This window comes from Heptranchias perlo, unplaced genomic scaffold (genome assembly GCF_035084215.1).
Source record: "Heptranchias perlo isolate sHepPer1 unplaced genomic scaffold, sHepPer1.hap1 HAP1_SCAFFOLD_50, whole genome shotgun sequence".
Taxonomy (NCBI): domain Eukaryota; kingdom Metazoa; phylum Chordata; class Chondrichthyes; order Hexanchiformes; family Hexanchidae; genus Heptranchias; species Heptranchias perlo.
This window is the reverse complement of record NW_027139516.1, coordinates 8,565,377-8,632,500: the sequence shown is the minus strand read 5'-3', so window position 1 is coordinate 8,632,500 and position 67,124 is coordinate 8,565,377. Positions and strand designations below refer to the sequence as shown.

The window sequence follows — 67,124 nt, the reverse complement described above, 5'->3', positions numbered from 1 at the left end:
CAGCTCGGTTTTACACGGGACCAATTTTACTGGAGCCGTTAACCAATGTAGAATAAACGGGTAAACATCTGCAGTAAAATAGCGGAGAGAGGAATGTCAATGGGGCACGTTCAGTGTCCGTCCCCTAATATCACCCACAGTCATTTCTCGGCTGCAATCCTCAACCTGCCCTTTAACTGTCCTCGTGTCAGAGACTCACAATTCATATTTTAACTGGGAAACTGCAGGAACAGAGTGAAACGGGTCTGCTCGTGTCCCTGGGTTCAGTGCACACTGCGGAGACATCTGTCTAAATTATAAATGAAACACCAGGAGTGAACATGGTCAATATAATTATATAAAAGCTGTAAATGAAGCCGTTTATTATTATTGGATCAGTCCTGTATGAGAACAGATTTAAACTTTATTCCTGAGAGAGGTCTGATTGAGATAATCACCTGGACTTTGAGATGTTTGTGTTTTATTCACCACATTATTTACAGCGGAGTCAAAGCTGCTGATGTAATGTGTTTGTTAAACTGACTGTTACTAACAGCAATGATCAGGAGTATAACCGTGTCAGTGGAGACTTATCCCCTGTATAAATCAGGGCTTGATGGAATGGATCAGCTCAGAGTGCCTGCCTGAACTGTGGTTTCCAGCGTAACAGAAGTCAGTGCTTCTCACAGAAATGGGATATTCAGTAATCCATCAGATGGAACGAATTTATTATCCTGTTCTTGCAGCCATTGGAGTTCCAGGTAATCTGTTATCTCAGCTGTTAAAGGTGTAAATCGGTGTTAACTCTGCTGCTGTACTTGGCAAATTGTTTTTTGTCCCTAAATACAGTCACTTGTTCTGTTGTATTGGTTGAATGATGGAATGTGTTAAGCCTCTGCTCTTTCGGTAGTGAGGTGCTGCATTATATCTGTCATGAATTTGTCTATCCAACCCTGGCATTGTTACTGCATTATTCTCTGTACTGAATGTATTGGGCTAAGAGTTGGTGTCAGACCATCAGGAGATGATAACAGTTTCTTGTTGTGGAACTAAGCTGTCCTGGAATATGTTTCCATCAATGTGTTTTCAATGATTGATAATGAGACAGCTCACGGTCTCAGTGTTGCAAGGAGGCAGTGCAGTGTCCTCCCTCCCCAATAACATGCTTCAGTTTAACTGGGATTTCAATGTATTTATTGGTGATCACTGTTATGAAATATTATTTCATTATGTGTGTATCTGACGCCGCTTCAGATGTCTGGTTACTGAACTGAGTTTTCTGCTGAATCTTTCACATCTTCTTCTCTGCTTCACAGTGGATGAATTCACTGACTGTCACTGGGCTTCACTGTGAAATGAAATGTTTTGATGTTTTGTGGTCTCAATTTGCACTGTCCCTGTTGGAATCAGCAGCCCTTCTATGTACCTGTATGTTATAAGTGTGATGTTCGCGTTTTGTAAATTGAACAATCCCGCCATCTATCCCCATACCCTATAATTACTGGAGAAGGAATCTCAATTATTGTGAGATCTGCCTGGGAGAGGGATTCGATTCTGTTTGTTCCATGATTTGTAGATGAAGTGAACAGTGCAGGTGAACAGGTGGAGAATTGGATGATCTGTAGAAATATTAAACTATTCCACAGAGGCTTCACTATTTAACAAACTAACACTGAGAATAGGATCGGTGGAACACGGGGCTGGTGAACAGAATGCAGGCACAGGATGATAGGATTTAATTGGATATGAAAATGGACTTGAGAAAGAGAGTAGAGTGAGTGAGAGAGAGGGCGACTGAGAGGGAAAGCGAGAGGCTGTGGTGTGAATAATTCATCAGAATGAGCTGCTGAAACTCCCAGTACAATTAAATATAGAAAATGTGATTTGAAGGTGTTATTATGATGTGGTCAGATTGGGTGAGTTTTTATTGTGTGACTCGCTCCTCATGTTTATATCCCTGTCAGGTCCTCAGTCTGTTTTTGTGAATGTTCCTTGTTTTCCAACTTAACACGAAACATAATGAAAATTTACTTCAAGAACAGAATCAGTAATTTCTTGATCGTAATGAATTATTCGGATACTTTGTTTTTAAAGCTGGGCTGAATTCAATAAACAACTCGGTTGATTTAATTAATACAGATCAATTTAATTTTAATTGAACGTAGAAAGTATTGAACATATTTTACACCCAACACAGGTTCCCTGACATCAATAACCACAGAAATGAACTATTGAATGTATTCGTTGGATTGTGTTAGTGGGACCTATAGATTAGATTTCCTCTCACACTCTGCTGCAGTCTCTCCCTGTGAATCCCAGACTCTCCTCTCACTGCATTGAATCCTCTGTCTCCTGATCTGTTGCTTCAGTTTGTCCACTTTCCCAAACCATCTGTTCCTGACTCCCCTCCAACTCCTACATGTCCTTTTCCTTGTCTCCCTCCCAATCTCACTCACTGGCTCGGTCTCCAGCTGACTTTCCCATTTAGTGCCAGCCCCTGTCGGTTCACTTAACCCAGAGCAACAAACCAGCTCCACCTCCCCCCATCCCCTCACCTTCCCTCTCTTTCCCGTCAGTCTGGAGCCCAAATCCGGCTTTAATCCGCTGGATTCCCGGTGTGTAAAACCCCTTCTCCCTTCCCCACCGGCACTGCGCCTTCACTCAGCCCTTCCAGTGGATCCGGTGCTCACTTTATTCACTTTCTGTATCCATCTCCCAATTCATTATTGATCATTGTGTTTAAAAACATCTCTCTGCCCGAAAGCGCTGCCCAGGTCAATCAATCACTTTCCACCCTTCGATGCAGCAACAAAGCTGGAAATTTAACACCAGATCCTCTCAAACGGCTGCTTTGGCTCCAGGTCTGATCAGTAATTTCTCTGCTTCCTTTTCTCTCTCTTACAGTTAACTTGGTGGCGATTGTGATCCTGTCCCGAGGAAAGTGCGGTCTCTCCAAATGTATCAGTGTCTACCTGGTGGGAATGGCAATGGCCGATCTCATGGTCGTTATCATTGAGGTGATATTGAAACAGATTGATGCGCTGTATCTCCCATGGTCATTCCTGAACATTACTCCCGTGTGTAGTTTTATTTGCTCCTTGGGTGGTGCAGCCATCGTGGTTTCTGTCTGGTTCACGGTCGCTTTCACCTTTGATCGATTTGTGGCCATTTGTTGTGAGAAGCTGAAAACTATATATTGCACCGAGAGAACGGCGGCTGTGGTTCTGGGAACAGTGAGTGTGCTGGGCTGTTTGGAGAATGTCCCCTGGTACTTTGCATTTGAACCTGTATATATAATAGATAATGTTCCCTGGTTTTGTTTGGGTAACCCGAGCTTCCGTACTTCCCCCGCATGGGCCGCATTTGACATGTTTGACCTCATTTTAACCCCTTGTGTCCCGCTCTTTCTGATTTTGATGCTCAATGTTCTGACGGTCAGGCGTATTTTAGTGTCCAGTCGAGTCCGCAGGGAACTCCGGGGCCGCAGTAATGGAGAGAATCAGAGTGATCCAGAGATGGAGAACCGAAAGAAATCCATCATTTTACTCTTCAGTATATCGAGCAGTTTTATACTGTTGTGGATGACACAGGTTGTCTTTTCCATTCATGTGCGAATTGCAGACATTCGGTTTTATTACTCCTACACTGACCCTGTGTATATCACACAACAGACAGCATTAATGCTGCAGCTTCTCAGTTCCTGCACAAACACGTGTATTTATGTCCTGACCCAGACTAAATTCAGAGAGGAGCTGAAGAACGCGGTGAAATATCCACTCAATCTAATTGTTAAATTAGTGAAATCATAGAAAGAGCTGAAGGGTTTCAAGCACTAGAACTAAATCCCATTTCATACTCCATCCCCAACACTTCCCGGGGAATGGAAAGTACATTTTATATTAGCAGCACAGAATCACGAAATGATCTTAAATCTGATTCTGATATATTTTATTGACAATCTTTCATATTGAGGCAGGATTTACTCTGCAGACGACACAGGAATTGTTGCTCGAAATGGCGCCTCTAAAGAGCTCAGCTGGACTTCAACTAATTGGCCACCGGGCAAATTTGGAAAAGCTGGTAATAAAAGTAGCGGCTGTGGGCCTGATCAGAATGGATGCAGTCCTCAAAAATGGAAAAGGAGAGAGCGAGGGAGGGAGAGGGAGAGAGAGAGAGAGACAGAATGACAGAGAGTTGGAGAAAGAGGGAGAAAGAGACAGAGGTGGGGGAGAGAAATAGAGTGAGAGGGAGAGCGAGACAGGGGAGGGAGAGAGACACACACAAACAGCGGGAGAGAGAAACAGAGAGCAGGGGAAAAAGGAGAGAGATTTAGACAGATGGGTAAAGAATACAGGGACAAAAGAAATATAATGATTAAAAAAGCGGAGAAAAATTTCAGATAGTTTCACATAAAAGCGAGGTGGTGTGTGTGTGTGTGAGAGAGTGAGACACAGAGAGAGAGAGAAACAAAGAGGCAGAAAGACAGAGCTACTCGGAAAAGGAGAGATATAAAGACAGTTTGTAAGAAAGGAGAGAAAAAAAAGAGAGAAAGAAAGAGCGAAAGAAATCATCTATATAATGAGAGAGAGCAAGCTGACATGGATGGAACGAGAGAGAGAGAGAGACTGACAAAAAGTTACAAAGTGATGGAAGTAGAAGTGGAAATAATAAGATAGAAAAACAGGCAGAAAATAAACAGAGACAAACGATATAAACAGAGAACAGACACAATGAAAGACGGACAAACATATATAGTGACAGGAGGGTGGAGACAGGAGTGAGAATAGAACACAGAACGCATTAAATAACCAAACAAACTGTGTAATCAGCCTGGAGTGTGTGAGAGTGGTGCCCAGCAGAACAGCAGCAGATGAAGCAGGACAGACACTTCATGTTTGTTCTGGGGTAACATTCTTGTGGATTTAATTTTGACATTTCTAAAGGTGATGCCTGGAGGCTGAACAATAAAGTGACTCAGTCTTGTGTACCTGACCCTGACCATTACTTACTGCAGGAGTTTCCCAGCTGCTATGTGTAGTAAAAAATCATCTGATAAACGAAAGCCTGAGACTAAATCGGCTTCAGTGTGTCTGAAGAAAAAGGACCCTTAAAAAGTGGAAGAGCTGTTAAAATGATTGTTAATGACGTATTTTAAAAGATCACGCACTAGAGGATAGATCACCATAGCAATAAGAACGATTCCAGGAGGGCTAGAGATGGTTTGAACTCCTGCCGACTTAACTTGGTTACGTTGTGGACACTGAGAGAAAACAAGTGAAGTGTCAATCAATCGTGAGTTGTATTCGTGGGAACCGATTGTTGAGAAGCCACCGTCCCAGAGGTGTGATTCTGTGTTAAAAATCTCTTTAAAAGCTGGGCAGAAGTTGAGTGGAGAGTGTAGACCAGAAATTAGTACGAAGAGGAGAAGAGTCAATTCACTCTTAATTCTCAATTCGCTTTATTAACGTTGTTAGATCATGTGCATATAGCTTATATGTCTGGTTAGATATAGGCATGCAGTTTACAGCAGGTTATACAGTTCCATACCCAAACTACGATTTAAATGCAGATCCATTAGGTTTCTCTGACACTCCCTTAGTGGTCACAGAATAGAAAGGATATTATATTACCCGGAAAGGAGAGCTGACGCTGGCCAGGCGTTCCGTTCTCTCTCTCTTGACGTCGTATCTACGTCCCTGACGTAGTCTCTACGTCCCTTACGTTGGGTCTTCCACTTCCGTGATGGTTCGTCTCCGGAGCTTCGCACACACTGGCACCAAGCCTGCAATTCTACAGTCTTATTTCCAAGTCTGTATTTCTCCTGTTGGCTTAAATTTGCTCGAGTGGTCGGTGTCATCCCCTGATTGGCTCTGTTCCAAGGGGTTAGGTAGCATCACCTCATTACTCCTTTTCTAAATAAGGACTGCTGTCTCATCACAGCCCCTTTGTCTCTTAGAAGCGTAACTAATTCAAACCGGTTCCGGCCAGTTCAGACCAGTGACTGAACTCGAGGTCACTTCAGTTCAAACGTTACTTTTGTCTGAGTGTTAGCAATTCGGAATAACTCAGTAGGTTTTTGCAGCCCCTGGCCAACAAGAGAGACACAGATCCACCATTACTGTTCCAACCTCACCTTTCGCTTCCTGGCAGCACCACCTCACCTGGAATTTTCCTGACAGCTCGCTACCTCCAAGCTTGATGCCATGATGCAGGTTTACAGATTGCCTGTGAAGCAGATGACCCGGATACAAGAGAAAGCCTCGCGACATTACACCTGTATCCATCAAAATACCTGGAATCTTCCCGGCAGGCTTGAGCCAACCAAAAGGATATAACTTTCATTATGGGCTTAGTCTAAAATAGATATTTGATTTCCAAATGGTTACGCCTTTTAGGAATTCAGAATGTGTTGTTTTATTTGTGTTAAAGCAATTCTAAATCAGGCATAAACCCAAGGTTTTGTTCAAATTGTAGTCTCAATTTTTTCCAGTGTATTAACAATAATAAATGATTGTTTTCTTTATGAAGCCATGGTTTGTGCCTAAAGTTTCTTTAGGAAAAAAAGCTCATCAAGTTAAATGTAAAATTAAATCTCGTGGAGATAAAAAGTCATTGCCCCAAATTAAAGTGTAAAATCACTTTGCACCTTTTTGCTCCTCCATCTGTACCATGGTGAGCTGCTGGATTCTGTAATAAATCACAATGTGCTCTTACCCCTTTTGCTGTGTCACTAAACTGGACAGGGTTCTGCAGCACTCTCCTGATCTGTTACTGTTACAAATACTGTTATTGTTTCGGATTAAAGAAAAATATGAATTATGGAGAAATTAACCAAATCCCAGATCAGAACTTCATTCAGATTGAATCCAATTTTGCTCTGATTTATTTAATAGAAGCTAGAATTACATTCTCTACACAAAATGGCTCATTGGACCTTTCCTCCAAATGTCTGGTCTCTCCTTCTCCTTAAACATTACATCCAAATAAACAAATGTTAATCCATTTTTGTTGCAGAAATCCACATTTCGATCTTTGATTCTCTCACTGCACCGCTGTCTTTGTGTTAAACACCAACTAGTGCCAGTCTCACTCAGTTTGTATCTTTAACTATTGTGAAACAGTGATTTAACAGGAACAGCAAATGAACCCCCTCCGTCTCTCTCTCACCATAACAAGCTCCACCTTGGCCCTCACCCTGACTGGTTGCCCATTTTGCTTCAGGTTCAATGCGGCTATATTGATTAAACGTCATGGCCGCTATTTTGTTTAAGATGCCCACCTTGCCCCTCAGTCGAATGGCCGCCCTACCCGTCATCAAGATGGCTGCCTTACTGGTGGCCATTTTGTTTAACATGGTCACCTTCACCCCAATAAGATTGCCACCTTTCCCCCAAGTATGATATCCAGCTTGCCCCTCAGTAAGATGGTTGCTGTCGAGGCAGCTATTTTGTTTCCTGTCACAAACTTTGAAGTTGTTGTTCATAATATCATAGTGGGCGCAACACAGGAGGAGGCCATTCGGCCCACCGTGCCTGCGCTGGCTCTTTGAAAGGGCGATCCCATTTCCCTCTCAGCTCTTTCCCCACAACCCTTATCTGGGCCTTGTAGTAATGGTAATGTGTAAATATATAAACATAGATGTACAAGTTGTTGCAGTAGTAGTTGCTGTAATATATACATACAAGTTGTTATCTCTATAAAAATTACCTCTCAATCTTTACATTTATCTCCTTTATAAACTGGGCTTTGTTTCTGTGCAAATGAATGTTGCTGAGAGATTGTCCCTGTAACTGAGTGAGGGATCTTGCTGTGTATTGGTTTTTCTTTTAAGTTCTTTGCTTTACCTCTTTCAAATGACATGAATTTATTTGAACTCTTTGGCTAATTGGAAAAGCCACAAACTGTAAGTTGACCACAAACTACAGGATTTTTATCCACTGCTAATTAAAACAAGAGAAAAGAGCAAACGGAAAGTTCGTTCACCTTTTTGTCCCCTGTTCCAGGAACAGAAGAGAAAACGAACTCGGGGCAGTTTGGACCCTGCAGCAAATATTGACCAGGACAGAGAGTCAGACCGGCACACTTTCGGGGGAATGAGTGAGTGGGAAAGCAGGAGAGAAAACCCTGAAAACTTGTATTGGAGAAAGAGTGAAACAACATGCGCTCTTCAGTCTGTCCCGAGTCTCTCTCTCTCTCTCCCAAATTTCCTCTCTTCTCTTTAGAATCTCAGGTTTGCAACTGGGGATTTTATCAATGGTGTTTTCTGAGAGATTGCCTGTGTAATGGAATGAATGTGAGTGAGTGTGAGTGTGAGGGAGCTCTGGGCTCTTGCTGTGCTTTTTTCATCTCTTGCTTTGTTTTTAATCAATTCCTTATTTCTCTCTCTCTAGTGGATTATTTTTGTGGAAATGCCGTAACATGAAGATGTGGAAAGAGAAATTTTGGGAGGAAGAGGAATCCTTGGAGAAGAAGCTTTCTCTCCAGAGGGCTTCACCACAGGCTGTACCCAATGGGGCTCACGTGAGTTGTGTCTGGGTTACTGTGGGATCACTGGGAGCACAATGTGGTCACTGTGCGATCTCTGTGGGCCATTGAGGGATCACTTGGTCACTGTGATCACTGGGTCACTGTGGGATCATTGGGTCACTGTGGTGTCACTGGGTCATTGTAGGATCATTGGGTCACTGTGGTGTCACTGGGTCATTGTGGGATCACTGTGGGACACTGTGGGATCACTGGGATCACTGTAGGTTCACAGTGAGATCATTGGGTCACCGTGGGATGACTGTGTTTTTGAGGAATCACTGTGGGACACAGCGGGATCACTGGGACACCATGGGATCACTGGGGCACAATGGTATCACTGGGTCACTGTGGGATACTGTGGGATCACTGAGAAACTGTACGATCACTGGGAAACTGTGCGATCACTGGGACATTGTGGGATCAGTGGGTCGCTGTGAGATCTCTGTGGAGCATTGAGGGGTCACTGGCCTCACTGAGCCACTGTGGCCTCCTCCTGTTCCCGTGTAAAAGTGTTGCGGTGCTGAAAGGCCTTCTCCTGTTCCTGTATAACAGGCTTGAGGGGCTGAATGGCCTCCTCCTGTTCCGACTTAACCGGCTCAAGGGGCTGAATGGACTCGACTTTCCAGTGCATTTGGCTCGAGGGGCTGAATGGCCTTCGGTTCCGGTATAACAAACTCGAGGGGCTGAATGGCCTCCTGTTGCGAGCGAACACGCTGAGTGGCTGACTGGGCTCATTCTGCTCCAGTGTAACAGGCCCAAGGTGCTGAATGGCCTCCCCCTTTTCTTATGCGACAGGCTGGAGGGGCTAAATGGACTCCTCCAGATCCTACATAACAGGCTCGAGAGGTTGAATGGGCCTCGCAGTTCTCCAGTGTAATAGGCTCGAGGGGCTGAATGGCCTCCTCCTATTCCGATCTAACAGGCTTGAGGGGCTAAATGGCCTCCTCCTGTTCCTACGTGACAGGTTCGAGGGGCTGAATGGCCTCCTCCAGTTCCTGTGTAACAGGCTCGACTGGCTGAATGGTCTCCCGCTTCTCCTATGAAAAAGCCTTGATGGGCTGAATGGCCTCCTCCAGTTCCTGTTTAACAGCCTGAAGGGGATGAATGGCCTCCTCCTGTTCCTGTGAAACAGCCTTGAGGGGATGAATGGCCTCCTCCTGTTCATTTGTAACAGCCTTAAGGGGCCGATAGGCCTCCCCCTTTTCCTATGTAGCAGGCTTGAGGGACTGATTGGCCTCCTGTTCCTGTGTAACAGCCTTGAGAGGGAGAATGGCCTCCTCCAGTACCTGTGTTAAAGCCTTGAGGGGCTCAATGTCCTCCTCCTGATCCTACGTGATGGGCTCGTGCGGCTGAATGGCCTCCTCCTGTTCATGTGTAACAGACCCTATGGGCTGAATGCTCTTCACCTGTTCCTGTGTAACAGCCTTGAGGGGTTGAATGGCCTCCTCCTATTCCAATGTAACAGTTTTGTGGGGTTGGGTGGCCTCCTCCTCTTCCAGTGTAACAGGCTCGAGGGGCTGAATGGCCTCCTCCTGTTCCTGTGTAAAAGCTTTGACGGGCTCAATGACCTCCTCCTGATCCTACATAACAGACCCCAGGGGCTGAATGGCCTCCACCTCTTCCTATGTAACAGGCTTAAGGGGCTGAATTGTCTCTTCCTATTCCCATGCAACAGTTTTGAGAGGTTGAATGGCCCCTCCTCCTCCTGTGTAACAGCCTTGAGGGGTTGAATGGCCTCCTCCTGTTCCTATGTAATAGGCTTGAGGGACTGATTGGCCTCATGTTCCTGTGTAACAGCCTGGAGAGGCAGAATGGTCTCCTCCAGTACCTGTGATAAAGCCTTGAGGGGCTCAACGGCCGCCTCCTGATCCTACATGATAGGCTCGAGGGGCTGAATGGCCTTCATTTCCTGTATAACAGGCTCGAGGGGCTGAATGGCCTCTCCCTGTTCCGATCTAACAGGCTTAAGGGGCTGATTGGCCTCATCCTGCTTCTGTGTAACAGGCCCTAGGGGCTGAAAGGCCTCCTCAAGTTCCTATGTGACTGGCTCGAGGGACTGAATGACCTCCTCCTGTTCCTGTGTAACAGGCTCGAGGGGCTGAAAGCCCTCCTCCTAATCCTACACAGCAGGATTAAGGGTCTGAATGGCCTCATTCTTTGCCAGTGTAATAGGGTCCGAATGGCCGTAAGTTCCCGTATAACAGACGCGAGGGGCTGAATGGCCGCCTCCTGTTCCTATCTAACAGGTTTGAGGGGCTGATTGCCCTCATCCTGCTCGTGTGTTACAGGCTCCAGGGGCTGAATGGCCTCGTCCTGCTCCTGTGTAACTGCCTTGAGGGATTGAGTGGCCTCCTCTTGTTGCAGTGTAACACGCACTAGGGGCTGAATGGTCTCCAACTGTTCCTAAGTATTAGCGTTGAGGGGCTGAATGGCCTCCTCCAGTTCCTGTGTAACAGCCTTGAGGGGCTCAGTGGCCTCCTCCTGATCCTACATAACAGGCTCAAGGGGCTGAATGGCCTCGTCCTTTTCCAGTGTAATATGCTTGAGGGGCTGAATGGCCTTCAGTTCCTGTATAACGGACTCGAGGGGCTGAATGGCCTCCTCCTGTTCCTGTGTAACAGGTTTGAGGGGCTGATTGCCCTCATCCTGCTCCTGTGTTACATGCTCCACCGGCTGAATGGCCTCCTCCTGTTTATGTGCAACAGGCCCTGGGGGCTGAATAGACTCCACCTGTTCCTATGTGACAGGCATATGCGGCTGAATGGCCTCCTCCAGGTCCTGTGTAACAAGCTCGAGGGGCTGAATGGCCTCCTCCTGTTCCTGTGTAACAGGCTCGAGGGGCTGAATGGCCTCCTCCTGTTCTTATGTAACAGGCTTGAGGTGCTGAATGGCCTCCTCCTGTTCCAATGTAAAAGGTTTCATGGGCTGATTGGCCGACTCTTCCTGCGTAACCGCCTTGAGGGGCTGAATGGCCTCCTCCTGTTTCTACTTAACAGCCTCGAGAGGCTGAATGGGCCTCGTCCGTTTCCAGTGTAATAGGCTCGACGGGCTGAATGGCCTTCAGTTCCTGTATAACAGGCTTGACGGGCTGTATGGCCTCCTCCTGTTCCGATCTTTCAGGCTTGAAGGGCTAATTGGCCTCATCCTGTTCCTGTGAAACAGCCTTGAGGGGCTGAATGGCCTCCTCCTGTTGCAGTGTAACAGACCCTAGGGGCTGAACGGCCTCCTCCTGTTCCTTTGTAACAAGCTGGAGGGGCTGAATGGCCTCCTCCTGTTCCTGTGTAACAGTCTTGAGGGGCTGATCGGCCTCCTCCTCTTCCTGTGTAACAGGCCTTCTGGGCTGAATAGCCTCCTCCTGTACCTACGTGACAGACTCGAGGGCTGAATGGCCCCCTCCTGTTCCTATGTAACAGGTCCTAAGATCTGAATGACCTCCACCAATTCCTGTGTAACAGGCTCGTGGGGCTGAACGGCCTCCTCTTGTTCCTATGTACCAGCCGAGAGGGGTTGAATGGCCTCCTCCTGTTCCTACAAAACAGGCACGAGGGGCTGAATGGCCTCCTCCTGAGGCTACATAACAGGTTCGAGGCGCTGAATGGCCTCGTCCTGCTCCTGTGTAACATGCCCTAGGGGCTGAATGGACTCCTCCTGTTCCTGTATAACTGCCTTGAGGGGTTGAATGGCCTCCTCTTGTTGCAGTGTAACACGCACTAGGGGCTAAATGGTCTCCAACTGTCCCTAAGTATTAGCGTTGAGGGTCTAAATGGCCTCCTCCAGTTCCTGTGTAACAGCCTTGAGGGGCTCAATGGCCTCCTCCTGATCCTACATAACAGGCTCAAGGGGCTGAATGGCCTCGTCCTTTTCCAGTGTAATAAGCTTGAGGGGCTGAATGGCATTCAGTTCCTGTATAACGGACTCAAGGGGCTGAATGGCCTCCTCCTGTTCCTTTGTAACAGCCTTGAGGGGCTCAATGGCCTCCTCCTTTTCCTGTGTAACAGCCACGAGGGGCTGAATGGCGCCTGTTAAATTATAACAGGCTTGAGTGGCTTATTGGCTTTCTGTTCCTGCGTAACAGCTTCGATGGGCTAATGGCATCCTCCTGTACCTGTGTAATAGGCTCCAAGGGCTGAATGGCCTTCTTTTCCTGTGTAACAAGTTCGAGAGTTGAATGACCTCCTCCTGTTCCGATGTCAAAGGCTCGAGGGGATTAATGGCCGGCTTCTGCTCATAAGTACATAAGAAATTGCAGCAGCAGTAGGCCCTCAAGCCTGCTCCGCCATTCAATATGATCATGGATGATCTTCAATCTCAACTCCACTTACCCGCCCAATCCCCATTTCCCTTGATTCCCCTCGAGTGCAAAAATCTATCGAACTCAGCCTTGAATATAGTCAATGAATCAGCATCCACAGCCCAATGGGGTAGAGAATTCCAAATATTCTCGACCCTCTGAGTGAAGAAATTCCTCCTCATCTCAGCCCTAAATTGCCGACCCCGTATCCTGAGACTATGCCCCCTTGTTCTAGACTATCCAGCCAGGGGGAAACAGCCTCTCAACATTTACCCTGTCAAGCCCCCTCAGAATCTTGTATGTTTCAATGAGATCACCTCTCATTCTTCTAAACTCCAGAGAGTATAGGCCCATTCTACTCAATCACTCCTCATAGGACATGAGAACATAAGACATAGGAGCAGGAGTAGGCCATCCGGCACCCCGAGCCTGCTCCACCATTCAACTGAATTCCACTGATCTTCCACCTCAATGCCATTTTCCTGCATTATCTCCAAATCCGTTGTTGCCTTTAATATCTAGAAATCTATCGATCTCTGTTTTGAATGGACAACCCTCTCATCCCAGGAACTGATTTATTAACCTTCGTTGCACTGCCTCCAAGGCAAGTACACCCTCCCTTAGATAAGGGGACCAAAACTGTGCACAGTACTCCAAGTGAGTTCTCACCAAAGCCCTGGACAACTGCAGAAATACTTCTTTAGTTTTGTATTCCAACCGTCTTGCAATAAAGGCCAACATTGCATTTGCCTTCCTAATTGCTTGCTTTGCTTGCATGCCAACTTTCTGTATTTCATATACGAGCTTCAGTCTGTATCGAACCCGTGCTGTAACTGCCCTAGGTGTGTTTGACAGGACAGTGTAGAGGGAGCTTTACTCTGTATCTAACCCGTGCTGTAACTGCCCTGGGAGTGTTTGACAGGACAGTGTCGAGGGAGCTTTACTCTGCATCTAACCCATGTTGTGGGAACAGTTTATCGTGCCCTTAACAGTTGTTATAGTGTTGTGATGTGGAGATGCCGGTGATGGACTGGGGTTGACAATTGTAAACAATTTTACAACACCAAGTTATAGTCCAGCAATTTTATTTTAAATTCACAAGCTTTCGGAGATTTTCTCCTTCCTCATTTGCCTGAGGAAGGAGAAAATCTCCGAAAGCTTGTGAATTTAAAATAAAATTGCTGGACTATAACTTGGTGTTGTAAAATTGTTTACAGTTATAGTGTTGGATAGAGTATAAATCAGGAAATTAGAGGAGCATGCAATAAGGGTAATGCAATAATCGTGGGGGGGCTTTAATCTTCATATATACTGGGCAAACCAAATTGGCAAAAGTAGTTTGGAGGACGAGTTCATGGAATGCATTCGAGACAGTTTTCTCGAACAATTTGTCGAGGAACCGACAAGGGAACTGGTTATTTTAGATCTAATATCGTGTAATAATAGTGTTTACTGGTTAATTGAAATGATCAGTCATCGAACATATTCAAGGCTGAGATAGATAGATTTTTGGCCACTGAGGGAATCAAGGGATATGGGGATCGGGCGGGAAAGTGGAGCGGAGGTAGAAGTTCAGCCCTGATCTTATTGAATGGGGAACAGGCTCGAGGGACCGCATGACCTACTCCTGCCCCTATTACTTATGTTCTTATGCACCTGCCCAGGAAGTGTTTGATGGGACAATGTAGAGGGAGCATTACTCTGTATCTAACCCATGCTGTATCTGCCCTGGGTGTGTTTGATGGGAAAATGTAGAGGGAGCTTTGGTCTGTATCTAACCCGTGTTGTATCTGCCCTTGGAGTGTTTGATGGGACAGTTGTATTGGGAGCTTTTCGCTGTATCTAACCCACGTTGCTCCTGCGCTGGAAGTATTTGATGGGACAGTACAGAGGAAACTTTATTCTGTATCTCTCACGCACTGTACCTGCCCTGGGAGTGTTTGATGGGACAGTGCAGAGGGAGCTTTATTCTGTATCTCACACGTACTGTACCTGCCTTGATGGGATGGTGTAGAGAGAGATTTACTCTGCATCATACCCGTGCTGTGGGATTAGTTTATAGTGCTCCTAACAGTAGTTGTAGGATTTGACAGAGTTTAAATCAGGAAATTCGAGGGGAATGTAACAAAGGCAATGCAGTAATCGTGAGGCAATTTAATCTTCATATAGAATGGGCAAACCAAATTGTCAAAAGTAGTTTGGAGGACGATTTCATGGAATACATTCGAGATAGTTCTTTAGAACAATATGTCGAGGAACCGACTAGGGAATAGGTTATTTTAGATCTAATATTGTGTAATGTCAGGGTTAATTAGTAATCTCAGAGTTAAGGATCCTCTGGGACACAGTGATCATAACATGATAGGATTTCATATTGAGTTTGACAGTGATGTAGTTCAATCCGAAACCAGGGTCTCAAATTTAAACAAAGCCAATTACTTTGTTACGAGGGGCGAGTTGGCTAAGGTAGATTGGGAAATTAGATTAAAAGATATGACAGTAGATAATCAATGGCCAGCATTTCAAGAAATAATTCATAATTGCCAATGAATATACATTCCCTTGAGGAATAACAACTAGATGGGAAAAATATTCAACCTTGGCTAACTAGAGAAGTTCAGTTTAAAGAAGAGACATATAATGTTGCCAAAAAGAGTAGTTAGCCTGAGGATTGGGAGAGTTTTAGAAATCAGCAAAGGATGACGAAGAAATTGATAAAGAGGGAGAAAATTGAATAGATTCATAGAGTCATAGAGTTATACAGCACGGATAGAGGCCCTTCGGCCCATCGTGTCCGCGCCGGCCATCAGCCCTGTCTACTCTCATCCCATATTCCAGCATTTGGTCCGTCGCCTTGTGTGCGATGGCATTTCAAGTGCTCATCCAAATGCTTCTTGAATGTTGTGAGGGTTCCTGCCTCCACAACCCTTTCAGACAGTGAGTTCCAGACTCCAACCACCCTCTGGGTGAAAAAGTTCTTTCTCAAATCCCCTCTAAACCTCCCGCCTTTTACCTTGAATCCATGTCCCCTTGTTATCGAACCCTCAACGAAGGGAAAAAGCTCCTTAGTATCCATCCTATCTGTGCCCCTCATAATTTTGTACACCTCAATCATGTCCCCCCTCAGCCTCCTCTGCTCCAAGGAAAACAAACCCAATCTTCCCAGTCTCTCTTCATAGCTGAAGCGCTCCAGCCCTGGTGACATCCTGGTGAATCTCCTCTGCACCCTCTCCAAAGCGATCACATCCTTCCTGTAGTGTGGCGACCAGAACTGCACACAGTACTCCAGCTGTGGCCTAACCAGTGTTTTATACAGCTCCATCATAACCTCCCTGCTCATATATTCTATGCCCTTGCTCTTATATACGATGCGGGAGTAAACTTGCAAGAAATATAAAAACAGATTGTAAGAGCTTCTACAAGAATTGAAAAAGGAAGAGATTAGCGAAGGTAAACGTTGGTCCCTTAGAGGCTGAGACGGGAGAGATTATAATGGGGAATAATTTCAAAATTTGCAGATCACACAAAGCTTGCAAGTATAGTAAACAGTGAGGAGGATAGTAATCGACTTCAAGAGGACATAGACAGGCTGATGAAATGGGCGGACACATGGAACATGAAATTTAACGCAGAGAAGTGATACATCTTGGCAGGAAGAATGAGGAGAGGCAATGTCAACTAAATGGTACAATTCTAAAGGGGGTGCAGGAACAGAGAGACCTGGGGGTGTATGCACACAAATCTGTGAAGTTTGCAGGACTGGTTGAGAAACCGGTTTAAAATTATAGAGGCATAGAGTATAAAAACAAGGAGGTTGTTTACATAGGAACACGAGGAGGCCGTTCAGCCTCTCGAACCTGTTACGCAGTAACAGCAGGAGAACATTCAGCCCCTCAAGCCCATTACACAGGAACATGAGTAGCCATTCAGCCCGTCAAACCTGTTACACAGGAACAGGAGGAGGCCGGTCAACCCCTCGAGCCTGTTACACAGGAACAGGAGGAGGCCATTCAGCCGCTCAAACCTGTTACACAGGATCAGGAGGAGGCCGTTCAACCCCAAGAGCCTGTTACACAGGAACAGGAGTCGCCATTCAGCTGCTCAAACCTGTTACAGGAACAGGAGGAGGCCGTTCAGCCCCTCAAACCTGTTACACAGGAACAGGAGGAGGCCATTCAGCCCCTCGAGTCTGTTACAGAGGAGTAGGAGGAGGCCATTCAGCCCCTCGAGCCGTTGACACAGAACAGGAAGAGGCCTTTGAGCCCCTCGAGCCTGTTATACAGGAAGAGGAGAAGGCAATTCAGCGACTGTAATATGTTTTGTAGAAACAGGAGGAGGCCATTAAGACCATCGGGCCTGCAACACAGAAACAGAAAAAGGCCATTCAGTGCGTCGAGCCTGTTACACTGTAACAGCAGGGGACCATTCAGTCTCTTGAACCTTTAACTCAAGAACAGAATCACACCATTCATCCTCTGGAGTCTGTGACATAGGAACAGGAGGAGGCCATTCAGCCCCTGGAGTCTGTTACACAGGAACAGGAGGAGGCCATTCAGCCCCTGGAGTCTGTTACATAGGAACAGGAGGAGGCCATTCATCCCCTGGAGTCTGTAACATAGGAACAGGAGGAGGCCATTCATCCCCTGGAGTCTGTTACATAGGAACAGGAGGAGGCCATTCATCCCCTGGAGTCTGTGACATAGGAACAGGAGGAGGCCATTCATCCCCTGGAGTCTGTTACATAGGAACAGGAGGAGGCCATTCATCCCCTGGAGTCTGTTACACAGGAACAGGAGGAGGCCATTCATCCTCTGGAGTCTGTTACATAGGAACAGGAGGAGGCCATTGATCCCCTGGAGTCTGTTACACAGGAACAGGAGGAGGCCATTCAGCCCCTGGAGTCTGTTACACAGGAACAGGAGGAGGCCATTCATCCCCTGGAGTCTGTGACATAGGAACAGGAGGAGGCCATTCATCCCCTGGAGTCTGTTACATAGGAACAGGAGGAGGCCATTGATCCCCTGGAGTCTGTGACATAGAAACAGGAGGAGGCCATTCATCCCCTGGAGTCTGTTACACAGGAACAGGAGGAGGCCATTCATCCCCTGGAGTCTGTGACATAGAAACAGGAGGAGGCCATTCATCCCCTGGAGTCTGTTACATAGGAACAGGAGCAGGCCATTCTGCCCCTGGAGTCTGTTACACCGGAACAGGAGGAGGCCATTCATCCCCTGGAGTCTGTTACATAGGAACAGGAGGAGGCCATTCATCCCCTGGAGTCTGTTACATAGGAACAGGAGGAGGCCATTCATCCCCTGGAGTCTGTTACATAGGAACAGGAGGAGGCCATTCATCCTCTGGAGTCTGTGACATAGAAACAGGAGGAGGCCATTCAGCCCCTGGAGTCTGTTACACAGGAACAGGAGGAGGCCATTCATCCTCTGGAGTCTGTGACATTGAAACAGGAGGAGGCCATTCATCCCCTGGAGTCTGTTATTCAGGAACAGGAGGAGGCCATTCATCCTCTGGAGTCTGTGACATTGAAACAGGAGGAGGCCATTCATCCCCTGGAGTCTGTTACACAGGAACAGGAGGAGGCCATTCAGCCCCTGGAGTCTGTGACATAGGAACAGGAGGAGGCCATTCAGCCCCTGGAGTCTGTTACACAGGAACAGGAGGAGGCCATTGATCCCCTGGAGTCTGTTACATAGGAACAGGAGGAGGCCATTCAGCCCCTGGAGTCTGTTACACAGGAACAGGAGGAGGCCATTCAGGCCCTGGAGTCTGTTACATAGGAACAGGAGGAGGCCATTCAGCCTCTGGAGTCTGTTACACAGGAACAGGAGGAGGCCATTCAGGCCCTGGAGTCTGTTACATAGGAACAGGAGGAGGCCATTCATCCCCTGGAGTCTGTGACACAGGAACAGGAGGAGGCCATTCAGCCTCTGGAGTCTGTTACACAGGAACAGGAGGAGGCCATTCAGCCCCTGGAGTCTGTGACACAGGAACAGGAGGAGGCCATTCAGGCCCTGGAGTCTGTTACATAGGAACAGGAGGAGGCCATTCATCCCCTGGAGTCTGTTACATAGGAACAGGAGGAGTCCATTCAGCCCCTGGAGTCTGTTACATTGGAAGGAGGTGTTCATTCAGTCCTTCGAGCCCGTTATACAAGAACAAGAGGAGGCCGTTCAGACCCTCGAGCCTGTTACAGATGAACAGGCGGAGGCCATTAAGCACGTCCGGCCTGTTACACAGGAATGGGAGGCCATTCAACACCTCGACCCTGTTACACTGGAACTGGAGGAGGCCATCCAGCCCCTCGAGCCTTTTACACAGGAACAGCGAGACGCCATTCAGCCCCTCGAGCCTGTTACACAGGAAGATGATGAGGCCATTAAAACCCTCCGGCCTGTAATGGCAGGGGACCATTCAGTCCTTTGAGCCTTTAACTCAAGAACAGGAGCAGGCCATTCAGCCACTGGAGTCTGTTACACAGGAACGGGAGGAGGCCATTCAGTCCCTGGAGACTGTTACATCGGAACAGGAGGAGGCCATTCAGGCCCTGGAGTCCATTACATAGGAAGACGAGGCCATTCAGCCCCCTCGAGCCTGTTATACAGGAACAGGAGGAGGCCATTAGGCCTGCGTGAGCCCATTACAAAGGAACAGGTGGACATTCTACCCGTGCAGCCTGTTACCCAGGAACTGGAGGAGGCCATTAAGCCCCTCCAGCCTTTTACAGAGGAACAGGAAGACGACGTTCAGCCCCTCGAGCCTGTTGGATAGGAACAGGAGGAAGCCAGTCAGGCCTTCGAGCCTGTTATACAGGAACAAGAGGAAGCCAGTCAGCTACTGGAGACTTTTACATAGGAACAGGAGGGAGGCCTTTCAGCCACTGTTGCACAGAAACCGGAGGCCAGTTTGCTTCTGGAGCCTGTTACATAGGAGCAGGTATGGACCATTCAGTCCGTCTGGCCTGGTACCAGGAATAGGATGTGGCTATTCAACACCTCGAGCCTGTTACATAGCAACAGTTGGAAGCCATTCAGCCCCTCGAGCCTGTTACGTAGGAACAGGAGGATGCAATTCAGCCCCTCGAGGAAATTATTTAAAATAAGACGAGGTCATTCAACCCCTCGAGCGTGTTACACGTCAGAAGCAGACTTCAGGGGGACACAGACAGATTGTTGAAATGGGCAGACACATGGCAGATGCAATTTTACACGGATAAGTGTGAAGTGATTCACTTTGGGTGGAACAAGATGGAGAGACAATATAATCTAAATGTTATTTTGAGGGAGGTGGAAGAACAGAGGGACATGGGGGTGCATGTTCACAAATCTTTGAAGGTGACAGGGCAAGTTGGTAATGCGGTTTAGAAAGCACCAGGGATAATTGGCTGAGTAAATAGAGACATTGAATACTAAAACAAGGAAGCCTTGCGAAACCTTTACAAATCACTGGTTAGGCCCCAGCTGGAGTATTGTGTACAATTCTGGGCATCACACTTTAGGAAGAATGGCAAGGTCTTGAAGAGGGTGCAGAGGAGATTTACCAGGATGATACCAGGGGTGAGGGACTTCAGTTATGCGGAGAGATTGGAGAAGCTGGGATTGTTCTCCTTCGAGCAGAGAAGGTTATGTGGATATCTAATAGAGGTGGTCAAAATTATGAGGGGTTTTGACAGAGCAAATAGGGAGAATCTTTTCCTTTGGCAACTTGGTCAGTGACCAGAGGGCATAGATTTAAAATAATTTGCAAACGAACTGTAGGGGAATTGAGGAGAAATCCTTTCACACAGATGTTTGTGAAGATCGAGAACGCAATTGCTGAAAGGAACTTCCAAAATGTAATTGGACATGTACTTGAAGAGGAATAAATGGACGGGTGATGGGGATAAAAGTGTCAGTAATAGTGCTGTTAATAAACACTGGGGATTTACACTGATTCCTGTTATTTCTCTCTCTCTCTCTCTGATCCCGTGCATGTGGGATGTCAGTCCCACAGATTCTTGTTCCAAGGATCTCTCCTCCACTCTCAGTACAAACCGTTACTGACGGATCTGAACCTGGGTATTAATAAACCGGGAGATTCAGGAGTGAAACTACTGTCTGCGGCTCTGAGGAACCCGGACTGTAAAATCCAGAAACTGCAGTAAGTATCAGACTGTTTGAGATTGTGCTTATAATAACTGGATGAGTAACACTGTACATTAATATTAGTGTCAGTAACAGTGTTAGTAATAAACATTGCACAATATTATTAGTATCAGTAATAGTGTTATTAATAAACATTGCACATTATTATTAGTACAAGCAATATTGCTTTAATAAACACTGTACATTATTATTAGTATCAGTAATAGTGTTATTAATAAACACTGCACATTATTTTTAGTATCAGTAATAGAGTTATTAAAGAACACTGTACATATTATCAGTATCAGTAATAGCGTTATGAATAAAAACTGTACAATATTATTAGTATGAGTAATAGTGTTATTAATAAGCCCTGTACATTGTTATAAGTATCAGTAATAGTGTTACTAATAAACACTGTGCATTATTATTATTACCAGTATCAGTGTTATTAATAAACATTGTGCAATATTATTAGTACCAGTATTAGCGTTATTAATAAATACTGTACATTATCATTAGTATCAATAAGTGTCATTAATAAACACTGTAGATTATTAGTATCAGTAATAGTGTTATGAATAAACAGTGCACATTATCATTAGTATCAATAAGTGTCATTAATAAACACTGTGCATTATTAGTACCAAGAATAGTGTTATTATTAAAGACAGTAGATTAACATTAATATTAGTAATAGTGGTATTAATAAAGACTGTAGATTATCATTAATATCAGTAATAATGTTATTAATAAACACTATACATTACTATTAGTATCAGTAAGAGTGTTATTAATAAACACTGCACATTATTTTTAGTATCACTAATAGTGTTATCAATAAACATTGGGGATTCACTCTGATTCCTGTTATTTCTCTCTCTCTGATCCCCAGTCTGGATGGTGTCGGTCTCACAGATTCTTGTACCGAGGATCTCGTCTCCGCTCTCAGTACAAACCGGTCACAGACGGATCTGAACCTGAGATTAAACTCCTTCACAGACCGATCTGTCCCTGCTCCCTCATACTGACCCGCAGGAGTCTGGAGCGGATCTGGTGAGTGTTTGTGTTAATGTTTAATGTAATAAATAAAATATCAATGGGATTCAGTCCCTTTTATGGGTAATATTTGTCTGTAATTATTATTGAAATATTAACCCCAGTCTCCCTGTTATTTACACTGTTGTTCAATCTGTTTATTTCCTGTTTAATCTTTAATCTGTTTCAGGCTGTGGGGGAATCAGTTCAGTTCAAACGGAGAGAATCAGCTCAAGTCAATGCAGGAATCCAGGCCCGGACTGAGTGTGAAAGTGTGAACATTTCAATTTATAACCATTCCTGGTCTCATTGTATGAACATTTCAATTTATAACCATTCCTGATCTCATTATATGAACATTTCAATTTATAACCATTCCTGGTCTCATTCTATGAACATTTCAATTTATAACCATTCCTGATCTCATTATATGAACATTTCAATTTATAACCATTCCTGGTCTCATTGTATGAACATTTCAATTTATAACCATTCCTGGTCACATCATGTGAACATTTCAATTTATAACCATTCCTGGTCTCATTGTATGAACATTTCAATTTATAACCATTCCTGGTCTCATTATATGAACATTTCAATGTATAACCATTCCTGGTCTCATTATATGAACATTTCAATTTATTACCATGACTGGTCTCATATTACAGAACATTTTTGGCCGATTCTCTGTCCCTCCCCTTTAACCGGCCGCGCTCCAGGTTGAAATCCGAACGGCCCTTTAACGGTTTCCAGCTCGAGCTGAGCGAGCGTCGTCTCCCATTGTGACGTCAGAGGCCCAGCGACAGGGTCACGAGACTCAGTCTCCCGGTCCCACAGCGCTGATTCTGCCGGATATCCGGGGCTGGATAGTCCCCAATGGGGCACTGGGTCAATGTACAGACAGGAAGGGCCCAGGGTGGGGCTCAGTCTGGGCTGCAGTGGGACACTGGGTCAATGTACAGACAGGAAGGGCCCAGGGTGGGGCTCAGTCTGGGCTGCAGTGGGATAATGGGTCAATGTACAGACAGGAAGGGCCCAGGGTGGGGCTCAGTCTGGGCTGCAGTGGGAAACTGGGTCAATGTACAGAGAGGAAGGGCCCAGGATGGGGCTCAGTCTGGGCTGCAGTGGAACACTGGGTCAATGGACAGACAGGAAGGGCCCAGGGTGGGGCTCAGTCTGGGCTGCAGTGGAACACTGGGTCAATGGACAGACAGGAAGGGCCCAGGGTGGGGCTCAGTCTGGGCTGCAGTGGGACACTGGGACAATGTACAGACAGGAAGGGCCCAGGGTGGGGCTCAGTCTGGGCTGCAGTGGGACACTGGGTCAATGTACAGACAGGAAGGGCCCAGGGTGGGGCTCAGTCTGGGCTGCAGTGGGGCACTGGATCAATGTACAGACAGGAAGGGCCCAGGGTGGGGCTCACTCTGGGCTGCAGTGGGGCACTGGGTCAATATACAGAGAGGAAGGGCCCAGGGTGGGGCTCAGTCTGGGCTGCAGTGGGACACTGTGTCAATGTACAGAGAGGAAGGGCCCAGGGTGGGGCTCAGTCTGGGCTGCAGTGGGACACTGGGTCAATGTACAGAGAGGAAGGGCCCAGGGTGGGGCTCAGTCTGGGCTGCAGTGGGACACTGGGTCAATGTACAGACAGGAAGGGCCCAGGATGGGGCTCAGTCTGGGCTGCAGTGGGACACTGGGTCAATGTACAGACAGGAAGGGCCCAGGATGGGGCTCAGTCTGGGCTGCAGTGGGACACTGGGTCAATGTACAGAGAGGAAGGGCCCAGGGTGGGGCTCAGTCTGGGCTGCAGTGGGACACTGGGTCAATGTACAGAGAGGAAGGGCCCAGGGTGGGGCTCAGTCTGGGCTGCAGTGGGACACTGGGTCAATGTACAGACAGGAAGGGCCCAGGGTGGGGCTCAGTCTGGGCTGCAGTGAGACACTGGGTCAATGTACAGACAGGAAGGGCCCATGGTGGGGCTCAGTCTGGGCTGCAGTGGGACACTGGGTCAATGTACAGACAGGAAGGGCACAGGGTGGGGCTCAGTCTGGGCTGCAGTGGGACACTGGGTCAGTGTACAGACAAGAAGGGCCCAGGGTGGGGCTCAGTCTGGGCTGCAGTGGGACACTGGTCAATGTACAGACAGGAAGGGCCCACGGTGGGGCTCAGTCTGGGCTGCAGTGGGAAACTGGATCAATGTACAGACAGGAAGGGCCCAGGGTGGGGCTCAGTCTGGGCTGCAGTGAGACACTGGGTCAATGTACAGACAGGAAGGGCCCAGGGTGGGGCTCAGTCTGGGCTGCAGTGGGACATCGGGTCAATGTACAGACAGGAAGGGCCCAGAGTGGGGCTCAGTCTGGGCTGCAGTGGGAAACTGGGTCAATGCACAGACAGGAAGGGCCCAGGGTGGGGCTCAGTCTGGGCTGCAGTGGGACACTGGGTCAATGTACAGACAGGAAGGGCCCAGGGTGGGGCTCAGTCTGGGCTGCAGTGGGACACTGGTCAATGTAGAGACAGGAAGGGCCCACGGTGGGGCTCAGTCTGGGCTGCAGTGGGAAACTGGATCAATGTACAGACAGGAAGGGCCCAGGGTGGGGCTCAGTCTGGGCTGCAGTGAGACACTGGGTCAATGTACAGACAGGAAGGGCCCAGGGTGGGGCTCAGTCTGGGCGGCAGTGGGACATTGGGTCAATGTACAGACAGGAAGGGCCCAGAGTGGGGCTCAGTCTGGGCTGCAGTGGGAAACTGGGTCAATGTACAGACAGGAAGGGCCCACGGTGGGGCTCAGTCTGGGCTGCAGTGGGACACTGGGTCAATGTACAGACAGGAAGGGCCCAGGGTGGGGCTCAGTCTGGGCTGCAGTGGGACACTGGTCAATGTACAGACAGGAAGGGCCCAGGGTGGGGCTCAGTCTGGGCTGCAGTGGGAAACTGGATCAATGTACAGACAGGAAGGGCCCAGGGTGGGGCTCAGTCTGGGCTGCAGTGGGACACTGGGTCAATGTACAGACAGGAAGGGCCCAGGGTGGGGCTCAGTCTGGGCTGCAGTGGGAAACTGATAATTGCGTTCAGTACTACTGGGTGCCTCTCCCAGTCAGGAATCAGAATCTGGAACAAGTATCCCTGTGTGCCTTGCCTTCATCTGCCTTGGCCCTAATATCTGGCATTCCCTCCCTGTTCTTCTCCGCTCTCTGTCCTCCATTCAGATGCTCCTTAAAACGACCTGTTTTCCCAAGCTTTTGGTCACCTGGAGTAATATTTCCTTGTTTGGCTCAGTGTCAAATTTTGTCTGATTGCTCCTGTGAAGCACGTTGAGACGATTCACTGCTATAAAGGCTTCTATCTCAATGTGAGTTGCTGTCCATGTGCTAAGTTAATAAAACTCCACCGTTTACTTCAGCTCAGGCCTGGTCTCCTCATTATTTAAAATTAACAAACTGGTGTTCGTATTTTAAAATATTGAATGAAGTTTCCTGGAAAGTACATCCCAACTCCTCCAATCAGCGTCACAGATGTGACTTGTCGGTCTATTGAACCTGGTGGGTCTTACTCGGGCGGGGGGGGGGGGGGGGGGGTGGATGTGCAATTTACACAAATTGAGTAGAGCTCAGCTGGGACTCCAAAAATTGGCCGCCCGACATGCAACGTAACATGGCCTCAAGGCAACGTAAAATTACTGCCATGCACCTGTCACAAAATAAGAACATAAGAAATAGGAGCAGGAGTAGTCCAATCGGCCCCTCGAGCCTGCTCCGCCATTCAATAAGATCATGGCTGATCTGATCCTAATCTCAAATCTAAATTCATGTCCAATTTCCTGCCCGCTCCCCGTAACCCCTAATTCCCTTTACTTCTAGGAAACTGTCTATTTCTGTTTTAAATTTATTTAATGATGTAGCTTCCACAGCTTCCTGGGGCAGCAAATTCCACAGACCTACTACCCTCTGAGTGAAGAGGTTTCTCCTCATCTCAGCTTTGAAAGAGCAGCCCCTTATTCTAAGATTATGCCCCCTAGTTCTAGTTTCACCCATCCTTGGGAACATCCTTACCGCATCCACCCGATCAAGCCCCTTCACAATCTTATATGTTTCAATAAGATCACCACTCATTCTTCTGAAATCCAATGAGTAGAGTCCCAATCTACTCAACCTCTCCTCATATGTCCGCCCCCTCATCCCCGGGATTAACCGAGTGAACCTTCTTGGCCGCCATGAACCAGCCAGCAATATCAGAGAATGTTGTATCATTGAAGCAGGCCATTCGGCCCATCGTGCCTGTGCAGGCTCTTTGACAGAGTTATCCAGTTGGTCCCACTCCTTTCCCCAAACCCAACAATTTGTTCCTTTTCAAGTATTTGTCCAATTTCCTTTTGAAAGTTACTAATGAATCTGCTTCCACCTCCCTTTCAGGCAGTAACTTCCAGATCAGAACCACTCGCTGCGGAAAAATAATCCTTCCTCATATCACCTCTGGCTCTTTTGACAATTATTTTGAATCTGTGTCCTCTGATTACCGACCGCCTGCCACTGGATACAGTTTCTCCATCAAAACACTTCACCTGGCCGGTCTGAAACCTCAAAGTTGTCGCATCTCCCCGAAACACAAGCATCGTTTTGAAATTATGACAAACCATTGAAGCCCGTACAGGGGTTCACGTTTAAGACGTTAATCTCCTCTCGGCCCCTGTTTGTCTCACACTGGGTTAACGTGTTTCTATAACATTACAGGCCGGGCTACTTCAACCCCAGGTTTTAACCAGGTTAAATCTCAACGGTCACAATCGAACAGGAACATGTTAAACCGAGGCCCCAAAACCAGGGCCCAGAGAGGAAATTAAATCCCAGGGCAATAAACAAATCGAACTCATTTGGGCCCGGTTTGGTGCAAGCTGTAGAGGAGGCCTCGGACGGTTCCCTCTTGAAGAGGCATCGGTCACCCCAAAGGGATCCCAGAGTGGCAGTCTTTATATTTAGACCACCACCACAACAACTACTACCAGAACGACTTTTATTAGTAAGGTGGTCATTTTCGACAAAATGGCTGCAAGTATTATGGCAAATACCGCGCAAAGTGTCCCCAGTGACACAACTGTGACCCCAGAATGTCCCAGTGACCCCACAGTGAAACTAGATTGCACCCAGTGATCCCAGAGTGCACCCAGTCACCCCAGAGTGATCCGAGAGTGGCAGTCTTTATGTTTAGACCAACACAACAACAACTAGTACTGCAACAACAACTGCTGTTTGTAATATTTGTGTATTTACCCACGGCCAGCATGACGGCATGCACGGCCGCCATCTTGGGCAAAAATGGCGGAAAGTACGGCCGCCATCCTGGACAAAATGTCGGCAGGTACAGCAGCCATCTTGTAGAAATTGGGGGCAAGTACACAACGATTTTGTACAAAATGGCGGCAAATAACTCGCAGAATGTCCCCAGTGTTCCCACGGTGACCCCAGAATGTCCCAGTGACACCCAAGATATCCCAGACTTCACCCAGTCACTCCAGAGTGATCACTGAGTACAAACCGGGAATCCAGAGTGCACCCAATCACCCCAGACTGATCCCAGAATGCATTCATTTATCCCATGGTGCACACAGTCACCCCTGAGTGATCGCAAAGCGCATCCCAGGCATCCCAGAATGCACTCTGTCACACCTGAATGGTCCCAGAGTGCACACAGTGATCGCAGACTGCACCCAGTCACCCCTGAGTGATTCCAGAGTGGGAGTTTTTATATTTGGAACACCACCACTTCAAGAACAACTTGTATTTATTATATATATATATATATATATACGTGTATTGACTCACGGCCAGCATGGAGGCAAGTACGGCAGCGATCATGGATAAAATAGCTGCAAGTACGGTGGCCATCTTGGGCAAAACGGCAGCAAGTACGGTGGCCATCTTGGACAAAATTGCGGCAAGTAGGGTGGCCATCTTGAAAAAAATGGCGTTAAGTACGGCGAACATCTTCTACAAAATGTCGGCAAGAATGGCAGATATCTGGAAAAAGTAGCGGCACGTAGTGTGGTCCTATTCGACAAAATGGAGGCAAGTCCCGTGCAGAATGTCCCAAGTGATCCCACAATGACTGCAGAATGTTCCAGTGACCCCAGAGTGCACCCAGTCACACCAGAGTGATCCCAGAGTGCACCCAGTCACACCAGATTGATCCCAGAGTGCACCCAGTTACCCCAGAGTGATCCCAGAATGCACCCAGTTACCCCAGAGTGATCCTGGAGTGCACCCATTGATCCTAGATTGCACCCAGTTATTCTAACAGTGATTCTATAGTGGCAGTCTTTATATTTAGACCACCACCACAACTACTACTACGACTACTACTACAACTTGTATTTATAAGATATATATCATATAAATATTTGACATATATAAGTGTATTTACACACGGCCAGCATGGAGGCATGTACGGCAGACATCTTGGACAAAATGGCGGCAAGTATGGTGGCCATATTGGACAAAATAGCGGCAAGTACGGCAGCCAACTTGGTGGAAATGGCGGCAAGTACCACGCAGAGTGCCCCCAGTGATACCACAGTGACCTCAGAATGTCCCAGCGAACCCAGAGTGATCCCAGTGTGCAAGTAAGGATCCCAGAGTGCATACAGACACCACAGAGTGAGCTAGGGGTCCCAGAGTGGCAATCTTTACATTTAGACCGCCAGCACCACCACCACAACAACAACAAGTAGATGTAAAATATATGTTTGTGTACTTGCACGCGGCCAGCATGATGGCAAATACGGCAGCCATCTTGGACAAAATGGCAGCAAGTACGACGGCCATCTTGGTCAAAATAGCCACAGGCGCAGAGGCCATCTTGATCAAAAAGGCCGCACATACAGCGGCCATCTTAGACAAAATGGCGCCGAAAGCGGCAGCCATCTTGGAAAAATGGCAGCAAGTACGGCGGACATCTTGGACAAAATAACGGTAAATACCGCAGGCATCATGGACAAAATGGCGGCAGCTACGGCAGCCGCTTTGGACGAAATAGCGGCAAGTTCCTCAAGGCTGTTCTACAGGAACAGAAGGATGCCATTCAGCCCCTCGAGCCTGTTACACAGGAACTGGAGCTCAGTCAACCCCTCAAGCCTCTCAGATAGATTCAGGAGGTGCCCATTCAACCCTTCCAGCTTGTAGTAAGGGAACTGAAGGCCATTCAGCCCCTCGAGCCCGTTACACCCGAACTGGAGGAGGCCATTCAGCTCCTTGAGCCTGTTACACAGGAAAAGGAGGAGGTCATTCAGCCCCTCGAGCCTGTTCAGTAGGAATAGGAGAAGACCATCGAGCTCCTCGAGCCTCTTCCGCCATTCAATTAGATCATGGCTGATCTGCATCTTAACTCCATCAACCCGCCTTGGTTCATTAATCCATAATCCCCTTGCCTAACAAAAATCTATCAATCTCTGTTTTGAAATTTCGAATTGACCCCCCCCCCCCCCCACCCCCGGATCAACAGACTTTTGTGGGAAGAGAGTTCCAGATTTCCACTAACCTTTGTTTGAAGAAGTGCTTCCTGACGTCACCCCTGAACGGCCGAGCTCTAATTTTAAGGTTTTGCCCCCTTATTCTGGACTCCCCGATCTGAGGAAGCAGTTTCTCTCTATCTATCCAATAATTTCCTTTAAACATCTTAAACACCTCAATTAGATCACCCCTCAATTTTTTATATTCAGGGGAATACAAGCCCAGTCTATGCAGCCTATCCTCATCGTTTAATCCTTTTAGCCCCGATATCATTCTGGTGAATCTGCGCTGCAGCCCTTCCAAGGCCAATATATCCTTCCTGAGGTGCAGTGCCCAGAACTGAATGCAGTCCTCCAGATGGGCTCTAACCAGAGTTCTGTACAGCTGGAACAGAACTTCCACCCCTTTATATTCCAGCCCTCGAGAAATAAAGGCCGACATTCTATCAGCCTTTTAAATTATTTTCATAACTGTCCACTAACTTTTAATGATTTCTGTACTTGGACCCCTAAATCTCTCTGCTCCTCCACAGTTCCGAGCTCTTCACAATTTATAAAACTCTCTGATCAACTTTCTTAGATCCGAATTGGATGACATCACATTTCCCCACATTGAACTCCATTTGCCACAGTTTTACCCATTCAATAATCACTTAATGTCCTTGGAATGCTTGGTAGTTTTGTTTGGTTGGAGAATGCTTTATATCAGATTGTTATTTTAAAAAGATATGAACTTATTTTTATTTTGTACAGTTTGAACAAGATCATTATTGCTCGATCAGTAAAATGTCTGTGTTTTTCAGAGAGTGGCGACAGTTCAGAGATATTTGCCTTTCTGCCTACATTAATGAAGTGAAATTTTGCTGATTTAAAATCAGCTGTATTTCGAAGCTTGAGAAAGCAGCTCCTCCGTTAACTGAGGCTTCACTCCCAATGTCTCAGTGTTTCCGCTTGTCCTGATATCACTGTAACATTTGAAGGGCTCCAGGTAATGAACAGTGAAACCCCTTCAGATTATCTCAGCCCACTCGTTCTATCCAGTGCCTAATAGTGCCTGCTCTTCAGAGGGTGACAGATTCACACTAAACTAGACCTTGTTTTAGACATTAACTGCAAAACAAATTGATGAAACAGGAAGAGAACAAACAAATAGTAGCAGTAAGACAACAGTTTTACTGTAAAGCTCAACCAGATCCTTATTGGAAAAGAAAATAATAAATATTTCACAAATACTATACGGAACTGTGACCGAACTTTCGAATATCCTGGTTCTTTGTTGTCTTTTTCTCACAAACTATGGAAACTGTCGACTTGATTAATATTCTCAGAGATTCCAAACAGACTCACCGGTTTGAAAAAGACAGGCTGATAAATGGCTTCAAAACAGTGACTGGGAACCAGTTATTTTAAGCAATGGTCTGTTTAATTCAAAAGAAGCTGCCAATCAAAACTGTACGAGAAGAAATGACCCCGGAGGTTTGTATCGAAATCAAATGTTTGACTTTGTGAGGTGCAGCCTGCCTTTAAGATATGCAGCCTGCCTTTAAGAGGCGCTAACCACGCAAGAAATATTGCCCACCCCACTGCTGGTGAGAAGCCGCTCAACAGCGCAGACAGGCCTGACTGCTCGCAGGAATCAGGTGAATCACCAGGCAGCACCAATCTCACGGACTGTCTGCATCTCAATGACTGGGTGCAGGTTAATCACGTGTGGGTTAATCGACCCCCGCGCCCGGATTCGGGGTTATCGAATTTAACCCCGTACATATCTTTATATATATATTTACATACAATAGAGCACTGCACAGAACCAGGCCATTCAGCCCCTCTGGCTAAAGAAATTCCCCATAATATCTTACATGACAACAACAACTTTTGGAGTCGAAAATATAATACAATATATAATCTAATAATATATTTATATATATTTAACATCAAATGTACAGCACAGTACAGAGACCATTCGGCCCGACTGCTATTTCTATTTTGCAACAACTACTTCTTGTATATGTAATGCAATATCATATATCTTCACATAAATATTACATAGAATGCAGCACGTTGCAGAAACAGGTCATTCGGCCCATCTGGGTAAAGATTTTCCGCTGAATTCCTTATTTGACAACAACAACAAATTCTTGAATATGTTGCAATATATAATATATAATAGAATTATATATTTATATATATATTGTATTGAATGTACAATACAGCAAAGTATAGCACAGAGGCCATTCGGCCCAACTGCTATATCTATTTTACAACAATATCTTCTTGTATATATATTACTTATCTTTAGATATATATATATATAAAGCATGGAAAACAGCCCGGCATAGAAAGAGGCCATTCGGCCCATCTGGGTAAAGAAGTCTCTCCGGGATTCCATGTTTTATAACAACAACATTATATATATTTTTATACTACATAGAATGACATCGAATGTACAGCAGAGAAACAGGGTCCTTTAGGCCCAAGTGGATAAATAAATATCCCACAGTGTTCCAATGGTGACCAAGTGATTCAAAAGTGCAACCAGTGATAGTGCCCCATTGATCCACAGTGTCCCAGTGGTCCTCAGTGCTCCCAGTGATGCCAAAGTACACCCAGTGATCCCACAATGATCGCACAGTGATCAAGTGATCTACAGTGCAACCGGTGATAGTGCCTCATTGATCGACAGTGTCCCCGTGATCCACAGTGCTACCAGTGATCCCACAGTGATCGTAGAGTGGTCCAGTGATCCCACAGTGCACCCAGTGACGGTGCCCCATTGATCCACAGTGTCCCAGTGATCCACAGTGCACCCAGTAATCCCACAGTGATGGCACAGTGTCCCAGTTTTCGCACAGTGTCCAGTGATCCCACAGTAACCCAGTGACCCCACATTCCATCCAGTGATCCCACATTGTCCCAGGGCTCGGTACTAGGTCCATTGCTTTTTGTGGTACATTTTAACGATGTGTTATACTTTAACGATGTGGACTTAGACATAAACATGATTAAGACATTTGCGGATAACATAAAGATCGGCCGTGTGGTTGATAGTGAGGAGGGAAGCTGTAGATTGCAGGAAGATATCAATGGACTGGGCAGATGGGCAGAAAAGTGGCAAATAGAGTTCAATCTGAAGAAGTGCGAGGTTCTGTGTTTGGGGAGAGCAAAGAAGGGAACAGTGTACACAATAAATGGGAGGTTACTGAAAGTAGTCGAAGAAGTTAGGAACCTTGGAGTGCATATCCACAGATCTCTGAAGGTAGCAGGACAGGTAGATAAGGTGGTTAAGAAAGCATATCGAATGCTTTCCTTTATTAGCCGAGGCATAGAATATAAAAGGAGGGATGTCATGCTGGAACTTTATAAAACATTAGTTAGGCCACAGCTTGAACACTGCGCACAGTTCTGGTCACCACCTTACAGGAAGGATGTAATTGCACTTGAGAGGGTGCAGAGAAGATTCACGAGGATGTTGCCAGTGATCCACAGTGCACCAGTGATCTCACAATGATCGCAGAGTGACCCAGTGATCCCACAGTGCACCCAGTGACAATACCCCACTGATTAAAAGTGTCCCAGTGATCCAAAGTGCACCCAGTAATCCAACAGTGATCGCACAGTGTCCCTGTGATCGCACAGTGTCCAGTGATCCCACAGTAATCCAGTGACCCCACAGTGAATCCAGTGTCCACGCCGGCTGCGAAACGAGCCACCGAGCGTAATACAAAAATAATTTTAGCTATGATGACAGATTGGATAGGCTGGGGTTGTTTTCCTTGGAACGGAGGAGGCTGAGGAGCGATTTCACCAAGGTGTACACAATTATGAGGGGCCTAGATAGTGTGAAATGAAGGATCTAGTTTCCTTAACGGAGGGGTCAATAACCAGGGAGCATAGATTTAAAGTGATTGGTAGAAGGATTAGAGCGGAAATTAGGTTTTTTTTTCACATGGAGGGTGGTAGGGGTCTGAAACTCATTGCCTGAGAGGGTGGTAGAGGCAGATGCCCTCATCGCATTTAAATAACACCTGGATGTGCACTTGAAGAGTCGTAACCTGCAGGACAACGGACCAAATTCAGGAAAGTGGAATTTGGCTCGGTGGCTCGTTTCTCAGCTGGCGCGGACACGATGGGCCGAATGTCCTCCTTCTTTGCCGTAAATTTTCTATGATTCTACGTTGGCCTTTATTGCAAGGGTGTTGGAGTGCAAGAGTAAGGAACTATTTCAGCAGTTGTTCTGGGCTTTGGTGAGATCAAACTTGCAGTGCTGTGTGCAGTATTTGTCTCCTTATTTCAGGAAGGATAGACTTGCCTTAGAGGCGGTGCAACAAAGGTTCTCTAGATTGGTTCCTAGGTTGGGAGCGTTGTCCTGTGAGGAGAGATTGAGTAAAATGGACGTATATTCTCTGGGGTTTTGAAAATGAAAGGTGATCACATTGAAACATATAAGATTCTAAGAAGGCTTGAAAGAGTAGATGCTGAGAAGATGTTTCCCATGGCTGGACAGTCTGGAACCAGGGGGCTTCGTCTTAGGATATGGGGTCGGCCATTTAAGACTGAGAGGAGGAGGAATTTCTTCACGCAGAGGGTTGTGAATATTTGGAATTCTCTACCCAAGAGGGCTGTGGATACTGAGTCGTTGAATATATTCAAGACGGAGATCGATAGTTTTTTCGACTCTAGGGAATTCAAGGGATTTGGGGATCGGGCAGGAAAGTCGATTTGAGGTCGAAGATCAGCCATGATCTTATTGAATGGCGGAGCAGGCTCGAGGGGCCATATGGCCTACTCTTGCTCCTATTTCTTACGTTCTTTGTTCTTTTGTTCTTTTGTTTGACGGGAGTGTTTAGTGACAGTGTGAGTACTTTCGGTTTTCGTTCAACGCGTGACGCCCACATGCGCCGGGCCACCCGATAACATCACTCTTAGTTTCTGCTCCGTTCCAATGACTTCGCTCTCACTCGTTCTCGTTGAATGAAATGCACTCTCAGTAAACCAACCTTACAGCTCACATTATGTAAAATAGTCAATGTTGTCGATTGATCAAATTCAGCCTCGGAGAAATGGTTATAGCTCCCCGCATGATCTTGCAGTGCCCGTTCATGGGGCCACATATTTGAAGGGGCCCACACGTCAATTGCCGGGTTGACCTGGCTTGGAGTGTTTTCAGAGTCAAAGCGAGGTGGGAGGCTGCTCATTGTGGAAGCCTCACTCCCCCAGCAGACGGGAGTTTGGTGGGAGTTTTTACAGATCATACTGATAACATTCGACAAGATTCCACATGAAGGACTGTTAAATGAGGGCACATGGAATGGAAGGCAACCTATTGGCTTGAATGGGGAATTGATTAGTGGGTAGGAGAAAGAGAATAGGAATAATTGATATGTACTCAAATTGTCAGGATGTGACTGGTGGTTTCCCCCAGTGATCTGTACTGGGACCATAGCTTTTCACTATATTTATAAATGACTTGGATGAAGGAATAGCTGTATATCTAAGTTTGCCGATGACACTAAGTTAGGTGGCACAGTAAATAGTGTAGATGGGAGCAGAAAGTTGCAAAGGGAAGTAGATAGATTAAGTGAGTGGCAAAACTGTGGCAGATAGAGTTCAATGTGGGAAAGTGTGAGGTCATCCCCTTTGGACCTAAGAAAGACAGGTCAGAGAATGTTTCTAAATGGTGAGAATCTCGGATCTGTGGATGAGCAGGGCGATTTAGGGTCCAAGTACAGAAATCACTAAAAGCGAGTGAACAGGTACAAAAATAATTTAAAAGGCTAATGGAACATCGGCCTTTATCTCGAGAGGGCTGGAATGCAAATCGGCAGAAGTTTCGTTACAGCTGTACACAGCTCTGGTTAAACACCATCTGGAGTATTGTGTTCAGTTCTGGGCACTGCACCTCAGGAAGTATATATTTGTCTTGCAGGGGGTGCAGCACAGATTCACCAGAATGATAGCGGGACTAACATTTTTAAATTATAAGGACAGGTTGTATGGACTAGTCTTATATTCTCTTGAGCACAGAAGATTAAGGGGTGATCTAACTGAGGTGTTTAAGATGATTAAAGGATTTAATTAGGAGAGCCTAAGGGGCCCTCTTTAACAGGGGCCATGACTTTAAAATTAGAGCTTAGGCGGTCAGGGGTGATGTCAGGCAACACTTCTTCACACAAAGGTTAGTGGGAATCTGGGTCTCTCTCCCCCCCCCCACCTAAAAAGCAGTTGAGGCTGGGGGTCAATTGATAATTTCAACACTGAGACTGATAAATTTTTGTTAGGCAAGGGTATTAAAGGGTCTGGAACCAAGGCAGGTAGACAGAGTTAAGATACAGATCAACCATGATCAATAACAACAACAACTTCCATTTATATAGCGCCTTAAACATAGTAAAACGCCCCAAGGTGCTTCACAGGAGCGATTATCAAACAATATTTGACACCGAGATACATATGGAGATATTAGGACAGGTGACCAAAAGCTTGTTCAAAGAGGTAGATTCTAAGGAGCGTCTTAAAGGAGGAGAGAGAGGGAGAGAGGCGGAGAAGTTAAGGGAGGGAATTCCTGAGATTGGGGCCTAGGCAGCGAAAGGCACGTCCCAACCAATGGTGGAGTGATTAAAACCAGGGATGCACAAGAGTCCAGAATTGGAGGAGCGCCGAGATCTCGGAAGGTTGTAGCGCTGGAGGAGGTTACAGAGATAGGGAGGGGCGAGGCCATGGAGGCATTTGAAAACAAAGATGAGAATTTTAAAATCAAGGCGTTCTCCGACCGGGAGCCAATGTCGGTCAGCGAGCACAGGGGTGCTGGGTAAAAGGGATTAGTTGCGAGTTAGGATATGGGCAGCAGGGTATTGGATGAGGTCAAGTATATGGGAGGTGGAATATGGGAGACCGGCCAGGAGAGCATTGGAATAGTCAAATCTAGAGGTAACAAGGGCATGGATGGGGCTTTAAGCAGCTGATGAGCTGAGGCAGGAGCAGAGACGAGCGATGTTACGGAGATGGAAACAGGCGGCCTTGTTGATGGAGCAGAAATGTGGTCATTAACTCATCTCAGGGTACAATAGGATGCCAAGTTTGTGAACAGCCTGGTTCATCCTCAGACAGTGGCCAGGGAGAGGAATGGACTCGGTGGCTAGGGAATGGAGTTTGCAGCGGGGACCAAAGACAATGGCTTCGGTCTTCCCAATATTTAGTTGGAGAAAATTTTTGCTCATCCATTACTGGATGTCGGACAAGCAATGTGACAAATGAGAGACAGTGGAGGGGTCGAGCGGTTTTGTTGTGAGGTAGAGCTGAGTGTCGTCAGTGTACATGTGGAATTTGACGTTGAGTTTTCGGATGATGTCGCCGAGGGGCAGCATGTAGATGAGGAATAAAAGGGAGCCAAAGATAGATCCTTGGGGGACACCAGATGTAACGATGCGGTAGAAGGAAGAGAAGCCATTGCAGGTTATTCAATGGTTACCATTGCATAGATCAGAATAGACCCAGGCGAGTGCAGTCCCACCCTGCTGGACAACGGAGGTCAGGCCTTGGAGGAGGATGGTGTGGTCAACCGTGTCAAAGGCTGCAGACAGTTCGAGAAGGATGAGGAGGGATAGTTTTCCATGGTCACAGTCACATGGAATGTCATTTGTGACTTTTATAAGGGCCATTTCAATACTGTGGCAGGAGCGGAAACCTGATTGGAGGGATTCAAAAATGGAGTTGTGGGAAAGATGGGCACGGATTTGGGAGGCCACAACACTTTCAAGGAATTTGGAGAAGAAAGGGAGGTTGGAGATGGAAGCGATAGTTTGCAAGGACAGAGGGGTCAAGGGTGAGAAGGGTGCAATGATGGAAGATTTGATGGGGAGGGGGACAGTACCTGAGGAGAGGGAACCGTTAACAATATCATCAAACATAGGGCCCGGAAGGGAAGTTGGGTGGTCAGCAGTTTAGCGGGACTAGGGTCGAGGGAACAGGAGGTGGGTCTCATGGTCAAGATGAACTCGGAGAGGGCCTGAAGGGAGACAGGAGAGAAACAAGAGAAATATGTGAGTACAGGGCTAGAGCAGGGGGGAGCCGTAGGGGAAGTTTGGCTTGGTGGGCTAGGGGAAGGGACGCAGCTGAACGGATGGTCTCAATCTTAGTGACAAAGTATTCCATGAGCTCCTTGCACTTTCGGTTAGAGGTGGGGGTGGAGGGGGCAGGGGAGAGGGCTTTAGGAAGATGGTTTTAGTGGGGAAGAGAAGCCGGGGGTTATCTTTGCATTCCAGAATGGTCCTGGAATAGTGAGCAGTTTTGGCAGAGGAGAGCAGGACCCGATAGTGCCCGAAAGAAGGCCCAAAAGAAGGTGGTATTAGGAAAGATGACAACAGCTTGAAGCAAGAGATGGGTTTCATGGAAGGTCTGAAAGAAGGAAAGAACTTGCCTTTTTATGGCGCCTTTCAAGGCCTCAGGACATCCCAAAACAGTCAATGAAGAACATTGTTTAGTGCAGTCACTATAGTAATGCAGAAAACGTGTCAGCCAATTTGCACACAGCAAGATCCCACACATTTCATTGAGATAAGTGACCAGATAATCGGTCTCAGTATTGTTGGTTGAGGGATAATTATTGGCCACGACACCGGGGAGAGCTCCCCTACACTTTTTTTAATATTGTCGGGGAATCTTTCACATCTACCTGAGAGAGCCGATGAGCTCTCGCTTTAATGTGTTCTACAAAAGTTGGCACCTCCGACATTGTTGCGCTCCCTCATTACTGCCGCTCCGAAAGAGCAGCACTCCCTCAGTATTGCCACTCCTACACCACTGTGCTACCTCAATACTGACCCTCCGACAGTACTGCACTGCCACAGAACTGACCAAAGTACCAAGTTTGCTGATGATACAAAGCTAGGTGTGAAAGTAAGCTTTGAGGAGAACACAAAGAGTCTGCAAAGGGATATCGACAGATTAAGTGAGTGGGCATGAAGGTGGCAGATGGAGTATAATGTGGGGAAATGTGAGATTATTCACTTTGGTAGAAAGATTAGAAAAACGGAATATGTTTTAAATGGTGAGAAACTATTAAATATTAGTGCTCAAAAGCATTTGGGTTGTCCTTGTGGATGAAATACAGAAAGCTAACATGCAGGTACAGCAAGCAATTAGGAAGGCAAATGGTATGTTTGCCTTTATTGCAAGGCTGTAGGAGTTCAAGTGTAAGAAACTCTTGCTGTAATTATACAGGGCTTGTGAGACCACATTTGGAGTACTGTGTGCAGTATTGGTCTCCTTACGTATGGTAAGCTATACTTGCCTTAGAGGCGGTGCAACAAAGGTTCTCCAGATTGATTCCTGGGATGAGAGGGTTGTCTTATGAGGAGAGATTGAGTAGAATGGGCCTATACTCTCTGGACTTTTGAAAATGATAGGTGATCTCATTGAAACATATAAGATTCTGAGAAGGCTTAAAAGAATAGATGCTGAGAAGATGTTTCCCATGGGTGGATAGTCTGGATCTAGGGGCATCGTCTCCGGATAAAACGTCGGCAATTTCGGAGTTTGATGAGGAGGAATTTCTTCAACAGAGGGTTGTGAATCTTTGGAATTCTCTACCTCAGAGGGCTGTGAATGCTGATTCATTGAATATATTCAAGGCTGAGATCGATAGATTTTTGTCTCTAGGGGAATCAAGGGATATGGAGATTGGGCAGGAAAGTGGAGTTGAGGTCGAAGATCAGCCATGATCTGATAGAATGGCGGAGCAGGAGCGAGGGGCCGTATGGCCTAAGCCTGCTCTTTAGTATGATGGGAGTGATTAGCGACAGTGTGGGTGCTTCTGGTTTTCTTTCGACGCGTGACGTCCACATGCACCGGGCCACCCGATGTTAAACAGCTCCGTTAGTGACACTGCTTCCCATGACGTCACTCTCACCCGTTCTCGTTGAACGAAATGCGCTCTCACTAAACCAACCTCACAGCTCACATTATGTAACATTGTCAATGCTGTAGATTTATCAAATTCAGCCTCAGAGAAATGGTTATTGTACCCCGCATGATCTTGCAGTGCCCGTTCATGGGGCCACATATTTGAAGGGGCCCACAAGTCAATTGCTGGGTGGATCTCGCTTGGCGTGTTTTCAGAGTCAAAGCGAGGTGGGAGGCTGCTCAATGTGAAGGCCTCACTCCCCCAGCAGACGGGAGTTTGGTGGGAGTTTTTACAGATCATGCTGATAACATTCGACAAGGTTCCACATAAGTGACTGTTAGATGAGAGCACATGGAATTGGAGGCAACCTTTTGGGTTGAATGGGGAATTAATTAGTAGGTAGGAGAGAGACTAGGAATAATGGATATATACTCAAATTGGCAGGATGTGACTAGTGGTGTCCCCCAGTGATCTTTACTGGGGCCATGGCTTTTCACTATATTTATAAATGACTTGGGTGAAGGAATAGCTGAACATCAAAGTTTGCTGATGACACTAAGTTAGGTGACACAGTAAATAGTGTAGATGGGAGCAGAAAGTTGCAAAACTGTGGAGACAGAGTTCAATGTGGGAAAGTGTGAGGTCATCGACTTTAGGCCGAAGAAAGTTCTAAGAATGTTCTGAATGATGAGAAGCTCGGAACTGTTCATGAGCAGGGAGATTTAGGGTCCAAGTACAGAAATCACTAAAAGCTAGTGGACAGGTACAAAATTTAATTTAAAAGGCAAATGGAATATCGGCCTTTATCTCGGGAACTGTAATGCAAAGGGGTAGAAGTTATGTTACAGCTGTACAGAGCTCTGGTTAAACACCATCTGGAAACATTGTGTTCAGTTCTGGGCACCGCACCTCAGGAAGGATATATTCGTCTTGGAGGGGGTGCAGCACAGATTCACCAGAATGATACCGGGACTAGAAGAGTTAAATTATAAGGACCGGTTGCATAGTCCAGTCTTGTGTTCCCTTGAGTATAGAAGATCTACTTAAGGTGTTTAAGATGATTAAAGGATTTGATTGGGGCAGATCGAGAGCCCAGAACAAGGGGTCATGACCTTAAAATTAGAGCTCAGGTGTTCAGGGATGATTTCAGGAAGCACTTCTTCACAGAAAGGGTAGTGGGAATCTGGGACTCACTCCGCCCTAAAAAGCTGTTGAGGCTGGGGGTCAATTGATAATTTCAACACTGAGACTGATAGATTTTTGTTAGGCAAGAGTATTAAAGGGTCTTGGAACCAAAGCAGGTAGATAGAATTAAGATACAGATCAACCATGATCAATAACAACAACAACTTGCATTTATATCGCGCCTTTAACATAGTAAAACGTCCCAAGGTGCTTCACAGGAGCGATTATCAAACAATATTTGACAGCGAGCCACATAAAGAGATATTAGGCCAGGTGACCAAAAGCTTGTTCAAAGAGGTAGATTCTAAGGAGTGTCTTAAAGGAGGAGAGAGAGGGAGAGAGGCGGAGAAGTTTAGAGAGGGAATTCCAGAGCTTGGGGCCTAGGCAGCTGAAGGCACGCCCTCCAATGGTGGAGTGATTAAAATTGGGGATGCAAAAGAGGCCAGAAATGGAGGAGCAAAGAGATCTCAGGGCGTTGTCGGGCTGGAGGAAGATACAGAGATGGTGGGGGCGGCGAGGCCATGAAGGGATTTGAAAACAAGGACGAGAATTTTAACATCGAGGCGTTACCGGACCAGGAGCCAATATAGGTCAGCGAGCACAGGGGGTGAGGGGAGAACAGGACGTGGTGCGATTTAGGATACGGGCAGCAGAGTTTGGATGAGGACAAGTTTATGTAGAGCGGAAGATAGGAGGCCAGCCAGGAGAGCATGTAATAGTCAAGTCTAGAGTTAACAAAGGCATGGATGAGTGTTTTAGCAGCAGATGATCTGAGGCAGGGGCGGCGACACGCGATGAAATGGAGGTGGAAACGGGCGGTGTTGGTGATGGAGCAGAATGTGGTCAGAAATTCATCTCAGGTCGCCAAGGATGTGAACAGTCTGGTTCATCCTCAGACAATGGCCAGGGAAAGGGATGGAGTCGGTGGTTCGGGAATGGGGTTTGCACCAAAGACAATGGCTTTGGTATTCCCAATATTTAGTTGGAGGAATTTTTTTGCTCATCCATTACTGGATGTCGGTCAAGCAATGTGGCAAATGAGCGACAGTGGAGGGGTCGAGGAGGTGGTTGTGAGGTGGGGCTGAGTGTCGTCAGTGTACATGTGGAATCTGAAATTGTATTTTCGGATGATGTCGCCAAGCGGCAGCATGTAGATGAGAAATTGGAGGGGTCATGGATAGATCATTGGGGGACTTCAGAGGTAACGGTGCAGGAGCGGGAAGAGAAGCCATTGCAGGTGATTCTCTGGCGATGACTGGATAGATAAGAATGGAACCAGGTGAACGCAGTCCCACCCAGCTGGACGACGGAGGAGAGGTGTTGGAGGAGGATGGTGTGGTCAACCGTGTCAAAGGCTGCAGACAGGTCGAGAAGGATGAGGAGGGAGAGTTTACCATCGTCACAGGCACATAGGATGTTATTTGCGACTTTTATTAGGGCCGGTTCAGTACTGTGGAAGGGGCGGAAACCTGATTGGAGATTTTCAAACATGGAGTTGTGGGAAAGATATCCACGGATTTGGGAGGCTACAACACGTTCAAGGAATTTGGAGGGGAAAGAGAGGTTGGAGATGGGGCGGTAGCTTGTGAGGACAGAGGCGTCAAAGGCGGGTTTTTTGAGGAGGGTGTTGATGACCGCAGATTTGAAGGGGAGGAGGACAGTACCTGAGGAGAGCGAACCGTTAAAAATATCAGCTAGCACGGGGGCCAGGAAGGGAAGTTGGGTGGTCAGCAGTTTATTGGGAATAGATCGAGTGAGCAGGAAGTGGGTCTCATGGTCAAGATGAGCTCCGAGAGGGTATGAGGGGAGACAGGAGATAGACAAGAGAAAGATGTGAGGACAGGACAAGGGCAGGGGGGAGCCGTAGGGGAAGTTTGGCTTGGTGGGCTAGGGGAAGGGAGGCAGCTGAACGGATGGTCTCAATCTTTGTGACAAAGAATTCCATGAGCGACTCGCATTTTTCGTTGGAGGTGAGGGTGGAGGGGGCAGGGATGAGGGGTTTAAGAAGATGGTTTGTAGTGGAGAAGAGAAGCCGGGGGTTATCTTTGCATTCCAGGATGATCCTGGAAAAGTGAGCAGTTTTGGCAGAAGAGAGCAGGACGCGATAGTGCCCGAAAGAAGGCCCAAAAGAAGGAGATATTAGGAGGAATGATAAAAGCTTGGAGCAAGAGATGGGTTTCATGGTCCGGACGTCTGAAAGAAGGAAATAACTTGCCATTATATAGCGCCTTTCAAGGCCTCAGGACGTCCCTAAATAGTCAATGAAGAACATTGTGAAGTGTAGTCACTGTGGGAATGTAGGAAACGCGGCAGTCAATTTGCACACAGCAAGATCTCACACACTTCACTGAGATAAATGACCAGAACATCGGTTTCAGTAATGTTGGTTGAGGGAAAGTTATTTGCTAGGACAACGGGGAGAACTCCCCTGCACTATTTTGAATATTTCCGGGGGAACTTTTACACCCACCTGAGAGGGCAGATGGGCCCTCGGTTTAATGTGTCTGAAAAAAGTTGGCACCTCCGACATTGATGCGCTCCCTCTGTATTGACCCTCCGACAGCACTGCGTTCCTTCAGTAGTGACCCCCCGACAGCACTGCGCTGCCTCAGTATTGAGCCTCCGACAGTACTGTGCGACCTCAGTATTGACCATTCGACAGCACGGCGCTCCTTCAGTAGTGACCCTCCGACAGCACTGTGCTCCCTCAGTACTGACCATCCGACAGCACAGTGCTCCCTCAGTACTGACCATCGGACAGCACTGTGCTCCCTCAGTACTGACCATCCGACAGCACTGTGCTCCCTCAGCACTGTGCATCCGACAGCACTGTGCTCCCTCAGTACTGACCATTCGGCAGCACAGTGCGCCCACGGTACTGACCATCCGACAGCACAGTGCTCCTTTATTACTGACCATCCGACAGCACTGTGCTCCCTCAGTACTGACCAGCCGACAGCACTGTGCTCCCTCAGTACTGACCATCCGACAGCACTGTGCTCCCTCATCACTGTGCATCCGACAGCACTGTGCTCCCTCCATACTGACAATCCGACAGCACTGTGCTCCCTTATCACTGTGCATCCGACAGCACTGTGCTCCCTCAGTACTGACCATCCGACAGCACTGTGCTCCCTCAGTACTGACCATCCGACAGCACTGTGCTCCCCCAGTACTGACCATCCGACAGCACAGTGCTCCCTCAGTACTGACCATCCGACAGAACTGTGCTACCCCAGTACTGACCATCCGACAGCACTGTGCTCCCCCAGTACTGACCATCCGACAGCACAGTGCTCCCTCAGTACTGACCATCCGACCACATTGTGCTCCCTCAGTACTGACCATCCGACAGCACTGTGCTCCCCCAGTACTGACCATCCGACAGCACAGTGCTCCCTCAGTTCTGACCATCAGACCACATTGTGCTCCCTCAGCACTGCACTGCAGTGTCAGCCTGGATTATGTGTTCACATGTCCGGAGTGGGACTTGAACTCACAAATTTCTGACTCAGATGTGACAGTGCGAACACTGAGCCACGGCTGAAACCTGAAATGGGGAGATGGAAATGGAGGGGCTGACGGAGGGCATACTGGAGCGTGAATATGGCTGAAGTCACGGCTGTCAAAAGTCGGACAAATGAACCGTGGATGCACAAGTTGCCAAAGGTGGAGGACCGGAGTGGTGAGCGACTCACCAATCAAAAAGCCAGGGATGGGAAGGAATTCGTCACTCCGACTTCCCAATTTTTAACTGGAGGAAATTGTGTCTCATCCAAAACAGAATGTGGGTCTGACGAGCACAAAGACTTTGGAGTCATAGAATCTTAGAACGGTTACTGCATAGAAGGAGGCCATTCGGAGCATCAAATACGTGCTGGTTCTATGCAAGAGCAATCTAGCTAGTCCCACTCCCCAGCCCTATCCCCGTTGTTCTGCCTTTTTTTTTCCTTTCAAGTACTTATCCAGTTCTCTTTTGAAGGCCATTAATTAATCTGCCTCCACCACCCCCTCGGGCAGTGCATTCCAGATCCGAACCACTCGCTGTGTAAAAAAGTTTTTCCTCATGTCACCTTTAGTTCTTTTGCCAATCTCCTTAAATTGATGTCCTCTGATTCTTGACCCTTCCGCCAATGGGAACAGTTTCGTTCTATCTACTCTAACTGGACCCTTCATGATTTTGACTACCTCTATCAAATCTCCTCTCAACCTTCCCTGTTCCAAGGAGAACAACCTCAGCTACTCCAGTCGATCAACGTCACGAAAGTGCCTCATCCTGGGAATCATTCTAGTAAATCTCTTTTGCACATTCTCTAAGGCCTTCACATTTTTCCTAAAGTGCGGGGCCCAGAACTGGACACAATACTACAATTGTGGTCGAACCAGTGTTTTATTAAGGTTCATCGCGACATCCTTGCTTTTGTGCTCTTTGCCTCTATTTATAAAGTCCAGGATCCTGTATGCTTTTTGACCTGCTTTCTCAATCTGCACTGCCATCTTCAACGATTTGTGCACATATAACCCCAGATCTCTCTGTTCCTGCACGAAGGGTCAATAGAGGCGGTGGTTTTGTCATCGTCCATATGAAAGCTGGTCCAGTTCTGTGGACTGTGTCACCAAAGGGCAGCATGTAGATGAGGAAGAGGAGGGAGCCAAGGATTGAACCTTTAGAAACATCAGAGATAACGGTGATAGGGTGGGAAGAGAAGCTTCTCCTGGCTCTGATCAGATAGGTGAGTGGAACCAAGTGAGGGGAGTCCCAGCAAAAGAGGCCAGTTTCCGATGAATGAGGAGGTCATTGGTGGGTTTCCTGTAGGTGTACAGATGGGGAGGGGTGGGCCATGGAGGGATTTAAACCCAATGATGAGAATTTTAAATATAAGTGATATGGAACTGGGAGCCAGTGAGGGTCAGTGAGGCCGAGCAGGACCTGTATGCTGGTTGGACACGGACAAAAGAGTTTTGGACGAGTTCACATTTATTGAAGGTAGAGATTGGGTGGCCGGCCAGGAGTGCATTGGAGGAATGGAGTCTGGAGGGGACAGAGGCATTAATGAGGGTTTCAATGGCAATGGGCTGAGAAAGGAAAGGAGGCGGGTGAGGGAATCACTGGGCCTTTATGATGGAGGTCAAATCGGGTCATGAGCTCAGCTCGGTGTGACACGGGACCAATTTACTGGAGCCGTTAACCAATGTAGAATAAACGGGTAAACATCTGCAGTAAAATAGCGGAGAGAGGAATGTCAATGGGACACCTTCAGTGTCCGTCCCCTAATATCACCCACAGTCATTTCTCGGCTGCAATCCTCAACCTGCCCTTTACCTGTCCCAGTGTCAGAGACTCACAATTCATATGTTAACTGGGAAACTGCAGGAACAGAGTGAAACGGGTCTGCTTGTGCCCCTGGATTCAGTCCACACTGCGTAGAAATCGGTAACATTTATAAATGAATCACCAGGAGTGAACATGGTCAATACAATTATCTAAAAACTGTAAATGGACCCGCTCATTATTATTGGATCAGTCCTGCATGAGAACAGATTTAAACTTTATTCCTGAGAGAGGTCTGATTAAGTAATATCGTGGACTTTGAGATGTTTGTGTTTTATTCACCACATTATTTACATCGGAGTCAAAGCTGCTGATGTAATATGTTTGTTAAACTGACTGTAATTAACAGCAATGGTCAGGAGTATAACCGTGTCAGTGGAGACTTACCCACTGTATAAATCAGGACTTGTTGGAATGGATCAGCTCAGAGTGCCTGACGGAGTTGTGGTTTCCAGGCCAACAGAAATCAGTGCTTCTCACAGAAATGGGATATTCAGTAATAATTCATGTACAACGCATGTATTATCCTGTTCTTGCAGCCGTTGGAGTTCCAGGTAAGCCATTATCCCAGCAATTATTTGTAGAAATCAGTGTTAAGTCCAATGCTGCACTTGGCAAATTACTTTTTCTCCCTGCACATATTACACAGTGACCTGTTCTGTTCTATTGGTTGAATGATGGAATGTGTTAAGTCTCTGCTCTTTCGGTCTTGTAGGAGGTGCATTATATCCGTAATGAACTTCGTATATCCAACACTGGCATTGTTACTGGATTAATCCCTGTATTAATATATTGTTGACTCATGCTATCTCCTTAACTTGTAAACTCTCGAATTTGTAGGAGTTATATTATGTCTGTAGTGACCTTTGTATATACAACCCTGGCATTATTACTGGATTATTCCCGTACTGAATGTATTGGAATCAGACGCTGTCAGGACTAAGAGCTGGTATCAGACCACCAGGAGCTGTTAATATTTCCATCGTGTGGAACTAACCTGTCCTGGAATATGTTTTCATCAATGTGTTTTCAGTGATTGATAATGAGACAGCTCACGGTCTCAGTGTTACAAGGAGGCAGTGCAGTGTCCTCCCTCCCCAATAACATGCTTCAGTTTAACTGGGATTTCAATGTATGTATTGGTGATCACTGTTATGAAATATTATTTCATTATGTGTGTATCTGACGCCGCTCCAGATGTCTGGTGAATGAACTGAGTTTGCTGCTGACTCTTTCACATCTCCTTCTCCGCTTCACTGTGGATGAATTCATTGACTGTTACTGGACTACATTGTAAAATGAAATGTTTCGATGTTATCTTGTATCAGTTAACACTCTATCTGTTGCAAACAGGAGCCCTTCTATGTATCTGTAGATTATAAGTGTGATTTTGGCGTTTTGTTAATTGAACAATCCCGCCATCTATCACTTTACTTTATAATTACTGCAGCAGGAATCTTAATTATTGTGAGATCTATTTGGGAGAGGAAATTGATTCTGTTTATTCCATGATTTGTAGATGAAGTGAACAGTGCAGGTGAACAAGTGGAGAATCGGATGATCTGTAGAAACGTTAAACTATTCCACAGAGGCCTAACTATTAAACAAACTGACACTGAGAATAGGATCGGTTGAACACAGGGCTGGTGAACAGAATGCAGGCACAGGATGATAGGATTTAATCGGATATAAAAATGGACTTGAGAAAGAGAGTCGATTGAGTGATAGAGAGGGCCACTGAGAGGGAAAGCGAGAGGCTGTGGTGTGAATAATTCATCAGAATGAACTGCTGAAACTTCCAGTACAATTAAATATAGAACATGTGACTTATGATATGGTCAGATTGGGTGAGTTTATATTGTGGGACTCGCTCCTTGTGTTTATATCCCTGTCAGGCACTCAGTCTGTTTTTGTGAATGTTCCTTGTTTTCCAACGTGTCACTAAACATGATTAAAAGTTACTTCAAGAAGAGAATCAATAATTTATTGATCGTAATGAATTATCCGGATACTGTACGTTAAAGTTGGGGTGAATTCAATGAACAACGAGGTTGATTTAATTAATACATATCAATTTAATTTGAATTGAATGCACAAAGTGAATTTATTGAACATATTTTATACCCAACACAGGTTCGCTGACAGCTATAACCACAGAAATGAACAGTTGAATGTATTAGTTGGATTGTGTTAGTGGGACCGATAGATTAGATTTCCTCTAACACTCTGCTGCAGTCTCTCCCTGTGAATCCCAGCCTCTCCTCACTGCATTGAATCCTCATCCGTTCCTTCAGTTTATCCACTTTCCCAAATCTTCTGCTCCTGATTCCCCTCCAGCTCCGACATGTTCTTTTCCTTGTCTCCCTCCCAATCTCACTCAATGGCTCGGACTCCAGCTGCCTTTCCCGTTCAGTGCCAGCCCCTGTCGGCTCTCTTAACCAGAGCAACAAAGAGGCTGCACGTCCCCCTATCCCCTCACCTTCCCGACACTTCCCTCTCTTTCCCATCAGTCTGGGACCCAAATCCAGCTTTAATCCGCTGGATTCCCATTGTGTAAAACGTCTTCTCCTTTCCGCACCGGCACTGCGCCCTCACTCACCCCTCCCAGTGGATCCGGTGCTCACTGTCTTCGCTTTCTGTATCCATCTCCCAATTCATTATTAATCGTTGTGTTTAAAAACATCTCTCTGCCCGAAAGTGCTGTCCAGGTCAATCAATCACTTCCCACCCATCGATGCTGCAACAAAGCTGGAAATTTCACCCCAGATCCTCTCAAACTGCTGCTTTGGCTCCAGGTCTGATCAGTAATTTCTCTGATTGCTTTTCTCTCTCTTACAGTTAACTTGGTGGCGATTGTGATCCTGTCCCGTGGAAAGTGCGGTCTCTCCAAATGTATCAGTCGCTACCTGGTGGGAATGGCAATGGCCGATCTCATGGTCGTTATAGCGGATCCGATATTGAGAGAGATTCCTTGGATGTATCGCCCATTTTCATTCCTGGACATCACTCCTGTGTGTAGTTTTATTATATTCTTGGGTTCAGCAGCCACGGGGGTTTCTGTCTGGTTCACAGTCACTTTCACCTTTGATCGATTTGTTGCCATTTGTTGTGAGAAGCTGAAAACTAAATATTGCACCGAGAGAACGGCGGCTGTGGTTCTGGGAACAGTGAGTGTGCTGGGCTGTTTGGTGAATGTCCCCTGGTACTTTACAAATGAACCTGGCTTTATAATTGACAATGTTCCCTGGTTTTGTGGGACTAAATTGATCTTCCGTACTTCCCCCGCATGGGCCGCATTTGAGATGTTTCACCTCATTTTAACCCCATGTGTGCCGTTCTGTCTGATTTTACTGCTCAATGTACTGACGGTCAGGCGTATTTTAATGTCCAGTCGAGTCCGCAGGGGACTCCGGGGCCGCAGCAATGGAGAGAATCAGAGTGATCCAGAGATGGAGAACCGAAAGAAATCCATCATTTTACTCTTCAGTATATCGGGCAGTTTTATACTGTTGTGGCTGACACAGGTTGAATTTTACATTTATGTGCGAATTGCAGACATTCGGTCTTATTACTCCTACACTGACCCTGTTTTTCTCACAGAACACGCAGCAAAGATGCTGCAGCTTCTCAGTTCCTGCACAAACACGTGTATTTATGTCCTGACCCAGACTAAATTCAGAGAGGAGCTTAAGAACGCAGCGAAATATCCATTCAATCTAATTGTTAAATTAGTGAAATCATAGAAAGTGCTGAAGGGTTTCAAGCACTAGAATTAAATCGCATTTCATTCTCCATCCCGTACACTTCCCAGGGCATGGAAAGTACATTTTATATTAGCAGCACAGAGTCCTGAAATGATCTTAAATCTGATTCTGATATATTTTATTGACAATCTTTCCTATTGAGGCAGGATTTACTCTGCAGACGACACATGAATTGTTGCTCGAAATGGCGGCTCTAAAGAGCTCAGCTGGACTTCAACCAATTGGCCACCGGGCAAAATTTGAAAAGCTGGTAATAAAAGTAGCTGCTGTGGGCCTGATCAGAATGGATGCAGTCCACATAAATGGAAAAGGAGAGAGCGAGGGAGAGAGAGGGAGAGAGAGAGAAAAAAAATGACAGAGAGTTAGAGAAAGAGGGAGAAAGAGACAGAGGTGTGGGAGAGAAATAGAGGGAGAGGGAGAGCGAGACAGGGGAGGGAGAGAGAGACACACAAACAGCGGGAGAGAGAAACAGAGAGAAGGGGAAAAAAGAGAGAGATTTAGACAGATGGGGAGAGAATACAGGGACAAAAGAAATATAATGATTAAAAGCGCAGAAAAATATCAGACAGATTCACATAAAAGCGATGGTGTGTGTGTGTGAGAGAGAGTGAGACAGAGAGAGAGAGAAACAAAGAGGGAGAAAGACAGAGCTACTCGGAAAAGGAGAGATATAAATACAGTTTGTAAGAAAGGAGAGAAAAATAAAGAGAGAAAGAAAGAGTGAAATAAATCATCGATATAAAGAAAGAGAGCAAGCTGACATGGATGGAACGACAGAGAGAGACTGACAAAAAGTTACAAAGTGATGGAAGTAGAAGTGGAAATAATAAGATAGAAAAAGAGGCAGAAAATAAAAAGAGACAAACGATATAAACAGAGAACAGACACAATGAAAGACGGACAAACATATATAGTGACAGGAAATTACAGACAGGAGTGAGAATAGAACACAGAAAGCATTAAATAACCAAACAAACTGTGTAATCAGCCTGGAGTGTGTGAGAGTGCTGACCAGCAGAACAACAGCAGATGAAGCAGGACAGACAGTTCATGTTTGTTCTGGGGTAACACTCTTGTGGATTAAATTTTGACATTTCTAAAGGTGATGCCTGTAGGCTGCACAATAAATTCACTCAGTCTCGTGTACCTGACACTGACCATTACTTACTGCAGGAGTTTCCCAGCTGCTCTGTGTAGTGAAAGATCATCGGATAAACGAAAGCCTGAGAATAAATCAGCTTCAGCATGTCTGAAGGAAAAGGATTGTTAAAAGGTGGAAGTGTTGTTAAAATGATTGATAATAACACATTATGAAAGATCACACAGCAGAGGATAGATCACTATAGCAACAAGAACGATTCCAGGAGGGCTAGAGGTGGTTTGAAAATCTACGGAATTAACTTGCTTACGTTGTGGACACTGAGAGAAAACAAGTGAAGTGTCAATCAATCATGGGTTTTATTTGTAGGAACCTTTTGTTGATAAGCCATCGTCCCAGAGATGTGATTCTCTGTTAAAAAGGTATTTAAAAGCTGGGCAGAAGTTGAGTGGGGAGAGTCACAGATCCACCACTCGGGCTCCAACCTCACCTTTCGCTTCCTGTCAGCACCACCTCACCTCGAATTTTCCTGACTGCTCGCTACCTCCCAGCTTGAATCTTCGATGCTGGTTTACCGATTGCCTGTGAAGCAAATGACCTGGATACAAGAGAATGCAACGCTACACTGCAACATTATCCATCAAAATACCTGGAAACTTGCTCCAAGTTTGAGCCAACCACAAGGAAATAAATTTCGTTACGGACTTAGCCTAAGATCGAAATTGGATTTCCAAACGGTTACGTATTTTTGGAATTCAGAATGTGTTGTTTTATTGGTGTTAAAGCAATTTTAATTCGGGCATAAACCCAAGGTGCCGAGTGGATAATCCATCTCAGCCTCCTCCCGATATCCCCACCATCACGGAAGCCAGTCTTCGGCCAATTCGATTCACTCCACGTGATATCAAGAAACGGCTGAGTGCACTGGATACAGCAAAGGCTATGGGCCCCGACAACATCCCAGCTGTCGTTCTGAAGACTTGTGCTCCAGAACTAGCTGCGCCTCGAGCCAAGCTGTTCCAGTACAGCTGCAACACTGGCATCCACCGACAATGTGGAAAATTGCCCAGTTATGTCCTGTCCACAAAAAGCAGGACAAATCCAATCCGGCCAATTACCGCCCCATCAGTCTACTCTCAATCATCAGCAAAGTGATGGAAGGTGTCGTCGACAGTGCGATCAAGCGGCACTTACTCACCAATAACCTGCTCACCGATGCTCAGTTTGGGTTCCGCCAGGACCACTCGGCTCCAGACCTCATTACAGCCTTGGTCCAAACATGGACAAAAGAGCTGAATTCCAGAGGTGAGGTGAGAGTGACTGCCCTTGACATCAAGGCAGCATTTGACCGAGTGTGGCACCAAGGAGCCCTAGTAAAATTGAAGTCAATGGGAATCAGGGGGAAAACTCTCCAGTGGCTGGAGTCATACCTGGCACAAAGGAAGATGGTAGTGGTTGTTGGAGGCCAGTCATCTCAGCCCCAGGGCATTGCTGCAGGAGTTCCTCAGGGCAGTGTCCTTGGCCCAACCATCTTCAGCTGCTTCATCAATGACCTTCCCTCCATCATAAGGTCAGAAATGGGGATGTTCGCTGATGACTGCACAGTGTTCAGTTCCATTCGCAACCCCTCAGATAATGAAGCAGTCCGAGCCTGCATGCAGCAAGACCTGGACAACATCCAGGCTTGGGCTCATAAGTGGCAAGTAACATTCGCGCCAGATAAGTGCCAGGCAATGACGATCTCCAACAAGAGAGAGTCTAACCACCTCCCCTTGACATTCAACGGCATTACCATCGCCGAATCCCCCACCATCAACATCCTGGGGGTCACCATTGACCAGAAACTTAACTGGACCAGCCATATAAATACTGTGGCTACGAGAGCAGGTCAGAGGCTGGGTATTCTGCGGCGAGTGACTCACCTCCTGACTCCCCAAAGCCTTTCCACCATCTACAAGGCACAAGTCAGGAGTGTGATGGAATACTCTCCACTTGCCTGGATGAGTGCAGCTCCAACAACACTCAAGAAGCTCGACACCATCCAAGATAAAGCAGCCCGCTTGATTGGCACCCCATCCACCACCCTAAACATTGACTCCCTTCACCACCGGCGCACTGTGGCTGCAGTGTGCACCATCCACAGGATGCACTGCAGCAACTCGCCAAGGCTTCTTCGACAGCACCTCCCAAACCCGCGACCTCTACCACCTAGAAGGACAAGGGCAGCAGGCGCATGGTAACAACACCACCTGCACGTTCCCCTCCAAGTCACACACCATCCAGACTTGCAAATATATCGCCGTTCCTTCATCGTCACTGGGTCAAAATCCTGGAATTCCCTTCCTAACAGCATTGTGGGAGAACCGTCACTACACGGACTGCAGCGGTTCAAGAAGGCGGCTCACCGCCACCTTCTCGAGGGCAATTAGGGATGGGCAATAAATGTCGGCCTTGCCAGCGACGCCCACATCCCGTGAACGAATAAAAAAAAAATTCTAATCTCAATTTTTCTAGTTTATTAATATTAATAAATTATTGTTTTCTTCATAAAACCATAGTTTGTGCCCTGAAGTTTCTTCAGGATAAAGAGCCCGTTATTTAAATATGAAACTAAACCTTGTGGAGATAAACAGTCATTGCCGCAAATTAAAGTGTAAAATCACTTTGCACCTTTTTGCTCCTCCATCTGTACCATGTGTAACTTTCCCAGTGAGCTGCTGGATTCTGTAATAAATCACAATGTACTCTTACCCCTTCTGCTGTGTCACTAAAGTGCTCTGTTACTGTTACAAATACTGTTATTGTTTCAGATTAAAGAAAAATATGAATAATGGAGAAATTAACCAAATCCCAGATCGGAACGACATTCAGATTGAGTCCAATTTTACTCTGATTTATTTAGTAGAAGCTACAATTGCAAACTCTATTCAAAATGGCTCATTGGACCTTTCCTCTGAATGTCTGGTCTCTCCTTCTCTGTAAGAATTAAGTCCAAATAACGAAATGTTAATCCATTTTTGTGCAGAAGTTCACATTTTGGTCTTTATTTCCCTCACTGCACCGCTGTCTTTGTGTTAAACATCAGCTAGTGCCAGTCTCACACAGTTTGTATCTTTAACTATAGTGCAACAGTGATGTAACAGGAACACCAAATGAACCCTCTCCGTGTCTCTCACCATAACAAGCTGCTCCTCAGTGAGATGGATGCCTTATTAACGGCCATTATGTTTCAAGATCAGGACGGCCATTTTGTTTAAGCTTCATTGCGGCCAATTTGTTCCTGATCACCATATTGCCCCCATTAAGTTCGCCACCTTGCGCCTCAGTTAAATGGCAGCCTTGCCCCTCAGTAAGATGTCCAGCTTGCCCCTCAGTAAGATGGCTGCCTCACTGGTGTCCATTTTGTTTCAGTTTCATGGCATTGAAGTTGTTGTTCATAGATTCATGGTTTCATGGCGACTATGGCAGAAGAGGAGGCCATTCGGCCCACTGTGCGTGTGCCGACTCTTCAAAAGGGCTGTCGAATTTGTCCAATTTCCCCCTCTGCTCTTTCCCCACATCCTTTATGGAGGCTTTATAAGAGTAGTTGTATAATCGAAATACATGTGTATGTATAGATGCAAATTGATGTTGTAGCAGTTGCTGTAATATATAAATAAAAGTTGTTGTCGATAAAGATTGTCTCTCAATCTTTTACTCTTTAGATTTTTCTCCTTTATAAACTGGGCTTTGTTTCTATGTCAATGAATGTTGCTGAGAGATTGTCCTTGTAACTGAGTGAGGGATCTTACTGTGTATTAGGTTTCTAAAAAAACTATTTTGCTTTCGCTGTTTTAAACGTCATGAATTTGTTTGAACTCTTTGGTTAATTGGAAAAATCCACAAACTGTAAGTTGACCACAAACTGCAGGCTTTTTGTCCACTGCTAATTAAAGTAAGAGAAAAGAGCAAAGGGAAAGTTCGTTCACCTTTGCAAACTGCAACATAAAGGGGTGAAGTAGCAAAAAATGCCCAGGCTTTTTTCGGCTGCTCCAGGAACAGCAGACAAAATGAGCACAGGGGCAATTTGGACCCTGCAACAAACACTAACCAGGACAGACAGACAGACCAGCACCTTTTAGGGGAGGGGTGGGGGATGGTGAGTGAGGGAGTGAGGGAATGAGTGGTAAAGCAGGAGAGAACACGCAGCAAACTTGTATTAGAGAGAGAGAAGCAACTTGTGCTCTTCAGTCTGCCCTGAGTGTCTTTCTCTCTCTCTCTCCCAACTTTTCTCTCTTTTCTTTAGATTCTCTGCTTTGTAACTGGGGAGTTTGTTTTTCCAGTGGTTGTGCTGAGAGATTGCCTGCCTGTGTAATGGAATGAGTGAATGACTGAGTGTGAATGTTTGTGAGTGAGTGAGTGTGAGGGAGCTCTGAGCTCTTGCTGTGCCTTTTTAATCACTTGCTTTGTTCTTAATCAATTCCTTTTCACAATCTCTCTCTCCAGAGGAATTTGTTTGTTGAAATGCTGTAACATAAAGATGTGGAATGAGAATGTTTTGGAGGAGGAGTATTCCTTGTACAAGAAGCTTTCTCTGCACAGGGGACTGACCGAGGCCTTCACCAGAGGCTGCACGCAATGGGGCTCACGTGAATTTTGTCTGGATCACTATGGGATCAATGGATCACGGTGGGATCACTGGGAACAGTGTGGGATCACGGGCTGCTGTTGGATCACTGGGACACTGCAGGCTCACTGGTACATTGTGGGATCACTGGGACACTGTGGGATCAGTGGGACAATGTGTGATCATTGGGTTGCAGTGGGATCACTGGGACACTGCAGGTTCACTGGGACATTGTGGGATCATTGGGTTACGGTGGGATCACTGGGACACTGCAGGTTCACTGGGACACTGCAGGTTCACTGGGACATTGTGGGATCACTGGGGACACTGTGGGACCAGTGGGACACTGTGGGATCATTGGGTTGCAGTGGGATCACTGGGAACCTGCAGGTTCACTGGGACATTGTGGGATCATTGGGTTACTGTGGGACCACTGGGACACTGTGGGATCATTGGGTTACTGTGAGATCACTGGGACACTGGCGGCCATTTTGTTTAAGATGGCCGCCTTACTGGCCGCCATTTAGTTTCAGCTTCATGGTATTCAAGGAGAAATTTCTTTACGCATTCTGTGTAAAATATAAATATTATAACACACGTTATTTTATATACACAAGTTGTTGAATACAAATAAAGTCTCTCAAACTTTTACACAAAATGCAGTTTGGATACTTGGACCTCTGGTTGCACCGTGAAATCATTGGGTGCGCTTTGGGAACACTGGGTCACTCTGCGATCACTGTGGGATCACTGGGTGCACTGTGGATCACTGGGACACTGTGCATGACTGGGGAACTATCACTGGGTGCAATGTGGGATCACTCGGTGCACTGTGGATCACTGTGACACTGTGGATCACTGTGACACTGTGGATCGATGGGGCACGATCACTGGGTGCACTGCGGGATATTTATTTACACAATAGGGCCGAAAGGCACTGTTTACCTGCTGTACATTCGATGTAATTCTATGCAGTATATAAATGGTGGTGGTTGTTGTTGTTGTTGTTGTTGTTGTTCAAGGAGTGCCAGAGAGACTTCTTTACCCAGTTGGATCGAATGGCTTATTTCTGTGCCGTGCTATATTCTTTGCAATATATATATATATTGAATAAAACAGATCATTTTAAGCAATGATCTGTTTTATTCAAAAGAAGCTGCCAATCAAAACTGTACGAGAAGAAATGACCCCGGAGGTTTGTATCTGAATCAAATGTTTGACTTTGTGAGGTCAGGTTGCCTTTAAGAGGTGCAGGCTGCCTTTAAGAGGTGCGAACCACTCACCCAATATCGGGGACCCCCTGCTGGTGAGAATCCGCTCAACAGCACAGCCAGTCCTGACCGCTCGCAGGAATCAGGTAAATCACCCTCTGAAGAGCAGGTACTATTAAGCACTGGATAGAACGAGTGGGCTGAGATAATCTGAAGGGGTTCCACTGTTCATTACCTGGAGCCCTTCAAATGTTACATTGATATCAGGACAAGTGGAAACACTGAGACACTGGGAGTGAAGCCTCACCTATCAGAGGAGCTGCTTTTTCAAACTTAGAAATACAGCTGATTTTAAACCAGCAAAATTTCACTTCAATAAAGTAGGCAAAAAGGCAACTATCTCTGAACTGTCTCCACTATCTGAAAAACACGGACATTTTACTGATCGGGGAATAATGATCTTGTTCAAAAAGTACGAAATAAAAATCAGTTGCAATCTTTTTAAAATAACGATCTGATATAAAGCATTCTCCAACCAAACAAAAGCACCGAGCATTCCCAGGACATTGAGAGATTATGTGAGTGGGCAAAACTGTGGCAAATGGAGTTCAATGTGGGAAATGTGAGGTCATCCACTTCGGATCTAAGAAAGATAGATCAGAGAGATTTCTAAATGGTGAGGAGCTCAGAACTGTGGAGGAGCAGAGAGATTTAGGGGTCCAAGTATAGGTATCACTAAAAGCTAGTGGACAGTTACAAAAATAATTCAAAAGGCTAACAGAATGTCGGCCTTTACTTCAAGAGGGCTGGAATATAAAGGGGTGGAAGTTATGTTCCAGCTGTACAGAGCTCTGGTTAGAGCCCATCTGGAGGACTGCATTCAGTTCTGGGCACTACACCTCAGGAAGGATATATTGGCCTTGGAAGGGCTGCAGCGCAGATTCACCAGAATGATATCGGGGCTAAAAGGGTTAAATTATGAGGACAGGTTGCATAGACTCGGCTTGTATTCCCCTGAATATAGAAGATTAAGGCGTGATTGAATTGAGGTGTTTAAGATGATGAAAGGAGTTGATTGGGTAGATAGAGAGAAACTACTTCCTCTGTTGGGGGAGTCTAGAACAAAGGGGCATAACCTTAAAATTAGAGCTGGGCCGTCCATGGGTAATGTCAGGAAGCACTTTTTCACAAAATGGTAGTGGAAATTTGGAACTCTCTCCCACAAACGTCTGTTGAGTCGGGGGGTCAATCCGAAATTTCAAAACGGAGATTGATAGATTTTTGTTAGGCAAGAGTCGAAAGGATTCGGGAAACAAGGCGGGTAGATGGAGTTAGAATACAGATCAGCCATGATCTAATTGAATGGCGGAACAGGTTGAGGAGCTAAATTGTCGACCCTTGTACCTATGTAACAGGCTCGTGTGGCTGAATGGACTTCTCTTGTTCCTATGTAACATGCTCGAGGGGCTGAATGGACTCATCTTGTTCGTATATAACATGCGCGAGGAGCTGAATGGCGTCCAGATCCTGTATAACAGTCTCGAAGGGCTGAATGGCCTCCTCCTGTTGCAGTGCCACAAGCTCGAGGGGCTTAATGGCCGAGTCCTATTCCAGTGTAACAGGCTCGAGGTGCTGAATGGCCTTCAGTTCCCGTATAACACGCTCGAGGGGCTGAATGGCCTGCTGCTGTTCCTATGTAACAGGCTTGAGGGGCTGATTGGCCTCCATGTCTGGTATAATGGGCTCGGGGCTGAATGGCCTCCTCCTGTTGATATCTGACAGGCTTGAAGGGTTGGTTGGCGTCTAGTTCCTGTACAACAGGCTCGAAGGGCTGAATAGACTCCTCCTGTTCCGATGTCACAGGCTTGAGGGTCTGTCTGGCCTCCAGTTCCGGTGTAATGGGCTCGAGGGGCTGAATGGCCTTCAGTTCCCGTTAACACGCTCGAGGGGCTGAGTGGCCTCCTCCTGTTCCTATGTAACAGGATTGAGGGGCTGATTGGCCACCAGATCTGGTGCAAGGGGATCCATGGGCTGAATGGCCTCCTCCTTTTGCTATCTGACAGGGTTGAACGGTTGATTGGTGTCTAGTTCTTGTATAACAGGCTCGAAGGGCTGAATGGCCTTCAGTTCCCAGATAGCAGGCTCGAGGGGCTGAATGGCCTCCTCCTTTTGCTATTTGACAGGCTTGAGGGGTTGATTGGCCTCACGTTCCTGTATAACAGGCTCCAAGGACTGAATGGCCTCCTTCTGATTCTATGTAACAGGCTTGAGGGGATGATCGGCCTCCAGTAACGATGAAACGGGCTTGAGGGGCTGAATGGCCTCCTCCTTTTCCTGTGTAGCAGCCTTCAGAGGCTGAATGGCCTTCAGTTCCCAGAAAAGAGGCTTGAGGAGCTCAATGGCCTCCTTCTGTTCCGATCGAACAGCCGTGAAGGACTTGCCGCCATTTTGTCCAAGATGGCCGCTGTACTTACAGCCATTTTGTCCAAGATGTCAAGCGAACTTACCACCATTTTGTCTAAAAATTAGAGCCGGACCTTTCAGGAGCGAGATTAGAAAACATTTCTACACACAAAGGGTGGTAGAAGTTTGAAACTCTCTTCTACAAACGGCAATTGATACCAGCTCAATTGCTAAATTTAGATCTGAGATAGATAGCTTTTTGGCAATCAAAGGTATCAAGGGATATGGGCCAAAGGCGGGTATATGGAGTTTGATCACAGATCAGCCATGATCTTCTCAAACGGCGGAGCAGGCACGAGGGGCTGAATGGCCTACTCCTGTTCCTATGTTCCTATGACATTATTTATGTGGAATTTCGACAGGCATTTGATAAGGTTCCACACAAGAGATTGTTGGCAAAAATGAAAGCGCATGAAACTTGAGGCAATGTATTGACATGGGTAGAGAATTGGTTCGGAGATAGGAGACAGAGAGTAGGGATAATGGGTACATACTCCAATTGGCAGGATGCGACTAGTGGTATCCCCCAGGGGTCTGTAACTGGGGTCTCAGCTTGTCACCATATTTATCAATGACTTAGATGAAGGAACAGGGAGTCGTATATCCAAGTTTGCTGATGACACTAAGTTAGGTGGTACAGTAAGTCGTGTGGATGCGAGTGGAAAGTTGCAAAGGGACATTGATAGATCAAGTGAGTGGGCAAAACTATGGCAGATGGAGTTCAATGTGGGGTAATCCACTTTGGACCTATGGTCAGGGTATTTTCCAAATGGTAAGAAGCTCGGAACTGTGGAGAAGCAGAGAGAATTAACGGTTCATTTACATAAATCAGTAAAAGCTAACGGACGGGTACAAAAATAATTTAAAAGGCGAACGGAATGTTAGCCTTTATCTCAGGGGGCTGGAATATAAAGAAGTGGTATTTATGTTCCAGTTATATAAAGCTCTGGTTAGACTGCGTCTGGAGTAACTGCGTTCAGTTTTGGACACTGCACCTCAGGAAGGATAGATTGGCCTTGGAGGGGGTGCAGAGCAGATTCACCAGAATGTTACCGGGGCTAAAAACGTTAAATTATGAGGACAGGCTGCATAGACTGGGCTCCTATTCCCTCGAGTATGGAAGATTGAGGGGCGGTCTGAGCGAGGTGTTTAACATGTTGAAATGATTCGATAGAATAGAGAGAGAGACTCAATTTCTTTTGAGGAATCAAGAACGAGGGGGACATAACCTTAAAATTAGAACCATGCCATTCAGGTTCGAAATCAGGAAGCACTTTTTCACACAATGGGCAGGAGAAGTCTGGAACTCTGTCCCCCAAAAGGCTGTGGATGCTGGGGGTCAATTGAAGCTTTCAAGACTGAGATCGATCGATTTTTGTTGGGTCAGGGTATCGAGGGATAGGGAGCAAAGGCGGAGAAATGGATTTGAGGTACAGATCATCTATGATCTAATTGAAGGGCGGAACAGGTTCAAGGGGCTGAATGGCCTCCTCCTGTTCCCAGTGGAAATGTTGAGAATATGTTTTGTTGAGGCTGTGTCGTCTGGGTCAACCCCTGTCCAAACAAGGCAGGTCACATTTGGGAGTTTAATAACTTTGAAATTAACATTTTTCTTTTGTGACTTGTGCAACTGCGATCAATTGAATAGTTATGAAAGAGAATCAATGCAGTCATTCGAACTTCTGGCTGATAAATCCAGCAGAAGTTTTCGTAGTTTAGTGGTTATCACATTCAGCTCATATATGAAAAATCCCCGGTTCGATCTCGGGTGGGAGCATTATGTTGGGGCAGAATTTTTTCTTTCTCTGTGCAATAGCCGGTCCTGTTAAATTTAACACAAATTCGTGGTCTCACGAGCACTGAACATTTTCAACCGAGCCCTTAAAAATACAGTGTGGAAAATGAGAAGGGATAAAAAGTTCATCGCACAAAAGAAATTATTAAAGTTTTCCAACTTCCCTCAGTTGCCTTTCATTCTGCAAAATAACGTTATCGGTTAATTAATGGTGATTAAAACAATGATTGTTTTATTTTCTTCCGACAGACTTTGAGTCAGTTAATACGATGAATATAACAAGTGTTCAAAAGTTGCTTCCCTGATTGGGAATCCAACCCGGGCCGCGGCGGTAAGAGCGCCGAATCCTAACCACTAGACCACCAGGGAGCCCTGTTAGCCGATTTATCAGATGTAATATGGATTTCCCTTTCTCTGTGATTCAGCATTTAATTCTTTTCAGCTCCTGATTGCGGATATTCCCGTGATTAAATAGGAATAAAGAACAATAGGCTCAGGAAAACCCGGGGAGGTGGCATCCCGCTCACCGAGCCTCTCCAGCAGCATTTATGTTACCAAGCACTGGAGTGAGTGAAACTTTCTCCGGGGTGGGGGGGGGGTCTCAATGTGGAAAGGGTGGCGACTGAACGAGCCAGTTGTCAATCAGGATGACCAAACGGTCTAAGTCGCTGTGTTTTGGTCTTAGTCTCGTTTGGCAGGCGTGGGTTCGAATCTCGCTTCTGACTTTGGTTATTTTGCGCTTCCCCGGCTAATTCAGTCGGTTGAGCATGAGACTCTTAATATTAGGGACGTGGGTTCGAGCCCCACGTTGGGCGAATTCAGTTTTAAACTTTTACGCTGCTTTCGCGAGTGAACCCTCCGCTTGCTTGACTGTCAGTGCAAGAGACGATTCTGTCAGTGCCGCCTCGTGTGCAATCGTCAAAACTTTAAAAGGAGCAGAAGGTTATTAGGGGTTCAGATGCACAAACCTCTCTGATAAGCCTGAGATTTTGTCAGAGGTTGCTGCCTCCCCGCCATCTCTTGCCCTCTGACGAGGTACTTGCTCCGGTTCCAATTTCCAAACTGGGTCAGTTGGTGATCGGGTCTAGGAGAGCTGGTTTGTGATCTGAGTCGGAGACTCAGCGGCCCCGGGTGAGACAGAGAAAAAAAAAATCAGTCCAGGCCTGGTCCCAATCTGCGGATGTGGAAGAAAACACGGGAGGAGGGTGCGGTGTGACGTCCCTGTCAAACCAACTGCCCGAACAAAGCTGGCCACAGTCACAGAATCAGAATGGCTACTCCCTGAGGCGGGGAGGCCGGTTCATGTGGAAAAGGATCCGGACGAGAATGATCTGATTCATAAGGTTAGGGAAGGGAAATCAGGGAGCTCCTTCGCAACGTTAATTATTTGAAAATGAAGACTTTTTCCTGTGTAACTTGTGTGGTTTTGATGAATGAAATGTTTGTAAAAATGCATCCGTGGAGAAGGATTGAGAGCTTTTAGGACTAGAGGGGAAATGAGGAGATTTTTTTTTCGCACAGAGGGTTGTTCCGATCTGATAGCCACTCCCTGAAAGCGCGGTGGAAGCAGCTTTCATAGGAACTTTCAAAAGGCAATTGGACAGGTACTTGAAGAGGAATGATTAGCAAGGTTACGGGGAAAAGGCTGGGTTTTTTGGACTAAATTGGACAGCTCTTTCAAAGAGTAGGCAGGGCAACACGGCCGAATGGCCTCCTTCTGTGCTGTAATATTCTATGATTCTGTTCCATGATTTTAGTGTGGGACAGGAGAGATATTGTTTCAAGTGAAGGAAGACTCTCCCAATCAGAGCAGAGAGAGATGACTGGTCAGTTCCCCTCTGTCCAGTATAAATCACCAGCGGTTTTTTGTGTTGTAGTGGTTACCAGTTCGCTTGACACGCGAACGGCCCTGCTTTCGATCCTGGGCGGACAATTTATGTTGCAATTGCTGTTTACATTCTATATTAATGACTTAGATGAGGGGGCCGAGTGTAATGAATCCAAGTTTGCTGATGATACAAAGGTAGATGGGAAAGTAAGCCGTGAGGAGGACGCAAAGAGAGGTGGACAGGTTAAGTGATTGGGTAAGTAGGTGGCAGTTGGAGTGTAAGGTGGGGAAATGTGAAATTGTCCACTTTGGTAGGAAGAATAGAAAAGCAGAATATTTTGTAAAAGGTGAGAGTCCAATAAATGTTGGTATTCAGAGGGAGTTGGGTGTACTTGTAAACAAATCACAGAAAGTTAACATGCAGGTACAGCAAGCGATTAGGAAGAAAAATGGTATGTTGGCCTTTTTGGAAGGAGGTTGGAGTATAAGAGTAAGGAAGTCTTGCTGCAATTAAATAGGGCCTTGGTGAGAACACAACTTGAGTACTTTGATGTAGTCTACATGGATTTTAGCAAGGCTTTTGACAAGGTCCCAATTGGCAGACTAGTCAAAAATGATGTAATTGCACTAGAGAGGGTACAGTGGAGATTTCAGAGGAGGTTGCCAGGGCTGGAGAATTTTGGCTGTGAGGAAAGATTGGATAGGCTGGGGTTGTTTTCTTTGGAACAGAGGAGGCTCAAGGGTGATTTAATTGAGGTGTACAAAATTATGAAGGGCCCAGTTACAGTGAATGGGAAGGACATATTTCCCTTAGCAGGGAGGTCAATAACCAGGGGGCATAGATTTAAAGTGATTGGTGGAAGGATTAGAGGGGAGCTGAGGAGATTTTTTTTCACCCAGAGGGTGTTGGGTGTCTGGAACTCACAGTTCAAAAGGGTGGGAGAGGCAGAATCCCTCGTTACATTTAAAAAATACTTGGATCTGCACCTGAAGTGGGATAATCGACAAGGCGATGGACCGCGTGTTGGAAAGTGGGATTGAGCTGGGTGGTTCATTTTCGGCCGGCGCGGACGCGATGGGCCGAATGGCTTCCTTCTGAGCCGTAAATTTGCGGTGTTTCTCCAAAATTGGCAATTGTTCTTTGCAACAGCAAATTCCTTCACCAGAAATCGAACACGGGCCGCGGTGGGGAGAGTGCTGAATCCAAAACACTAGACCACCAGGGAAAACATGTAAAGTTCTTACATATATCTGGCAGTGTTTGTATTAGGTACAAATAATATTTCTGGTTTCGTGACTCTGTTAGTTGCAAATGTATTGCATGTATCTGTATTATTTATTTATTTATTGGGGTGTACATATTGTAAAGCTACTTTTGGCGCTGATAAGAGTCTGTATAATTCCTCAATTAATGCTTTATTTGCGTTTTCACAATAACAAGTCTGTCTCACTGGCTCCCCAGTGTCAGGGAGGGAAGTGTCTGATGCCCTCTTTTATTTAATGTTACAAACAGAAGACAAACACTCGCATTCGATCAAAATCAACCAGCAGGTGGACACACACACAGAGATAATCAGTGCCAATGATCTGGACGTTATCTTGGGATTGCTGCACATGGACACCCAGGGGCGAGTTTACTACAATGACAGACAAGAGTGGCTTGCCTGCTTAGGCCCGGCTAGCTCAGTCGGTAAATCATGCGATTCTTATTTTGAGGGTCGTGGGTTTGAGCCCCAAGTTGAGTGAATTCTCTTTCAACATTTTTATGTTGCTTTCAAGGGAGAACCCCAGCTCTGACTCCCCCACCCCCGACCTCCCGTGCAGTGTCACCGCGCACATTGTGGCCGCGCCCGGGCTGATTTCTCTCTGTCTCACCCGGGACCGCTGAGTCTGTTATACCGTGATCACCAACTCACCCATTTTGTAAATTTAAACCGGAACAGATGACTCGCAAAGGGCAAGAGAAGTAGGGAAGGCTGCAACCTCTGATAAAATTTCATTCCCATTAAAGGTCTGTGTATCTGAACCCCGAACACTTGCTGCACCTTTTAAAAGTTTTGACATTCTCTGTACAGGACGCGGCACCAAGAGATTCGTCTCTGACACTCACAATGATGCGTAGGGCCGTTTTCACTCGTAAAACAGCTATTGTGATATTGTGATATTGTCTGAGACTCCCGAACCAGAGGAAAGGGTTTGTCTATCTACCTTTCAAAATCCTAAAAAGCCTTCTATATTCCAGGGAATACAAGGATGTAACCGCTCCTCATAATTTAATCCTTCGAGCCCTGCTAACATTCTGGTAAATCTGGGCTGCGCTCCTTCCAAGGCCAATATACCCTTTTAGAGTAAAAGGGAATAAAACTTTAAATGAGCGTCAGTGAGGATCAGTTTTTTCTCACTCAGTTATCTGTTTAATGAAGTAAAAGATGCAGCTTTTCAAGAAGAAGGGAGCAGCCACTGTCGCCCTTTTTGGCAGGAGAAAAAACGCCTACCTGGATGTTGATGGAGAGCAAGTTTCAAAACAATGTTTACACTCGGGAATCATTCGCGTGTGAAGCAAACACGATAACCGCTACACTACGGAAACCGCTACTATCTCATTAAAAACAATGGGGAACTGACTAAGTCTCCTGTCTCTATTCTGGTTTGGAATGTGTCGCTTCTCCGTCCAGTAACACTTAATATGTTGCAACACAGAAGGAGATCATTCGGCCCATCGTGCCTGTGTTATCTCTTTGAAAGAGCTGTCCAAGTAGTCTCACCACCCATGAGCTCTTTCCTGATCAGCCCTGCATTTTTTTTTCCTTTTCAAGTATTTATCCAATCCCCTTTTGAAAGTTACTATTGAATCAGCTTCCACCGGCCTTTCAGGCAGCGCGTTCCAGATCATAACAACTCGCTGTGTAAATTATGTTCCCTCATGTCGCCTCTGGCTCTTTTGCCAATTACCTGAAATCTGTGTCCTCTGGTTACCGACCCTTCTGCCTCTGAAAACAATTTCTCCTTATTTGCTCTGTCAAAACCTTTCATAATTTTGAACACCTCTTTCAAATCTCCCCTTAACCTTCTCCGCTCTCAGGGGATAATCCCAGATTATCCAGTCTCACCACATAACTGAAGTACCTCATCCCTATTACCATTCTAGTAAATCTCCTCTGCACCCTCTCCAAGGCATTGACATCTTTCCTAAAGTGCGGTGCTCAGAATTGAACACAATCCTCCAGCTGCAGCCGAACCAGTGTTTTATAAACGTTTAGCATAACTTTGTAGCTTTTGTACTCTATACCTCTATTAATCAATCCATTTCACCAGGCTGGCTCTATCCTCCTGAAGTCTGATACTATCCACCACATTGTTTACTACATTCCCGAGATTCGTGTCATCTGCAATCTTTCAAATTATACCCTGCATACTCAAGTCCAGGTCATTAATGTATGTTTCAAAAATGAAAACTTTTTGCAGTGTGACTTGTGTGATTTTAAACCTAATTTATACAACATCTTCTCATAATTTAACTCCTTAACCCTGTTAACAATCTGGTGATTCTGTGCTGCACTCCTTCCAAGGCCAATATATCCTTTCAGATTAAAAGGTATAAACTTGAAATAAGCGTCACTGTGGATCAGTTTTCGCTCACTCAAAGTTATCTGTTGAGTGAAATAAAAGAAAGCGCTTTTAAAGAATAAGGAAGCAGCCACTATCGCCCCTTTTGACAAGTCTATTTTGTGGCACTTTATCAACCGCCTTTTGAAAGGCCATTTACACAACATCAACCACATTGCCCTCATCAGCCCTCTCTGTCAATTCATCACGAAACTCAATCACGATTTGCCTTTAACAAATCCAAAGTGGCTTTCCTGTCCAAATGACTATTAATTTTGTCCCAGATTATCATTTCTAAAAGCTTCCCACCACGGTGGTTAAACTGACTGGCCTCTCGTTGTTGGGTTTATCCTTGCACCCTTTTTTGAACAAGGGTGTAACATCTGCAATTCTCCAGTTCTCTGGCACCAAACCCTGTATCTAAGGAGGATTGAAAGATTATGGCCAGGACCTCTGCAATTTACACACTTACTTCCCTCAGCAACCTAGCATGCATCCCATTCGTTCCAGGTGACTTATCTACTTTAAGTACAGCTAGCCTTTCTAATATCTCCTCTTTATCAATTTTCACCCCATCCAGTATCTCAACTGCCTCCCCATTTACTGTGATTTACTGTGATTAGGCAGCATTTTCTACCTCGGTACAGACAGATGCAAAATACTCATTTAGAACCTCAGCCATGCCCTATGCCTTCATGTGTAGATCTCCTTTTTGGTCCCTAATCGGTCTTTCCCCTCCTCTCACTACCCGTTTACTATTTATATGACTGCCTATAGACGACTTGTAATGACTTGATGAAGGGATCGAGTGTAATGTATCCATGTTTGTTGAAGATACAAATCTAGGTGGGAAAGTAAGCTGTGAAGA

At 46.2% G+C, this 67,124-nt stretch overlaps 1 long non-coding RNA gene across 1 annotated transcript; it reads left to right on the top strand.

Moving 5' to 3' along the window:
* Positions 1–8,375: 8,375 nt before the first annotated feature.
* Positions 8,376–22,385, top strand: LOC137314015 (uncharacterized). Its single transcript, XR_010961166.1, has 4 exons — positions 8,376–8,499; positions 20,796–20,950; positions 21,830–21,990; positions 22,163–22,385. It is a non-coding gene; the product is annotated as an uncharacterized lncRNA (long non-coding RNA).
* Positions 22,386–67,124: the final 44,739 nt, after the last annotated feature.